Genomic DNA, 72,089 nt, shown 5'->3' on the forward strand with positions numbered 1-72,089 from the left:
ACCCAAGTAGGCTCCGACCCCCCGCTTGAAATGCATTGACGCCTCAGAACATAGACCTCTCAGAGTAATACTTATCTTCTTTCTCGCTGACTCGCAGGGTAACCATCTGTTGAAGTAAGCAATGCTCTGTAATATTCATCTATTATACGCTAGGCTCGAGAGATTCAATTCAAGGAAGAGGCAAGCGAACAATCAAAAGCAAGGCGATAAGGCTGTTTTTCGGGGTGCCTCAATTCAATGGTTAGTGAAAGCCATAAGTCTGTTTTGATTCAAAAGGGAAACCAAGCTAGTAAGATGAGAATAAAGAAAGGGACGCAGTTGGAGCGGAGCCTGTCGCAAGTGGGTCTTCTCCTTCTTCTGTTGATTCTACCCGACCTCTACATTCCTTCCCTTCCGCTAAGAGGAAACAAATACTTCTTGAAAGCGTTAATATAAGTGCAAGTCTCTTTCCCTAACAGTAAGTCAAGTCTTTTTCCCTACCTGAGTTACTGAGCAAGAGAATAAATATAAGGGAAGCCCGGGCATAAACGGGCATAAAAGAAAGGGGTGGTAATAGGCTTAGAATTCAGGTATAACAAATCAATTTAGCATGAAAAGAACAAAAGAGCAAAAAAGCGAAATCTTCCTCCTTTTCCCAAGCTTCGCGAATGCAGAACAGATGCTTTTTAGAGTCCAGTTCCATCAGGTTAGCTTTAACAGTACCCCCTGTTATTTGAAGAGTGACCTAACGCAATGATTCCAGTAAAGGAGGCGAGTTTAGATCTCGATCAGGCGGGGATACCTAGTCTTCGAGGGGAAAGTCTGCCTTATGCGTAAAAGTAACGGCGACAGCATTGGAAATGGAGAAACCTTTTATATAAGCTTGCAAAGAAAGGCCATGCTGCATAAGAAACAGACTCTTTAGCGGGGGAGGCCGTATCTAGAGTAATGTCCGAATCAAAGTCCTACTCACAGAAATATTGCCAGCTATAGCGTTGACCCAACTCAGTCTCACCGAGGGTACCCAACACAAAAGGGCTTAACTGCCTAGAGAAGCTATTAAACTGCGTCCATTTAATGAAAGACTCCTTACCCAGTTCGGCGATAAGCTCCAGCTGAGGCTTCAAAGGTACGAAAACCAATTCAATGAAAGAAAAAACCTCGTCCTTAAGGGGTAGACAATAAGAATTCAATCTTTTGGTGTGTCACTTACCCACGTGTATGTAATTTAGCATTGAAGTAGATATGCTCATGCGATCCTAATTTATGCCTCTAAACTTTGTTAGCAACAACCATTTGAAGCTTCAGGTCCTCGGATATTTGGATAAAACCACGATCACCCTGGACTAAAAGATTCTCTAATAGTTCACCAGCTCTAAGAGACATAGAGGGGGTCCTCATTGCTTGAAACTTCTTTCTAGAATTCTATAGTTCGGGCGTGAGTCGGGTAGGGAATAGACGTATATGACCCTTTTCTTCATTATATTTTATATTCATGAGTTTAGCATTATTCCAGAGCACATTCTTCTGTCCATCCCTTACCTCTGTAAACAGCCAAGCCGACCTCTTTTCCTTGGTTAAAGATTAGACCTTGCCCACCTCTTTTCCTGGGTGAAAGATTCTACCTTGCCTCTATCAACTATGGCTCTCATCTAATCTAACTCAGGCTCCTCTCATCAACAATGGCTCTCATCTAATCGCTCCTCTCTTGCTCATCTCAACAAGCTGCTGGCAACTATTAAAAGAAATGAGGCTCAGTTGCTTGGCCCTTATTCTTCTTACTTCTCAGCCTTATTCTTCTTACTTCTCAGGTAACTTATTCTTATTAAATTCATGCTAGATGCACCGGATCATACCATACCCTAGAGGCTATTAACTCGAACTTTCCATACCTATTATACTGACTCTCACTTTCACATCAGAATTCAAGCAAGAGGTTTAAGAGTGAGAGAAGGTAGTGGCGGGACAGTAACTAAGCCCTTAAGGCAGCAGCGGGGGGGTTTCTGTCAGTATATCCAGTGTTTTTCTTCTTTTCCCTAGTTCTCTTCTTACTTATTAGTTATCCGATTGTTAGCACTAGTTTTTTTAGTTGATTACAAATTTCTATCATAACTAGAGCGCTGGGGCGAGTAACAAGAATTCCTTAGTTGGTCCTGGTCGGGGAGCACCCCTATAGATCAGAGGTTTGAAATAACAAATACGAATTCCAAGTATAGGGTTAAGGGACGAAATACCTATTAGTATGTCAGGGTTTCGGAATTAGAGAAAGTCATGGCTGGCGACGAGGCAGGAGAGGAAGTTTCAAACAAAGCATAAGAGTTGCGGGCAGGAGAGGAAGTTTCAAACAAAGCATAAGAGTTGTGGGCAGGTAGGGCAAGTTTGATAAGCACTGTTTAGAGCCTGTTTGCCTGTATCACAAGTCTTGTTATCGCCAATCACACTCTTTATTGCATAAGTTAAGGTATTCGCCTTAGTTGCTCTAGTCTTTTTTTGACCCTTTCAATTCTTCCCATTATTGGGTTCAGTCTTTCACTTTTGAGTTTCTTTCCTTTTATTAGTAGCTCATTTCTTTATTTGAATATGGATTATTATAGTGTTCTTATTTACATTCTATAATAGTCTTGGGTGTGGGGTCGTTGGGGATCGTACCCATGAGTGGAAGGATGAGAGACAGAAGTGACAGGCTCGCTCTCTCACTATAGAAAATAAGTCCGTAAAGGCAGGCTGATAGGCGGCCAGGAAAAGCTGACTGAAAGCAAGGCGCGTCGGAGTAAATTACTATGCTAACAAACAAACACTGGTCGGAGTGAATTACTATGCTAACAAACAAACACTGGTCGGAGTGAATTACTATGCTAACAAACTAACACTGAACACATAGGCATGGAGGGAGCTAGTATAGGTTGGTGCCCAGCAAAGTAAGGCTTGGAGCCAGTAAGACAAGGTTCGATGGCAGTAATAGAATACTTCACTACGGGAACGGGAATGCCAGGTGCCACTACCAGAGTTCGAGCACAAGGGGTGATTCAATAAATCTTTTTAGTTGTTGCTGAGAGGGATGAGGCTTCGTTTTTGGGTTCAGTGCTTTCCTTTGGTCTTAACGGTCTTATAGCCAGCCGGTCTTACTGGTCTTGTAGCGTAGTGGACCTATCCATTATTCTTTCTTATGTATTTCAGTCTACGAAGGCAGCGCAGTAGTTACAACTAATACAAAGCTAACTATGTGTTTTTTCTTCTTCAAGGTGGCCTTTTAGTAGTGGGCTCCCTGGGTATGATATAAAGTATGAGAAGCGCTAGTTCCCGAACACAGGACTCGGTATATTAATTAGTAGCGGTAACTATACTATATCAATTCGATTACTATTCTTAAATGCGCTTATTGCTGTAAGAATACCTACTTTGCCTAAGAATACCTACTTTGCCTTTGTCTTCTATTACAAATACTTGTTTTTCCAGTGTTCAGTCACTCACTACAACCTTCAATTCTGTGTCATCTTACACTGATTATGTTTATTCTAGCTTAGAGTTGAATTCTTTATTCGTAGCAAGAGGGCTAAATTAGGACTCTGGCCAAGCAACGACTAGTGGCACCCTCAACTTCCCTTTAGGACCCAACAAAGCAAGACTCAAGTCAGTATAGTGAGACACATAAGAAGTCAAGAAAGGATCTGGATCGTAGGTTCTAGAATGTAGCTAGGGAGCTTAGGTCTTGTCTGGAAATACAATTTCGGCATGAACCTCTTCTACTCCGGTCTGGTCTCTCACAGGCTTATTTTCTCCTTATTTGACATTCTCTCCTTTCTCTATGAAATTAAGTAGTTTGCATTGAACGTCACGTCAGTAGTAAGGTAGATCAACAGAATGAAAAGCTAGAAAAGAAGGCTAATAAGTGGTGGAGCAAACCTTATTTCGTAGTTCGGAGCATTACCAGCATTACCAGGCGTAGTTGGATTCTATTAGTCGGTACACTATATTGGTAACCCATATTAGTATTTGCATTATTATACGTGAACAGAATAATCAATTTCAGAATGGAAGGGGAGAGTCGGAGCCTGGATCTGTTCCTAAAGAATGAGAGGTAGTTCGGTAGTTGTCAGTATAAGACTCATCTAGTTGGAACATAGGGATTAGTGTCAAAAGGAGAAGGCTACTACTGGGTACATAGGGATCTGGATGTTTAGTTCAATTCCTTACCTTCTAGTTTTCTTCTTATCAGTTAATGGCTCAATTCTTAATGGCGGCTTCGGGTCTGGGAAACAGTAAAGCAAGTCTCCGTTTTAGTAATGGCAGGCTCTTAGTTTCAATCAAGAATTCTAGGCTAAGGTAGTTTACTTACTTGTACTAGGCTGTTTTGTCTATTAGCTACGTTGCTTTGTCCTTCCCGCAACCTCATTACCTAGCTCTATGATTTTGCTTGGTGGGTGTAGTGTAATAGACATCTAAGTTACCGCAACACAGGGTGTGTTGGTTATTGGTTTTCCCGAGTATACGAGTTTTGGGCAAGCCTCATTATAGGGTGATTCTGGATTTCTGTCTGTCTTTCTTTACGTATTGCTCCATTAACTGTTCCCCGAAACTCACTCCTGACTGAATACTAAGTTCTGACTCCTTACTTGACTCACCCCTTGAAACAGGACTCTTCTCTTGCACTATCAGCTCCCTAATGAATAAGTGGGAACGAGCGTAATATCAGTTGTGAGGAGGTTTGAGAGGAAGGCGTCGCGTAAGAACTCGTTGAGGGGCTAAAGAATCCATTCCTTCCTTCTTATGCCTGGGGGCAAGCTACGTATACAAAGGCAAGAACTTGAACAGGGGATAAAACTTGCACTTGACCCTTCAACTAGTAGTTTCGTAGTCCGACCCTTTCACTAGTAGTAGAGTAGTTTCATCTGTCCCTCGCTTGCAGCAGACTACTGTAACTGCGGATTCTTTTCTGTAACTGCTGACGACAATAAGGCAACCTTTATGTTAAGTTGCCAATAAGGAATTTCATAATTTGACTATTAGAAGAATTGGACTATTAAGTATAAGAGAGTAGGAAAAAGAAGAACAGGATAGTAGGAAAAAGCAGAAAAGGAGTATACATGGGTCAGGGTATCTATATCAAATAGTCATCAATAAGAGAGGTGGGTTAGTAATCAATAAGATAGGTAGGTAGGAAAGGGCTACAATTCAATAAACAATGAAATACCTTAGGTGTGTTATCGACCCGAACTCTATTGCTATTGGAAGTGAATCATTGCCAGCTACATGTGAGAGGTTAAGGCTAATTCCCACAGCTCCTTCATTTGATCCAAAAGGAGTAGCTTGTCCGTTTATAACTAGGTGGAATATCTCTTTATGCCTCGAAGTAAAGTATTCAGTTTCAAGTCTGTTAGCTGCCCTAGGAAAGTGAAGTTAAGGGAAAGAATCAGTAGATAACTCCCCCAGTATGAGAGCTATTCTTTGATTCAAGAAAACAGGACTTGCGCTGACTGCTGGCTCTGCTCTCGCTCTAGGTATGATAGAAGGAAGTCCCTAACTGCTCTCGCAAGGGTAGCTAGATTCAATGATGAAAACACTAAGGTCCCGTGAACCGATTTGGAATCAAATCACCAAAGCAAGAAAAAGTCCAATGAGCCAAGCCGACAAGCTAAGGGAATACCCTTATGGAATTGTTTGATTAATATATCCTTTATCTTACTAGATCTTATATATGTACCTAAACCTATAAACTCCCTTAGCGCAGAAGCGGGAATCTACATCTATTGAATCTTTGTATCCGGGTGGTGAAGGAGTGCCCTTCATGTATAGGTCGGGTCGCGTTGACAGCTAGGAAAGTGTACTTTAGAATAATAGGATGGAGCTAAGCATTATGGATCTACCAGGGGACAGCTGACAATTGACATTAACCTCATTGCTTAACACAAGAACTCTAACCTCCCTAAAGTCTCTTGTTGTTGGCGAGGAGATTTGCAGAAGCTAGATCTGGATCCGGCTTTTAAGACCTAAGTGTACGAGTGGAATCAGTGTTTGGTGTTTGCTACTCAAGAATCCGCAGTGCCAGTTCATTCTTTTACTTCAGCATAAGGGAAGGGAGTTTCAAGACCTAGAGGGGAAATCTGATAGTCTCCTATAATACAATCTGATAGTCTCCTATAATATAATATATAATATAATAATGAATTTCGATTGGTTTCTTATACTGTGTAAGTATAGCATCATATACAGTGTAAGTATAGCATCAAGGGCACCCGTTAAGCTCGTTTTTTCATCTTTTCATTTTGACTTGTTGTTGCGCGTCAGTCACTTTTGCCACCCGAAACAAACCTTTAAACAGCTAATTCTCTTTCTTCCCTTGGTTGTTGACTTTCGTCTAGGAGCGTGGTCTTATGGAAGCTGCCCCCATAGCCTTTTTCTCTTGTGCCTCTTTCTCTTGCGCCTCTTTCTCTTGTGCCTCTTTCTCTCAAGTCATAATCTTAGAATGCAGTTTCTGAGTTGAAGTTAGTTTGAACCTCTAGCTAGGCCAAGCGTATACCCTGTCCTTTTGAGTCTGCCCTGAACTACCCTACTTATTATAGGAATCAATTAACTATTTCATAACTTATTGAGTTTGTTGTGCAATTGCAATGAAAGCAAAGCTGTCAGCGAGGGATTAGATGCAGGAGCTGCTAGCAAGGAAGATTACATAGGTTTCGAAAGTGCCCTGACGGGTTTCATCCCGAGTTTAATTGACAAGAGAAGAGAAGCAAGCTAGATCAGGTACAGGAACAGGCAATTCTATACTCTACGGAGCTGTGACTGCTTATTACATATTTCCAGAATTCTTACTGAAACACTGCTTCCCTTCCCCGAGTTGAATCCGTTCTCCAAACTTAATGCTCGAAACGGGACCGCTCCACTACACCTCTGATGAAACTGGGCTACTGCAGAACCACTTGTAGCTGACACTCGCACTGCGTCTATTCCCGCTGCATCTCCTGTGTGTGAAGAATAGCTTCCCGCTTAAGATCTTTATTCCATATAGTCTGACCCGCCCTATACTGGAAGGGAAGAATGGAATTGAAACTGATGAAACTTTACCACTCTACTACTTGTTGGAAAAGGATCTGAACCAGTACTTTATTCTGTCTAGATGCAGAAGATTGGTAATACTTGCCTAGTGGCTAAGGCTTATACTTTGTAGTGGAATTCTTACCCTCGCAAAGAACCTAGACTTAAGCAGCCTTCTAAATAAGTAAGGGTTGAACTAGTTGACTTATCGCACCTGGGTTTAGTGATAGCAAAGTGAGTGGTTGCTTGCTTGCAGTTTACTTACTAACTCAACTCTTAACTGTAAGGGCTATAACTTACTATAGAGGCCTCTGATCGAGTAGACTAGGATGAAACTCTGGATTTGTAATAACACAGGACTCTGCAACTTACTATAAGGGCCTCTAGGATTACACCCGACCTCTTCTACAGGCCTTGATGCCCTAAGTGATTCACTTGGCTACTCGGAACCCTCTGAATTCAATAAGAAATAAAGAATACCTGCTGGCAAATTCCCCAGCCTACCCTAGGTATGATAGAAGTAGAAGAAGGTTAACCAACACAAGTATACCTTTCCTAGACTTAAGTAAGAGAGTCCGTTTCACAGTGAAAAAAGACGCAATGAGCGGGAACTCTGTTAATATGTTATAACCTGTTGTTACCAAGTCAAGTTTGAGTCCCATCTGCCTGGTTGTGGAATTATTCCCTCTGCTATAACTGAATGAGGCTCTTTGCACTCTGGCTTGGCTCCGATACCTATGTCAACAATTCCGCCCTATTCTTCTCTGGCAACTACTTCTTCCACACTCACAACCGGATCCTTCTATTGCTCCGATACCGTAGTAAACAAATTCCATTCAATTAAACAAAGCTCTTTCTTCCTCACCTATTATGTATTATGGTCCGCTAGATCCATCCCTATAACTACCCAAATCAAGGAGAGGTGGGCAAGTTGAAGAGTCAAACAGTTATTCTTTCTCACCCGCCTATATCGTTGCAAAGGAATGTAATCAAGCAGCTCGTTACTTCCTTCAAAAAAGAATATCTCTCTTATCTTGCCTCCCCAGTGAAGTGGGTGCTCTTATTTGACGTGTCTGCTAACTTCTATTCTAAAGTCAGCTGCAGTGAGAGTAGAATCTGTCTTCTTCTCTGCAAGTGGGAAGTAGACCAGATCAGATGTTGTGCTAACGGTTTCAGGACTGACTCAACACTCTAAAACAGCACGTACCGGGTTGATGGTAGTTGTTTCCTTTGCTTTGCATTGGATTTCATAATTTCAGTAAGTGGGGAGCACTGGGAGGTTGGTTCAGAGCACAGGGACAGGCACCACTTACTATGACCCGCCAAGGAACTACTAAAAACACATGACTCGTAATAAACATGTTCTAATTCAGTTATGCGCGAGTCCGCCAAACAACTACTCAACAAGCCGACAAACCACTACTAGATTCGACCATAAATAAGTAGCTTGTCCCTATCTCTATCCTTGAAGTTAAGATGCGCTTGAGTTTGATGGTTCCTAAGCTTGTTCCCTTGCGCGATACTACTTTGAAGCGCTAAGTAAGGAATACGAGTTTTCCAGTTCGCTCGGTTGCGTATATAGAATCAGACTCAAGTAAGCGGGAAAGAAGATCAGACGGAATGCTCCACTGCGTAAGTCAAGTCAGAAAGGTGTTGTCCCCTTCTAGCAAGTAGGAATTCAATCAGTGTCTCGTGCTTGTGCATGAGGTTCGATAAACAGGTAAGATTCAAAAGATGGATTGAAGCGGTAAGCGGGTCGGTAATACGAGATGAGAACTGGAGAGTATTGTTCGGCAAAAGAACTTTAGTATCGAGAAGCCCTAATAACGCTATACATTAGACTAAGCTTGTTGGATCATCAGCAGCAGAATGGACTGAATGGGAGGGTGAGCTAGGTATTAAATGACAGTTTTCCTTGGTTTCCCGACCCTACTTATTTAGTTTGAGCACCCGACCCGCCATTGAATTATGACTTTCCTACTTGTGAGTTGAAGTATCAAGAGAGGCCAGGCCAGGTAGTGAAGCTCCTGTTCGAGTGTGAGTTGACAGTTACATTTCCCTTCCAGTGGAGGTCGGGTCCTGTTGCATCTGTATTAGTAGTCCAGGTAGTAGCAGCCCAGTAGTTAATGGTTTGAGTTTAAGACCGGTAGTAGAGTGGTCGTGATACAGTTTCATCAGTAGGAGCCTTAGTTCAAAGAGACGAGATGAGCCTGAGTTAGCTGAGTGCAATTCTGAGTCCCCCAACACTGGACTTGAAGTTAATGGTGTCCGCAGCTGTGATAGTTTCGGTTTGAAATTAATCAAGTAAAGGCTTTGAGGCGAGGCGATATAGGTCTAATTCTTATCTTCTGTTTTCTACCTTCCTACATAGCTTGTCTCTGTGACTACTGAGTTAATAGAATACCTAGGAATAAGGAAAACCATCATTCTGGAATACCTAGGAAGGAGTGAAATAAAATACCAGAGTGAAAAGAGCCAGAGTCGAGATCGGCAGACAATAAGAAGAATGGACTGGACTTACCGGTCCTATACATATCGCTATCCAAAATACAGGGAATTGGTGAACTGCACTGATCTGGTTGACTTACTTCAATGGACTAGCTAACCTGCCACCCTTTCTCTTGGATTGGATACTTTCCTTTAACTTAACCTTTCCACTGTGGAGCTTCTGTTGGGACTGGACTCCTAGGTATAGGATAAGAGGTCTAGTAGCAAGAGGCTATGGTAGTATAGTCTCCTTTTGAGCTCACTCCTACTGTCAACCTTAGCTGTGCCTCATTTATGTGACTAATTTCAAGATCCAACTCCTTTATCGTCGACTGCACTATCCCCGCTCCGTAACTTCAATTCCCATCTTGATGCTATGTGGACATATCACTTCAATTCCCATCTTGATGCTATGTGGACATATCAACTAGCGAACAAGAAATAAAGGCCAGGGCTGAAGGGCTTACAGTAGCAGAGTTCCAGAAGCTGTTGCGGAAACCCTTCTTTGTTAGTTTTCTTAAGGATCGAGGTGCTAACGCTTTCGGGTTCTTTCTTAGCGAGTGTGAAGCATCTATTGACTCTGTGTTGCGCTTGGACTTAAAAGAAATAATCTCTTTTCTACTGTCCACTACACTATCCAATTCAGTCTCAAGGAACAGTAGGTCAGGGGTCATCTGCAATTCTTAACTTCAAGGTCGAGGTCGAGTTTGGGTCATAATCTAGTACAGGATCAGAAGCCGTTCAAAAGTCTGCATAAGAAGATGCTGGATCAGATGACGCATAATTGCCTGTTCGAGTTTCATCGTCAAACGGGTCTCTTCAAGGAAAGTTCAAGTTGTTGACGACGAGCGGTGCGGTTCTTTCACTGAAAGGAAAGTTCGGGCGCTAACCAAGACAAGAAAGATGAAAGTTTTCGAGATGAGCTGCTCAATTACATTCCTATCTTATAGAGCTGTGCAGGAAAGATTACAGAAATGATTCTTTGCCTTTTACACTTAAGGAGGTCAGTTCATTCTTTTACTTGTGCTTACGGAAAGGGAGTAGTTGCCGGGGAGCAAGTAGTAGAATAGTTGGCTCTTTGAACTCCACTTAGTTAGTTAGAGGCTTTGAAGCTGGGTTTCTTCTTTAGTTAGTTCGGGTGAGTTGAATTCTGAGTTTCATCTCTTGAGTACAGCTCCTGGTGGTACTGCCCCCGTTCTGGAGTATATAATCCCGGAGTGGAAATAGAAATAGATGCATTCTTAGTTGACTCGGTGTAAGTTATTGGCTTTTCTATAAGAGAGGTTATTGATTGGCTTGTAGGTCCGCTTGTTGGTTGTCAACGAACACTAGTTGTTGCTTGGCCGGGATGGCATCTAGACCGGCATGACACCTAGACTATATAGAAGCTGTGCTGTCCGAGCTAGGGATAAAGAAAGTCAAGGCGAAATAAGGGAAAAGTCGTCGACGAGATATCGATAGGTCTTCGCTTCGGACCAAGTGGAAGAGGAAGCTTCATGCATGCGTATCGACTGACGCGCAACAAAGAACATTACTTCACAGGCAAGCCCCGCTCCTGCCGCATCACAAGTTATTTGCCTACTTCACACCCATAGGAATATCGATTGAACACACAGAAAAAGCTTTGGAAGATAAAGGTAGACTTCACACCCATAGGAACATCGATTGAACACACAGAAAACACGAACCACCTCTATTCCTTACTTGTTCACCTATATGATACGAAAACTAACTTATAAGTAATCCAATTTGATTTAATTAGATATTTTGACAAAAGAAAGTGTGTGCGAAGTTGACGTCACAGCTCTGGTACCATGAAAGACCTGAGAAAGAAAAGAAAAAGAAAGAAAGGGTGGCTTATCACGAAGAAGAAAGTACTTACTTGGAAGCGGGGAGTGGATAATTACCTGGCATTCTGACTACCTTATCCATTAGCAAGTAAGGTAGTTGGGTGCACCAATTCAGAGTCAAAAGCATGGATCGGTTTCACTCGCTACCGCCAAGCAACTGACCTGACACTGTAAACAAATCATGAAACTAGTGTAACTCACTGACGCGGCTGCCAGCCAAAGAAAGGACCGGAGCTGGTGGCAATGATAAGACAGTATAAATGGAATGAAACTCATAAGCAATGAAAACTAGACTTGGCGGGTAGGCTTGTGTTTCACTTACTTCAATTGACTGGCTCTATTCTCTAACTCCATAGCTGCAGTCCCATACAGCAGTGGGCCACATCAGTCTTAGCAGACACCGCATCAGTCTGCTAGTTGCTAGGTTGATTCTTTATTTAGTAGCTCATTGGACTAGCTCAATTCTGTGATTGGTCAGCTCTATTCTGTGACTCGGGTCGGGTAGGCTGTAACTCCCTCGGTGCAGTCTGATGCCTACTAGTTTGATTCTTGTTGTTGCCCGGCGAACACAGGACTTGGGCAAGAACCAGAGACCACTACCCTGACTTTAGCCAACTCCTTCCATTGCTTCCCTAGCCGCGAACAAAGGACTTGGTCAAGAACCAGAACAGGACGACTACGCCCACTTCTTTCAAGAGTGGAGACTCAACTCTTACAGCAGCTGCCTCTAGTGTTAACGCCTAACTCTCCTATGTAAACTAACCACTCCAGAAATGAAGTATGTAGGGTTCAACCTGAATTCTTCTCCTAGTGAAGTCAACTCTATTCTCTACCTTTCTTACCTTGAGCAAGTCTATAAGTAACAAGTACTATCGGTATTCAACTCAAACTAACTAACTTATAATACTCATCTAACTCAGGCAATAGGGTGCTTAATACTAAGATAGTAAATGAAGAGGGGCACTGGTATCAGGCTTAGATGCCCTGGGGTTAAGGCTGTTACTGACCGGTTTCAGGCTTAGCCCCTACCTTACACAACTCTAAACTCCCCTTGATTGACTTCCCCATAAGACTTCTGGCTACCCTTGATTGACTTCCCACAACAAGCTGAGGGGCTGGCTCTTAACTAGCGGATTCCCTTACTTACTTGTTTCATTCAACAAGATATTATCTGAATGATATTATCAGAATATGGAATGCTATTGACTTCACACAACTCCGATAACTGGTATGAATTCTTTCCTCTTTCTTAACTCTTTTTCTCCCTCCGATACCTCTGTCTCATCTCCCTCCCCGGGTAATGATTCTGTTTCTTCCGTTCACGGGTCCATTCCATTCTGACTTTCCGACTTGAGAGAAAGAGAGCACCTGGCCTCGCTTTAAGGCTTATACGGACTAGTTGACTTCTGACTTTGGTACACCTACTTCTATCTGCCCCCTCGCTTTAAGGCTTCTACTTACTTGTTTGATTCTTTGACTAGCTTCTTCAATTCTGATTTCCAGAGCTATACCTCTGTCGATGATCGGTGCATTTTCTTAGCTCTCTCAGCTCTCTCAAAACTAAACAAAACTTCCTTTCTTCCCTTTCTTCTTCAATAGGATAAGGAACAGGGCGAACGGAAGGATACTCCAGCAGAACAGGAACTGCCCCTTCTGCTACAACATCTTCTGCCCCGCCCAATCCTTGAAACTTGACTCTTGTGCTTTTCTATTTGGGACAGTAAACATAGGCTCTTTCATACCTGCCCTCTATTGCTCCTATAGTAGTCTAAGTTGTTATTCTAATACGAAGACGGGTTAACTAGTGACCAATTCCAATCTAAGTCAAAAGTGTAGTAAAACTATGATCCAACTGGGGGAGCTTCTTGCTTCGGTTCGGCATCTATCTTCTCTTTTCACTCAAATGTTACTTCCTTACTCTCAACTTGAAGTTAATCAATGGAATCCCTTGTTGGTGTGGGTAAGATAGGTAGGTAGGCTGGCGAGGGATGTTCTGAGTTTAGTTCGTATAGCCCAGATTCATTCTGTTACTACTGAGTTGCATTCTCACTTTGGAGTTTAGAGCGCAGTTACCCTCTGTTACTAGGCTCGGGTAGTTTACTTACTTGTGGAATTCTTTCATTCAGTAAGGAGATACTAAGCGGTCTTCTTCAACAAAACTTTCTTCTCGAGCTAAGGGAGAGTCAAGTAAGTACTACCTATTTGCAATTGCCCTCTGATAGGAGAGGTCGGGACTGGTCTTCAAGGGCAGTTTCGTCTTCAAGTCTTGTTTCGGGTGTTGGTGCTGCCACTGTTACAGTGAAGAAAGTCTGGTTATGAGAGATCGGGTTGAATCCCCAACTAGTATACGAGTACCAGTACAGAGAGGTGGGTTGGTGCTCTACCAATATAGTAGTAGTTTCTTGTAGAATCAGTTGGTTGGTGTTGGCACAAGTACTGTGTTCGAGCGTTAGTATTAGGGGCTAAAGGAAAGGGGGTAGCCTTACTTATATTACGTCTATTTCCATTCAATAAGTTGGATCCGCAGTATAAGATGGATCAAGATAGAAAAAGGAATAGTTCCGGGCGCCAGTACTGTTCTTGTAAGTAGTGAGGCCAAGCAGATCGGATTGGCTAGAGGGAGGATAGAGATTAGCTGTTTCATCCGTTCTCCAACAAGTAAGGAGGATGGGTAGCTGAGAAAAGAGACTTAACCTGATCTAGCTGTTGATGCAGACTGTATTTGTTTACTACTACCCACCTACCCGGGTTACTATAATCTTATATAGAAGCCGAAGCCTCATCTGCTCTTGCAACAACAAAATCATTGAATGCGCTAGCTGAACCACTATTGCTCCTGCCGCTCACCTATACAGACACAGTACACACACAGTAGAAGAACATTCCAACTAGAATTCCCACTTATCTTCTATCTTATATAAGAGAACTGATAAAACTCTTCATTCCAATACGCCGGGCAGGGTTGTGTTTCACTTACTTGGTGGGGTGGTTCCAGAGAGTTCTGTTACTCGGATAGTGTAGTTAAGTAGAGTAACGGTGCCTATGTCCTGTGCCCTTAAGTCATTGGCGTCAGTCTCACGGCTTACGGGTTTCCTTGCCTAGCCGGAGGGAGGGAGAGTTCACAGAGCCAGAGTTAGATGCTAGATGAGCCTCATTCAGTTATTAAAGTCAAGATGAAATAGTATCCACCCGTTCTGTAGTAGTTGCCGCTACGTTGCTTGGCTTCTTTATTACTTTCGCAGCTCCTACCGCGACACAATAGTAGTGGTTGTTCGGGAGCAAGAGCTGGATTAGGTGGAGCAGTTATTGACTTTCTTTCCCGAGAAGGATCTGGATCCGAGGCTGGGCAAAGAGGGAGGTCAACTCTGAGTCCTGTGATGAAAGACTATGGGCTTATTGACTTTTGTTCTGGTGTTGGGCAAGAAAGAGAACTAGATGGTTATTGATGCAATCTCTATATAAATATACACTCGGGAGGGTAGGGCTTGATTACGGATATTATCTATAAGTGAGGGGTTCCGGTCAAGAATCCGGGGCGTTATCCGATGAAGGTATAAAACAACTGATCTCAAGTCTGGTGTTGGGTGGTAAGAGGGAGAAGACTGACGCGTAACCAGAGAATGCCCACGTAACGGAGCGGTGCAAGGGTGCTTGCTATAGAGGTAGGCCAAGTAGTGCTGTTAAGGAGGGGCGGCGTATTGTAGAGAATTGCCAGTGACTCTGGGGTAGGCAGGTTGACTTCTTTAAACATAGATTCCACTTATTATATTATAAAGAAGAAAGTTAGCTTAGATAAAGAAGAAAGTAAGCTTAGAAGCGGGAAGGGCAAAGCAACTGAGCCTCATTCTTTGAATAGTGGACAGAGGTAAGAGGTATCGGATAGGTCAGAGGTAGAGGTGCAGCGGGAAAGAAAGAAAGTAGTGACTCGGAGGAGCAGCCCTACCGCTCTTTTAACTCGCTGACGCCGAAGGCATATATTGTAATAGAAAGAGTGGAGCTAAACGGTAGCGAGCTAAACTCACTGACTTGATCCAATAAGAGTAAGAACAAACAATAGATCCGGATTCCACACGTTGCTGTGGACTGGGGAGAGAGCTGCTCTGGGCGTTCAGTGTTCTTATGGCTTTGTTGTACTCGCCAAAGAATGCAAGCCACTTAATGAAAAAGGGAGCGGTAGGCCTTCAAAAAGGAGCGAGGGAGTGATGGGCAACCTCTAGATGTTGCTCGGTGAGCCGCCAAGTACCAGTCTTACAAGAGTACAGGCGTTAAAGGACTCTAATTCATTGCCTTCACTTGCGACGAGTAGAACTCACTCTCTTGCCACGCCTTTCACTCACTCACTTCAGTCTCCCTCAATCACTGCTGACTTTTGGGCGTTCTTTAACTCTCTTGCTATTACCCGCAGAGAGGTTCATATTCTCATATATCATATATAAAGAAGCGTAGCTCTATGTTTTACAGGCTACCCGCAGAGAGCGTCGACGGTGCATATTATCATATATAAAGAAGCGTAGCTCTATGTTTTACAGGCTACCATCAAAGTTTCGCTAACCGACAGGCAATGGAGTCAGCTTACGGGGTGGGGCGCAAGCAAGCGTAGCGAATCACATATAGTTGCGCAGATATCAAAAGGGCGGCTAGAAGGGATGGATGTCTGAGCGGTTTAAAGAGTCGGTCTTGAAAACCGAAGTATTGATAGGAATACCGGGGGTTCGAATCCCTCTCCATCCGCGAACAAATAAGTTCTCTCTTGCATTATCCATAGATAAGAACGAATCGACTGATATGATAGATGCAATGGCTAGGCTATACTTCTCCGGTTTTTTTGTGTTGATTTAGTTAGGACACCTTGTATCCCTAGAGTTTTCTTCCGCCCCGGGTAGATCATCTGTGGGAGCGTCGATATTGAGATAGATAAGCGTCGATATTGAGATAGAGAATATATAAGGAAGGAAAGAGGGGAGTTGGCTGATAAAGAAGGACAGTATAGATTGCGTAATAACCATTTTCGCTCTTCAATTCTCAGCTATATAGGGGACTTGGATGGTGAGCAAAAACAATTGATCAATAAATTGGTCAACTTTCGCATGATCGATGGTAAAAGAACGAGAGTTCGTGCTATTGTGTATCAAACTTTTCATCGCCCAGCAACTAGTATTTCTGAACGCGATGTCATCAAACTTATGGTTGACGCCGTAGATAATATAAAGCCTATATGCGAAGTGGTAAAAGTAGGAGTAGCTGGTACAACTTATGATGTACCTGGGATTGTAGCCAGGGATCGTCAACAAACCTTAGCTATTCGTTGGATCCTTGGAGCAGCTTTCAAACGACGTATAAGCTACAGGATAAGCTTAGATAAATGTTCATTTGCGGAGATACTGGATGCTTACCGAAAGAGGGGAATTGCACGTAATAAAAAGGATCATCTTCATGGACTGGCTTCCTCCAATCGAAGTTTCGCGCATTTCAGATGGCGCTAAAGTTATACCACTTCAAGAAAGAGAGCTCTTCCTCATTCAGTCATATTCCTATTGTCAGTCAGATATGGTTTACCCTTCTCCTTTTCCATTGAATTTCACAAAGAAAGATAAGTAGGCGAACATCTTTTCATAAATCAATCTAGTAGGCGAAACACCCTTTTCATTGAATGATAGAATATAAGTCCGGTTTTCCTTTTTCCATTGAATTTCACAAAGATTGTAGGCCTTCCTCATACTCCCCCCTTCATTCATTGAGTTGGAGGAAAGGAATACACTGGAGGCCCGCCCGTCATGCATTGCATAAAATAACCTTTCTTTTCATCAAAGAACACTCTTGTGCCTCAGGTCAATGAATACGAAAGGGCAAATCAATAGGCCATGATAAGTAGTTGGCACCTTCCTTCTAGTGACTCGTGGAGCTGAGAAATCAATCAAAGATACTTCAAAGGGAGGGAATCAAAGATACTTCAAAGGGAGGGAAGCTAGGATAGGAGTGCTAGTCCGAAAGGTCTCCTTTCCTTTTTCAGTCAGTTCCGCCCTTTACCTTTTTTCTGATTATTCTTAAGCAAGGTATAGTGCTTGTCTTCAGGCTTACAGCTACAAAGTCTAAATTAGTGCTTGTCCTCAGGCTTACAGCTAAAGGTATGGGGTGCTTGTCTTCAGGCTTACAGCTAAAGGTATAGTGCTTGTCTTCAGGCTTACAGCTAAATATATAAACAGGATTTGGATCTTCTTTTATGGTCCTCAGTATGTAAGATCACAGAAATCAAGGTTTGTCATTTCTGGAATTTGGAAAGTTTGCTTTTACACACGGCCTTCGAGAACAAAGAAAGGAGAAAGGAAAGGAAAGTGGAAGTCCAGAGAAAAGCAGAGATAGAGAGAGGGCGGGTAATCAAGAGAAGAGATAGAGGTAGAAGAATAGAGCGAGTCAAAGAATAGATTGAGTCAGCTACCACAGAAAGTCAAGGAATTTCAGCTGTGCCAAGCCAGAAGGAGAGAGATAAGAAGTAGTTTCAACAGAAGCAAGATATGGAGTAGTAACAAGATCTGAAGCCGGGTAAGAACGAGTCCTGTGAAGTAGTTTTGAACTTCTTAATAGGCTAGGGCAAGCGAGTTTCATTCCTTAACCGATAACCCAGTATTTGCTCTGTACTGTACTCTAGAGAACTACTTGAAAGCTGGTATGATCTAGCGCATTACCCTATGGTTCTCTTGCCCATGTTTTCTACTTGCAAATGCATTCTTTCTAATCGCCAAGATGTTTTTCGAAGTATTTCCCATAAAACTCCATTAAGTTGTGATTTAGTGCATTTCTTCCTATCATCTTTACCCTCTGGCTCTGTCAACTAAAACAGTTAATTCGGCTCATCCAACGGGGAGTCAACTAATACTGATGAAACTGGACCAGACCACCAATAAGAAAGAATAAAACAAATGGAGAATTGTTTGGCTCACTAGCACAGCACTAAAAGACAGGACTTAGCGCATCAAAGGCATCTAGATAGCAGCCCTCTTCAACACCCTCACTCGACACTGATTTCATTGCCCATTGCCTGGGAAACTCATTAACTCCCCGCTTCATCTCCTGTGAAGAATAGCTTCCCGCTTCAAAGCATGGAAGAGTTTCATCTATGTTGGAAGCAGTTCAGTCAGCCGGTTTACTCTACAACAGAGGTAGGCCCGGGAAACAATTGATGCTTTAACTCGAAACTATGAATTCCACTGGCACCGAGTAAACTCATTCCATTCCATTCTTAAGCAAGTGAGATGGAGCCAAGAGAGGTGATTGATCGGCGCAAGAGATAGATTGAATTCAAAACATATACAGAAGGGATGTGTCGGGTAACGAAGTATAGTCCAGGCCCTTAAGAAGAAGTTATGCGAGAGGAAACAGCAGTGCGAGTGTTGTCTCGTAGGTAATTGCCAGTTACAGTGATAAAGTCAGCATCAAACAATTCTTCCGGTTACGTTAGGGCAATCAGCTTCAAGTGTAGTCTTTGAGAACTTCACTTTGCTTTGAGGGCGAGAGCATAGATTCTTTGAGTTCATAAGTCAACCCGCTACTACAGTTGCTACTATCTGAGTAGGAGTGAGTCAATTCGGCTCTCCTTTCTTCTGTCAACAAATCAATAAATTCACTCCAGTGAAACAAGGGATTCCACATTCCACCCTATGACTTGAAACACGCATTCCGTTAATTCCTTAGCAACTAGGCAAAAGTGTAGTATAGTTCTCTAGGAAAGGAGTACAGGGTTGGTTGGTTAATCTTCTATCTCTGGATGTGCCATTGGAGTATACCCACTTGCAGAATGGAATTGCAGAATTAAGAGCACTACTTTCAGAATTGATAAGTTGCAGGATCACTATGGAAGGTGCTGAAAGCCTCCTTATACTAGGTGTGGTCAGTTAAAGAAAGCACTAACAGAGTTCAAAGAGCATAAGTGGAAGTCTCGGTTCAGTAATGACTTCTTTCTATATGAGATTCAACTCATAGGGCAGCAAAGCCAGATCTTGCTTATTCATCAATTCCTTCTGATGCTTTGGATCCTGATCCAGCTTTTTCTGTTAGGCCTGGACAGTATTACTTTCGAATTGAATCCTTTACTTGCGCATTAGGAGTTCACCCCTTAGAGCGTAAACGGCACAATGACTTTTGACTACGGCAGCAAGCGGGGCGGGTATCTCGGGCTAAAGTCAGCAACACTCGGGTCTTAAAGCTTAGGCACAAATAGCATTTTGTAAGAAACTGGGCCTGGTCTCCATCTTTTTGCTTTGGGAGCTAGTTTTGTATGGGCTAGGTTCCTTGCGAGTGAGTGTTATCCTATATCCTTGCGAGTTAGTGTTCTCCGTCCAGTGTACGGGCTCTTTCTTGAAAGTCGTAATTGCAGAATGGAATTTCATAAAATAGATGATTCTCTTATTACAAACACTTCTATACTAGGGCAACCACCTCTTTTCTTCTTAAAACGAGAAAAGTCAAACACTTAAGAGTAAAGAGATGCTTCCTGAACCCTTATACCGTACTAGCACTCTCACTCTATTACTCTTTAAGCAAAGGGAAAGCGAATAACTGAACTGTTTCTTCTCCTTACTCCGCTTCCTTTCCTTCCTAACCTTGTAGTGGTGCATTCGGCTTCGACTTCTGTATAAGATGAAATTCGGGATGAAACTCATTGACTTAGCGCTCCATAAGTACTTTCTTCGTTGTCAACAAGAACTCGACTTTCTACTGGACCTCATGAAAGAGATGATCTTATAGATGAAACTGTAACAGGCAATGAATAAGCGGAAGATCTTGATTATGGTCCTAATTCCTCACCTGCTCCACTCAAGCAACTATACCGCAAAGCTACTACTACTAAAGCAAATAAAGATACAAGTCAAATAAGTACAAGTATAGAAAGAAATCAAGATGCAAATGAACACGCAGTTTCAAGACTCAAGACCAGGGGATCGGTGCTAGAATCAGATTCCCAATATAGGTAAGCAGCAGTGTATTTTCACAAATCTATACGTGCTCCATAATCAATTAATGTTTAAGTAGGCGCTAACATAGTTTTACAGAAGGGATGCCAGCCTGTACCAGTAATATTAATAATAGAAGGGTATGGTGTGTGTGTCTTTACTCAAATTCTATGCCAGGTGCTCGTGCTTGAAAGTAAGATCAGAATGGAATGTTGAGAGCTTAGGGTCAACTAGGAAAAGATCTAAGCACTGAAGAAACACCTCTAGAGTCGACAACACCAACAGATGATGGATGAACACTAGCTAAAGAAAAGAGTATTTAGTAGGCAAAAGGGAGACAATGTCCTGAGAGTTATTAACAAGTCCTAATTTCGCCTCCCCTACCACCCTATTGTTTGCAAACTGACATTGCTTTATCTAATTCCGAAACACAGGATCTAGCTGCTGCTGATAAAACAGCCCTGCCTGTCTGTCTCTAATGCCTTTGAAACTGATGTTGCTTGATATGATTCTGCCTATCTTCTGTTTCAACCTTGCTCTCGGAGAAGCTAGTTCAAACTTTAACCCCTAACTCCTATTCTTACGAACATGTCTACCGGTCCTGTCTTGCTTGCTTAAAGTCTCTCGCTACTAAAACTTGGAAACTTACACTGCTTCACCTCATTCTGCATTTAGGGCTTCTCATACTTTGTCTCACAAAATAAAGAATAGATCGATCCCACTGACAACAAGAACGGAGCTGCTGGCAACTAGGCTAACTACTTAATTCCTAAACCGGTGCTACTCAGACCGAAACCATAAAGTCAAGATACCGACCGAGCTAAGTTGCTACATAACAATATGGAATCAACCCTAAAAATAGGAAAAAGAATACAGAATTCCACTAGTGCTGACAGGACTACTACTTAAAGAAACAGGACTACCAAAGGGATGAAACTAACTACTACTTATGAAACAGGACCACTACTAATAGTTCTTGAAACAAGCTGCTGGCTCTGCTCTGGTCGATGAAACTGCAGTGATAGTTTCGTCTACAGGTTAAGAAGAAAGAGATGTTACCAGTTGACAATGCCTATCATGCCCCGCTCATTCAGATGTTTCTTACCCTGGATCACAAACTGCTTCAACAGCTTCGGTAACTCTTTAACTCCTTCCGCTGGCATACTACACTTGTTCAGATCCTTTGCCAACTACTATAACTGTACTGTCTTCAGGAGTCCTGTACTGTATTAGGGTGACTTCTGTCTATGATACCTATAGCTAAATCCTCTTGTCCGCTTGTTGGGATTAAAGATATTCTACTTCTTATCCATATACCTCGGGCAACGATACCTTAATCCGGCTCATCGACCTATCCTCGAAAGTAACTTAGATATCCCTCCATGGCTCTGTAAACTAACCTCACTCTGGTAGGCTCCTATAATACAATCATCTAGTCTCCTATAATATAATATAATATAGAAGAGCATCCGAGCATACAAGAAACTACAGTTGGTTATCCATCTCATCATACTCTGTAAGTAAACAAATACTTCTTGAAACAATAAATACGGAATACAGCTGGCAAGGAAGGGTTGCGCTAAGCATATTCCTCAACTGGATCATAATTAGGGGGTTAATAAGAGAGATAGATGGCCGGGGGTGAAGAATCGAGTGAAATCAGTTCTATCACATATATTCTATTTTTTGAGAATTATATTATCTCATCTCACCTCTTGCGCAACAAACACAGATGCAACTAGGGGCCAAGTAGAAAGCCAGACAAGCAACTAGACAAGTTACTACCTCAGGCGCATCTCATCTCTTGGATCTCTTCCTAGGTCATTTGCCAGAAGGGTCTACTGGAGAAAAGTCACTAACCTGGTGCTGTATCGCACCTGGAGTTCAATTACTTAATAATAGGCTAAAGCATTAAAGCAGTAGTTGGGTAGCCGGGGCGCTAGTTCAATTCTGACTTTCTGAAAGGATACTCATGTCCTCTAGGCTAATGCATTCACTTAGCTTTGTAGCCTAGCTCTTTCAAGGGAAGGTTCACAAGGTGAAATCAAGAAAGAGATCGAACAGAACGGAAGGAAGGAAGGAATGTGCCCTTGCTACAGGGAAAAAGCAGGGGGCTAGGCATACTACGAAGACAGCCTTACCTTTGCAATGCTAAATAAACACACAGGGGGAGAGAAACGATTGAACAGATAAGTGCTAACCAAAAGTGTATATTGAAATAGAACTCAACAAGCAACAGAACAAACAAACTAGTAAACGAGCTAGGGAACAAACGGATCTTAAGCCGCCCTTACTAATAGTGCCTCAGATGGAGCTGGTAAGGAAATCCCTGTGTGTTCAGTGTCTTTACTGAGTTCTATACCAAGTGTCAAATCTTCTCCTCCAATAAAATAAGAAAATCAAGTCTTAAAGGGGAAGTCCAGACTCATTTATAGCATTTGATTGCCAGCACCACTTATAGATAGAATTCTGTAAACTACCTCTCCACACATTGGCTGCCGCGACACCAATTACTTAAGGGCAGTACTACCGAAGTCAAACAAGTACCCGGCAACCCGAAACAATACTTGAAACTATACTTTCTACTGCGGAATATCCCCTTTACCTATCCAAGACTCCACTTTTACTTCTTATCCAGTATCTTCTCTTACTGCAACACCGAGATACCACACCGCTTCTGATCGAGTATACTTTCTTGGTACTGAGAACTCATTAGTTATGCTCTCAGAAGTTATTACAAATAAATCCTGCTGAGTTCATCTTATTTCTCCCGTTACGCGGAGGAGTTGTTTCCCATAGCTCCAAAACTGTAATGACTTATGGGAAAACTTCCCCTGTGGACAACCCAATCTTGCTTTGCTAGTTACGGAATCCAATCTAGAACTCAATTCCTGACTATAAGAATCAAATCCAATACTAGAAGAATGAGACCGGTGTCTATAAGGGCTCGAGCCCATACCAACAAGAAGCAAACTTATACCCATAATACTTGAAACAGTAACTCATTCTTTTATATAAGTGATTCCACTCGGGATGAAACAGATTCCACACTTGATGAAACAGATTCCACTCGGGGTTAAGACCTCTTTGGGGCATGAAGCACCACTGGGCCTCTCTCTCCTATGGCAACTCGGGAATCAAATGCAGGACTTGGTCTAGCAGCTTACTATGCAACTGCTTATTATCGAACAGCAACACTAGCACCTACCCGAACTTGACTTTCAAGCTCTCATCTCGTATTACCGACCCGCTGAAATCTCTCTTTTTCATCTGACTTACTTTACTGTCTGGGCTTCTCTCCTTATATACAACAAATAGGGAGTTCTAACTTCTGCTCGAACTAAACTTAGCCTGCTTTGCTTCTTTATAAGATGAAACTGGGGATATTCCACAAGGGGTAAAACTATCACTCGAACTATAAGACCTAGGCTCAGAATTATACAAGTCAGTAGGATGGATCTAGCGCATATAGTAATGGAAAGCGAGTTGACAGTTACATTTACCTTAAACTTCAAGTGCGGGCCCTTATTGTAAGTTGCAATCAATCCAGTGCGGGGCAATCCATCTGGCATTCTTTTCGTTTCCTATGTTTATGGCGGTAGGGCTTCTCTTCTCCTCTTATGTGGAATCTACTATTTCCGCTGGGAAACTGTCCTTCTGGTCCAAGTAAGGGAGGAATCCCCTCAGTAGCAGAAAGAGATATTATTGTTTTGAAAGAAAGTCGGAGGTGCACCAAAAAGGAAGAAAATCAAATAAACTAGATAAACCGAATGTAATTGTTCCTGGGTTTCCCATACCATTTCTATACTCAATTCTGTATTGATCCTTATATATACGAGAACGGATGAAACAAGAACTTGAACTGGCAATTCTCCACTAAGTAACTGAATGAAACTAGAAACACCTGATCCACATCTTCTCTGTCAACAATACCTATGTTCGTCAACTCTCGCAATCACAGGGGCGGGACATTCAAGTGAACGAGTAAGTCTTATCTGACCCTACTAACGCTTGGCTTGATCAACTGTAAATTCCGTAGAATTCCCCATATTGTCCTGTACCGGAGTCAACAAATACAGAATTCAATCCGAGAAATAAAGACAAAGAGAGGAGACAAGAGCTTCAGCAGGACAGGAGAGGAGAGGAGCCGAGTTAAAGCAAAGAATACTTAGGCGACAGATAGAGCAGGTGAGGAAGTAGGTAAGAATACAGAGTTGTTAAAAACAGGCAGGACTTGCTTTGGACCTGTATTGATGCATAAAGGAGCTCCCGAAAACAGGTTTCATCCTAGTTTCATTGCCCTAGTTTCATTGCCAGGAATGCAGGGGTATAAGAATCAATTCTGCCAAGCTTAGTAGCCAAGTCGACTTCCCTGACCTCTCCTTTCACTTGAAGACGAAAACAACACTTGTTTCGAGCCACGAGTCCAACACCAAGATGTCTCTCCTCTGTATAATGACTTTTTCTATATGAGACTTCCCTTATTTATTATTATTCTACTGGACCTTTAACAGCTTCTTTACTTGTCACTGAAGATTAACAAATAATTCCACAACTTTTCCTGATGAGGAAGTACTTTATTCTTTCTCTTCACTTTACTTACCCGAACTCTACAACTTTGAACTACAGGAATTCCACGACAAGGGAGCTACAGCCTACTTCACTTCGGCTTCATATCCTTCTGCTGCTGACTTTGTAACTAATCCAGCTCCATCCTCGGCTTGATACTTTTATTAATATCCAAATCAAGCATCTGATCTTGTAACTGCGGATTGTTCATTGCTTTTCTGAATTGAATCAAAGAAATATGTACCTTATTCGTATGATAGAAAGAAGTAAACAAACAGCATCCTATATTATGCCTACGAAGGCTAAGGCCGAGCAGATGATATTTGACTCCTAACACCAATAACTGAAGGAAGCAGAATCCACTGATGCAACTGAAAGAATTCTTGTTCCCCGCTGCTCTGTTCTGTAGAATAGATTCCATTCAGGTAACCAACCACCCTATAGTCTAGTGCTCTGAACCAACCTAAGTGCTATTAAAACGAAGAATTAGACTCTCAACAGAATAAACAGAATGAGGATCGAGGTATGGTATGATAGAAGCAAAAGCAGTAGTAGGTGAAAACAGAACTCCCTCTGAACTTCTTATAATGCATATTGTCCTTATCTTAGTTGCTTGTTGAAGAGAGGATCGGCACCCAAGGCACCTTAATAACTATAGAGTGAAAAAGTTACCTTATTCTAGTCACTCACTTAATTCACTAACTAGCTAACACACTTACTTGTTCCGTCGCTAGTGGATTCTGTCGATATAATTGGAGTAAAAACACTCTATTCCGGACTGCCAAACTGTAGTAAGCTATAGTATTTTGCTTGTGTTGCTTCTTCACAGCATTGCTTCTTCACAGCTTACTCTAACCTTGAATCTATCATCAGCCCAGACTCTAACCTTGAATCTATCATCAGCTAGGCCACCGCTATCGCTAGACCATAGTACTTTTGTTCTTGCCCGGCGCCCCAAAAGAGAAGAGTGACCTAACATTCCACTCCGAAACTCACTTGCTAACACACTAAGGCACAAGTAAGTAAGCTAACGAGGCGAACTCAAAACAAAGCTTAACGCGTAATGGCAAATAGAAAACTCTAGCGTTCATCATCTAATATAGACAAAAGTCAACAAGAAGCATAAAAAGGTAAACAATCAGCATCGCTTGTTTTGAGAACTCATTGAGTCGCAGGTTTAGTCTAAAGTCAGTAGCACAAGTCAGGGGTCAGCGAAGAAACAGTGCAATTCCATTCCAGTCTTAGAGATCATATGAGTCTCCTTCTTTCTGTTCTTAGAGTCTCTTTGGGTGCTTTAGAAGGCAAGGCAAAGGTTCAGAGGGGTTTAGCCTATAAAGATGATTTGATTAAAGGCTTACCGTTAGCGAGCCCAACGTATATTAAGCTAAGCGCTTACGGAGAGGAGTGTAGTGTAGTGGGCATGAGATTCGAGATGAGTTGTTGATTTCCTTGGTGTGTTGTGAGTTGAGCCTTGTTTTGTTGTGAGTGGAGTCAGAAGAAATTCCAGGGGTCCCTACAGCTCTTTGTCAAGTGTTTTCAGGAGCTACGCCGACAGAGTTGAGATCCTCAGATATAGAAGCCTAAGCTGGATCAGGGTATTGTATCATAAAAGTCATTATTGGGGAAGAGGTTTTAGTTGCCGTTAAGTCAAAAGCCGAAGATAGAGAAAGATCAGTTGCTGGATAAGGGTATTTCTCGGCGTCAGGGAAAGTGGTTGATTGTTGACAGTCCTGTTTCTTTGGGTGCATCTTCATAGCTTAAGTAAGCAGCAAGTGGTTCATAGAGTGGAGTTGCCAGATAGTAGGGGTATTGTATAGACCCACGGAGCGGTAATTCCAGATCTATTCAGAAATTCCATGCCCATTCCTGGAGTGAGAGTTTCAAGAGAAAGATCTATGATGCAACTTAATAAGCAGTCAATTTGCTATATATGATATATATTGGTCAAAAAGGATAGGCGCATAGGTAGCTTTAAGTCAGAGTTGCCGCTTTATCAGTGAGGGTTCGGTTCATCACCTCAAGGAGAGCTCGGGTCAGAATCACATCATGGAACTTACATTCTTAAAGCAACACAATATGCTGCTGGAAGGGAATGAGTTGGCGCAGGAGCTGGAAATGATGTTTCAGAAATACAGTATTGAGTTCAGGGAAAGAAGAAAGTACTGGTGATTGTGCCGCTGGAGCTCAAAGTAGTGTAGTTCTTTTGCGAGTGTAAGTCTACGAGTCTAAGATAAGGGAAAGTCAGAATGAGATCGCTGCAGCATTTTGAAAGTCAGCTTTGAGGTCGGTAATATCAATCTGTTTTAGAGCTAGTAGTGGCAGGCCGATAGAAGGTATAAGTCAGAGTTTAGTGAAAGCCCCGCTCCGAGCAAGTAAGGTGTTGAGTAGTAATAAAGGTCAGGTTTTGTACTACTGGGTTTAGACTGAGTTCTTTGCCATTTGTTACTGGTTGAGAGCGCTGGACTGCGGATCGTCCATAGTCGTTGCTTGGCACTTATTATTCTATTTTGATGATATATTAATTCATTATGCTATTACTGAGCTTTGGAAACAAAAAGAGTAAAGGCGGGCTCCATATCACTAGATAAAGAACGAGAAGCGCCAGCTCCACTATGGTAGTGATTAGTTGGATTACAGAGAACCGCCAAAAGATATAGTCTGTCTGTTAAGGCACTGCTCGATTCTCTCTTTTGAGTTTAGGTAGCGGGCAGCTTACTTTGTACAATGCCAATTCCATTACGGAGCTTTAGAACCAAGTAAAAGTGTTCTATTAATTACAACTCCGCTGTTACTTATGCAACCAATGACTTACTATGTTACTACAGACATCCACGTAGCGGTAACACTACATCGACCATTAGGCACATATGAAACAAAACCAACAAACCCGAGACACAAACACACCATACACATAACCAAGGGAGACACAAACACACCTAACCTAGAGCGGACACGCACTCAGGCTTATAGCTACCATGAACTAAGGTGGAAGCCAATACAATACTACTATATAAGGAATCACTACTAGGCAGATTAACTCTAGGCGCCCCGGAGAACAAGAAAAGAAGAAAGCTATCCACTATCAGAATTCCAAAAGGTCCAGTGTAAAAGGAATTCCATACAGAATACTGGATACCAAGCATAGCTCCAAGCCACCGAGCAGTAGATATAAGAAAGAACTACTGTTGACAAGAATCAACCCAATGCCTAACAGGCTTAACTATACTGTTTGGGAACTCAGTGAACTCAACTCGAAACACAAGCTTTCACTATACTACCTCTCTCCTGGCTCCCAAACTACCTCCCCTTGCCTTCGTTCTGAAACTATATACTTGCTTTCTTGCTACCTAAGCTGCCTTGCCTTCGTTCTGAAACTATATACTTGCTTTCTTGCTACCTAAGCTGCCTTGCCTATCTCTTATTCTTAATATAACCATCCCGGGTTCCTAGGTGAAGGTCAAGGTCTTGTTAACATCGGTTTCAACCTACGACTTACTTATTTGATTCTGATTGCTCGACATTAATTAGAATATATTCCACCATATTTGAAGACTTTTGGCTACTAACACTCCTTGGATTCCATGCTATACTACTTTTGATTAATCTGTGTGTGCTGGACCATACCTATGAGTGCAATACCTTAATCACTAGATCGTACCTCTACTACTTAGTTTGGTTCTATTTACTTTATTGGTCACTTTAGTCTGCCCTTCCCTTTATATCATTCTTCACTACTGTACGATAAGACCGAAACCTTGAACTGGAAACTAGGGCTTTTCACTGGTACCTCATAGACTGAAGCCGGTGCTTCTGACTACTTTCACTGCTAATAGGGAGAATAGGCAACTTACTCTACATAGCTGGGGTATGGTTTCTCATCTCTGGTAAGATGGAATCCAATCCGGGAGTTTGAGAATTAAGCTACTTGTTACTGAGTGGAAGTTTCACTCACACCCGACCCCTAATCCACTTTCCGTAGTCCAGGTATTATATAAGAATGAAGGTATAAAATCAATTTAGTTAGATTAGCCTGAGGAGAGAGAGGCTTCAGAGGCGGAGGAGAGGTATGCCTCACGTCAGAGACAAAAAGCACATTCCTTCCCGCGCGTACTTTACTATTAGATAGGGGCATCTCATTCTTTTCTCTTGGTCCGGTCCGGTCCCTATACACCCCTTTCGCCAACACTGTAAACAACACTAGCTCGCCCTCTTGTTGATGATACAGAGTCTGATACTGAGTTTGCTTATTCAGTTTATTCACTTGGAGCTGATGATCTTAGTTCCAGAAGAAGCTTTTAACTGATCTTACTTAATAACTGAATATGATATTCTTTCTGGTATGCCTGCTTGGACCCTTGTTGAAAATGAACTATGTGTTCGGGAGCTAGCAAGGACAAGAATCAAACTCACAAGTGGGAAAGTCACTCTGGTCCTATATTCTCTATTGACTACTTGCTTCACACAAGCAAGCACTTAATCCTCTCCTCTGGCCCATAAGTGAAGTTCAGAAGTGACCTCAGTAGTATCTGTACTAACAGGACTTGAAACTCAACTTGATACTGGACCTGGCCCTGGACTTATAGTGCTTGTTTGCCCTTCTGACTTGCTGAATGAGGCTCATCTGTAGTAGCTCTTGGCCCTGCTCCTGTTCCTGTACTTGTCTAGTCGTTGCTTGGCCTATGTTTTTGTAGCAGTGTCTTGGCTCTTTCGATACAAATCTCTTTGGAAAGGGAGTTCTTTGATTTCGGAATTCGAAAGGCTTTTTCTCCAGCTGACTCCGCGGATGGAATAATTAAGGTAAAGGGGTGCGAAGGACGCTAGCGTGCAACCATCTCCCATTGTTGTCGGGGCTGTATGGTGTTTTTAGTGTATGTGGCCATCGGAACCCCCTTATCTATCTCAGAAGCATATAGTTCTTCCTAGTTTACCCGAAGTGCATGGGCAGCCGGATGTCTTAAGTCCTTAGCTGTCTTTAAATTCCATTCCAGTGCTAAATCCTTTTGTTCAGGCATTAGTTCATACTTTCGAAAAGAAAGGCTCTATCCCTTCCACTCGAAGACGAAAGTAAGCTATACCTACCTATAAACCTTTTTGTTTAGCTGTACAAATTTAGCTGTGCTAAGTGACCATGACCACCACCTTTATCAAAACCATTGAGTTTGATCCCGTTCTGGAATCCCTTTCCAAAAGCAGGTAAGGAATCTGCTCGTACCGAACCACAAGATCCCCATTATTGTATTTCCTAACCCGAGGATTTCATGTCTATCGCTTTTGTGCCAACCTTTGTTTTGAGCCTAAATCTTCTCCTGGCGGCTTTGCCTTACCCCCGACTTCTCTCAGCCAGTTTACATCATTTTTGTCTCAGATCTCGAGGTGTACTTTATTTAGGGGACTTCTCTCTTTGTAGTTTGACATATGAAACTGAATTACGTCTATCTTATCCTGTTTCCGAACTGTGGGTATGTTTTGACCATGTGACTTTGACTATCCTTATATAGTAGTAGAAGTCTGTCTCACTTTTCTCACTTATTCGGTCAGTTGCTGTCTTACCTCCTCCATGCTCCTTGCTATCTTTAGCCTTGAGAGCAACCAAAGCATTGCATAGAATAACTAATGAGATGACAGGTGTTAGCATTGTTGTTGATAGCCCTACCACAGCTACTGGAGCGAATAAACTCTACTTACGATGGAACATGGACATTGTTAATAGGGGCTTGGCGTATAGGGGAAGGAGACTACCAAAGACGCTTTGTCTCGTCCTAACAACTATCTATTGCAATAACCGAAGAAATGGCTAACAGTGGAGACTCGTCTTGGCTAGCAAACCCTGTGACTTTACCCAGACAGTCCTGTACCTTCGTGAATTGTTAGCCTTTTCACCAGCGCTTAAGACAGGCAGAAGTTTAGGATTCTAGACAAGATAGAATGTTGTAGCATACGTTCAGGTTCAGGTCCTCTCCCTGTATTAGGGAATCGCCCAGACAGTGAGAATATGCCCGTCAATAGATCATTTTAGAGATCCGAGAGTTGGTACTTTCATGAATTAGAACCTTTAGCTGGTAGCTAGCAAAGAAGTTCTCCCTATTATAGTGTTGCCTTGCGAGTAAGCTATTCATATAGTGTTTTGATTCTCATTTCTATTGTAAGTGAGGCCCTGGATCTGGATGAGGCGGGTTAGGAGTAAGTGCTAATTCTGCTCCGCCTTGTAGCTGCTTTTATTTGAAAAAGGATCCGGATAGTCCCTTCGAAAGTATAAATAACTCGTTCCGCATAAGTGTCTATCCATATACTGAAAGACGTAGTTATCCTTGCTGCGGCCATCCGAAAGCGCCTATGTTATGTAGTGGAAGGTGTTTTTCTTTTTTGGTCAGTCTATGCGAAGATACCTTTAAGCTAGTCTAAGTGCGTGCTTCTTATACATAGACGTTTTCAGATAGAACTTTACCATGAGAGAGACTCCTTCGAAACCAATCCAGAGTCCGTATCCCTAAACACAACCCTTATAGGGATGCAGTGCGCGTAACGTGGTGGATTATGGGGCCCGTTCCTATAAGCCGAGTACAAAGTTATTACATAATGATTCAGAATATAAATAATGAAATGAATAGCAATTGGAATACCATAATGTTTATGGACCCTTCCTTAGTGAGCTCTTCTGTCTTTTGAACCGGATGATGTCGGTAACGGCTGTATATTCGACCATTGCTCGGAGGGAACAGTAAGATCTTTCCTCTCACTGGCGTGCCTACGCTGGGATAAAGATATATCGAAAACGTGCAGTGATAAGGTATACTTCACTTAGTTTACAAAAACCCCTGTTCGGATGCCTGAACAGCTTTTAACTAGAAAGAGAATGACCTCTCGAGCGGAGCATTTCGTTGACCGATCAAAGCCTATTTTCGAATGGAAAGTTCTCAAATCTCAATTATGGAAAAAAGCCCAATTGGAAGAGTCTTAATTCGCATTTCTTATTATATATGGAAGGACCCGATTTCGAAAATTCCCTTTTTGACCGTATAATAGAAATAGGCGGCCTATAGGCTTTCAGCACCTTGCTTGCCATTCCGTTCTAAACCTCTATCTCGTCTCTCTTTCACCTCCAATTGAGAATAGGAAAGAAGCAAACAAGCAAACAAAGGAACTGGGTAACGATGGGAACGGTCAATAAACCTTTGGAGCTTAGAATAACTCTAAGTCTTTCCAACTGCAGGTGCCTGTACTTACCCATCTTTTGGCACCGGGCAATAAGGCAAAGAACTCATGTTAGCGAGCCAAAGAGTGTCGGTGCTTCGCGAACAAAGAAAGAGAAATAGGAATTGTCCCGAGTCCACGATAGAATAACGAATGCTTAGCCCACTACACTGTTAAGGCTTACGGAACGGTCGGTCAATCAATAAGAAATGTAAAACTGTGCCTTCCTTCTTCTCAATCAATAAGAAATGTCAAACTGTGCCTTCTCTTCTTACTGCTGCTAAAGCCGTTGATTTGAAAGATGGAGTCTATGTACAATGCTTTCGAATCAGATAAAAGGAAGAGTCAGAAGCAATATGTTTCATTAATGGAATTAGTGTGATCTAACTCTCGTGCCCAGCTAGATCGGGTTGCTCTTCATTACTGCTTTGCTTTTGTTTGTTTGCCATTACTGCTTTGCTTTTGTTTGTTTGCTGGGAAGGGGTTTTATGGATAACAAAGAAGACCTCATGCCGCCCGGTCCTGTTTCTGTTTCTGGTTGGGATCGGAGGAAAGAGAAACTCAAGATGAACCCGCTCAAATGTGCGTTGGGGGCCCCGGGACTGAAGGAAGTAGGTTTTCATGGAATAACCAAACTCGTAAAAGAAAGAGTGAGGCGCGAATGTGAATAGCTCTTTTGGATTCCCCCACTACACGGTTAGGAGGCGGTGATTCCTTTCAGAGTAAAGAAGACATCTTCATATAACGTCTGAAACAAAGGATTCTCAAACCAATCCATCCCGAACTGATCCAAAAGTTATTGCTATTCGGCTCCAGCAGGTTCAAAAGAGAATTACGGAGATTGAAGAGATCGAATTCCTACCGGGACCCCTTGACTCATAGCAAGAAAAAAGTAAGGTGCTGAAAGCCAGTGATACACTGATGGTTCTTTTTGTGCACAGGGACTCTGCCTTTTCCCTCGCCATAATAGTCGCTGCTCTTTGAGAATTCTCATAGCTTTTACAAGAGCCAAACTCCACTTATTAGCTTTGACGGCTCCATGCTGTTTGCGTCGTAAAAAACGGATATCTCCTTTTTCCCAGACAGGAAAGCATAATGAAGTTAAGTAAAGTAAACACACTTATTCAAATAGAAGTTCATTAATCCAGAATATTAGTGTAACATCCTTAGCTTATTTATCGGGGGTATGATCGACACCAGTACAAACTCATAAAGGACCTTCAGCCAGCGCTAAGACCATCACAGGCAAAAACTCACCCTCTATCTTATGTTTTGCTTTGTCTTTATCTCCCAAGATTAGAGGATTCTCCTTCTTTGTACATTAGTGAGGGGATAGATCCGGACAAGCACTGCCACAGGAACAGTGCCAATATGCTATAGGTGTCGGCGATAGAAGAAAGAGGAGTTTATTAGAAGAAGCCGCTCGACAAGAGGGTTCGATAATAGGGTACTGTCGATGAAGATCCAAAAAGCCTTTATGCATGCATCTCCGTACAAGTGGAGGCCATGGTTTATGATTGAATCTCAAAGTCGAGCACATGTGATAAGAAAGTGCCTCTTTCAAAGGAACGAACAGCTTTCTCATCTAAAACACTTTTCTTCAATGAGCTTCTATCTTATGGGGTTGCATGCCCTCGGCAATGCTTTTTGACTTGACTTTCCCCCGCTTGACTCTTGAGAAAAAGGAGACTGCTATATCACCAACGCAGAAACTGACAAAAGCTAGGGGATTGGCTCCGGGTGTTCCATGCTTCAATTACTAGCTCTGATTCTGGATTTCCTTCCCGGTAGTCTGCATTCTTTCTCCGTCTATTGGCATTGAGTGAAGAGATTCATTCTCAGAGGTTTGTTAGTTCTAGTGATTTGACCCTTCCTGGGCTGCCTATGGAATGTGGATCAATAATCTCCTAATGAACTAAACCCTTCAGGAATACTATTACTAGCGGGAATAGGAAGAGGACAGGTATTGACTCCAGAGATGCTTCTGATTCAACAATTCCAGCTCTGACTCTAAAAAACACTTGATTATTTGACTTTAATGACTCTCTTCTGGGGCAGGCTCCTCCAATAAGCAGGACTGGTACAAAAAGGACGTATTTCCATTCTTTAGGGAAAAGAAAAAGAAGGTGCGTTGCCGGGCCGAGTACGAAGTGGCCAACTAACAGAAGAGAAACGAGACGACAGACCGGCTCAAAGATGCTTACTATTGAATCTTCTAATGAACTTATTCCCTCCATGAAGACTGATTCGCCCGAAGCTATCCCTAGACTTAAAAGTGTTCGAGTGCCCGCAGAGAACAGCTTCAAATCAAAGCTATGATTATCATTGATTCTTAGGCTTTATGATTGGATATCTCTTCCATTAATAATCTCCACTTCCACTGGATATCTCTTCCATTAATAATCTCCACTTCCACTTCATAAGATAGGGAAAGAGCTATGAGATAGGGAAAGAAAGAGCTATGAAATAGGGAAAGAAAGAGCTATGAGATAGGGAAAGAGCTATGCATGGGAAATACAGTGTTCAATTCGAAAAGAAGTGCCTATTTCAAAAAGAGGACGGACTTCTTTCGTAGAAGTTATGCTGAACAGGCAAGGGGGCAGGAGACATATCTCTTTAAGAAGGAAGGAAGAACTGAACAGTCTACTAATTCAATATCATAATGGATTCTCTGGATTTCTCTAGAAAATCATAAGTGTTAGGGAAGAGTGGAATTCGATTTCTGGCTTCTGTGCTCTGAACAAGCAAGGATAGCTCGCCCTGTATTGCAGTCTTTCTCTTAAATGGAACCGAAACACTCCGGTAAGAAGATAGAATGAGAGCTTGAAGGAAAGTAAGGTAAGAAGATAGAATGAGAGCTTGAAGGAAAGAAAGTAGGTAGCGTAGGTTCTATCCAAACTACTGCCCTGTCATAGCCGAAACTGCGGCTTTCGAACTTGATTATAAATGTGGGATTCCTCTTTTCCCGGCCTTATTAGGCCACTGATTCTAGTTACGCCAATCTAATCACCTGAACGATGGGGAGAGTTTCTTCACAAACGGATTTCCGCCTTGACCTCGACTGAGGATTCCTTCCAATATCTATCTTTCTTCACTGGCCAAACTCACCCTCTTTCTTGCTTTTGACTGTTTTCCAAAATGAAAGAAATATAGGCAGTGAAAAGTTGGATTGGATTCTCTTAGGTCGATGTTACATGCGGGAAAACTAGGGGTTGTGCCTATGAACTCTTCCTAAGGCTCTGGGTGTTGTGCCTATGAACTCTTCCTAAGGCTATCGATAAGGGATTGATTCTATTCAAAGACTGCTTTCCTTCTTGTCCACGCTTTCTGTTACTTGCCTTAATGAGAGGGCCTTAAGAACTTTTAGCTGACCCATCAAACTGGAATACTGATCTATTCGAATAGCTGGTTTTCCACCCCGTGCAGGCGTCCTAAAACTCTCGGATTATGCCAATCTTAAGTATTTTGATGCCGGAAAGTAGGGAAAAGAAGCATTTGACCACCCGAGCATAAGTTCTCCATCCAAGTAAGGAGTGAGTCATTATAGTTACCATTCTAAGTATTCTAAATACCCGGAACAGGAAAGATGCCCCGAAGATCCACCCGCACACCAGCAGATTGAAAAGTGGCACGCCTTTGAGATATAAGTTGAGAAAATGCCAAACCAAAGAAAGATGATTGAAAAGGTACTGAAAGAGCATCGGTAAGCCTATCAATTAGAAGTAAAGCCGGGCAGGCATAACGCAAGGTAATACTTGGAAAGTCAAATAGAAATAGAAGAGGAATAGAGTCGTTTAAAGTATCATAGAGGAATAGAGCAGTGGAAAGTCTCATAGAGGAATAGAGCAGTGGAAAGTATCTAGAGCAGTGGAAAGTCTCATAGAGGAATAGACCGAGTAGTTGAGCAGGCGTGCAAGATGCCTTTGCAGTGTAGCCTAGGTAGAAGCTAAACATAATGGACGGTTTAGCAAGGTCAAGGACATAGGATGGCAAGCTAGCTTTTGATTCCACTATACATCTGATTTCTTCTTTCAGAATTATCTCGTTGCGAAACACTCATTATTCTTTTGGATTCATTTGGGCTTTTGCTCCTATGGTATGAGTCTAAAGTATAAGTCAGTCTTGTTAATGAAAAATAGTATCAATGTGGGGCCCATTCCATTTTGTCGAAAATATGGAACTCACACTAAACGATCCGTGGTACAATGACAGCTGATTAGACTCGTAGGGTAGTTTTCCTAGTTTCAAGAGAAAAGTTGAGTTAGAACATAAGAATAGAACCTAGTTTCAAGAGAAAAGTAGAGTTAGAACATAAGAATCGAAATATGATTGAAATCAGCGTCCGACAACACGATTATACGCATTTCTCCAAAGAGGCTATCGTCCCGCCACCTTTCACTGTCCTGTCGTTTTCCCCATTTTGATAACCAGCATTCTCATTTGTCCTCTTTTTCCAACTAAGAGAGGAGCGCTGGGCTCTGTAAGCGAGCCATTCTTTAGTACATAGTCGCTTGAATGGAAATGCACTACAAAATATAGAAGTAAGTAACTTAACTGCCTATCATCTTTTCGCCTTTCTTGTTGAGCTAGCGTAGCGAGTTCTTTAGCGCTGTAGTATGAGTGGTAAACCCATTTATTGCGTTAGCGAGCTATGCCTTATTACGCTTCTAAAGCGGAGCTCGTTCTCTTGCTTTTGGCCTGAGCCAGATAGTTTCTGGATTTGATGTTTTTGACCTGTAGCAATCAGCTACCTCTATCCAGCGGATCTATGGCTAGGGCAAGCAAAGGAAAGAGACTTCAGCAAAGAAGAAGGAAAGGCTCCAACCGGTAAATAATAAGCGGAAGTAAGCCAGCTCTAAAAAAGCCCTTGTGCGCCATCTTTTTGTTAAGCCAGCCAGCAGGAGCTTCCAAAAGTCTCATAAACCACTGGAGAGTCCGCCGAACCTGTGACAATTGGAGTCAAAGGGTAATCCCTCCCTACTTGATTGGGGTAAGCCTCGCCTGTTGCTGTAAGCTTTTACAGAATTCAACCCATAGAAGAGAAGTCTCAATATATAAGTCAATTCAATTCATAGAATCTAATTTCTAATATAAGTCAATTCCATTCATAGAATCTAATCTATAATATAAGTAAATGAAATGAAGATAAGTAAATGAAATGAAGATAAGTTCATATATAAGGTCCAATTCTATTAGGAGTTTCTAGTAGCAAGCAATAGGATTGTTAGCAAGTTCATTTGAAAGATTTGATGTTCATCTCTTAGCAGTTCTCTTGGGAGGAAAATAACATCTCGTTCTCTTACATCTCTGTAAAGCCTTCGATCGGTTTTGTCTCTCTCTTGGAAAATGAATCCTTTTCTGGGCTTCGCACAACGGCTAACTCTCTGTATGGAGTGTACCACGCCTTCTTTTATATTGAACTTCTAGCATCTTTGAATATCATAGTTCTTTTTCTCCAGCAGGAATCTATCTCTCTCAGCAATAAAAAACGTAGCTATTAGGAATAGCTTAAGCCTATAATAGAATATAGCCCTAAAAAGCAGAGAACGGAGGAAGTTTCCTTCATCGCTCGGTGAGCTATTAATTGCCTAGCGCTTCGATTGCATGCAAGGTGGCCAGCGCGGGCGAAGGAGATGCTTCTGGTAGTACTGGATAAGCTCTAGGGGAATAATATCTTTCTTCCGTTTTTCTTCCTTTCTTTCCCATGACGACTAGGAACGGGCAAATCAAGAATTTCACTTCGAATTCCGGACCTCAACATCCTGCTGCTCATGGTGTTTCACGATCAGTATTGGAAATGAACGGAGAAGTAGTGGAACGTGCGGAACCACATATTGGATCACTCCAGTGCGGCACGAAGCCGCTGACGCTGAGTAGGCTCCTATGCCGCTAGCTATGCCAAGCAAGGTCCCCAGGCACAGTAAGGGTTTGTTTCGTAGCGCGTCATGAGCACCGGTCAAAGGGGAAGTTCAGCAACTCAACCTAACCTTAATACCTTACTTTGGATAGGGATAGAAGGGATAAGGTTTTGAAGGTGGCCTCGTTATCCACACATATGTCGGATGAATAGAGAACCGACCTGGGTTTGAACCATAGCGGGTCCTGGAGTGCCCGCCCTATTTGAATTCGCTAACGAACCCCGGGGTGATCATCACTACCTGCACCTAACATCTCGGCACAGTGGAACGTGTAACCTGCCAGCTGTCCAAGTCAACTACTCAATATCTGTTAAGTCAATATCCGTTAAGCGCCTAACAGAACGTAGCAGCCACCTATACAGACAGCAAGCGGGGAGGATGGCACTACTGGCAAAGACCGTCTGGCGAAAACGCAACAGGCGCGAAGCGTGGTAGGCAAGCGCCAGGGGAGCAACGGGAGGAAAGGGAGCCCGGACGGTGTAAGAGCCAGGGGAGGCCGGGTCATTTAACGGAAATCAAAGGGGTCAAGTAACTACAAACGACCGCAAAGTAACTACAAACAGGCAAGCAACTACTATACAAGTAACTCCAAATGGGCAAGCAGACAATAAACAACTACAAAGACAGAGAGCCAAGCAGACAAGACACTGCTAATTAGCTTCCTAGGAACGTTGGGATTTTCGAATTCATGCAGCTCGAATGGCGTGAGCCGCATGCGGAGAGACCCGCACGTACGGTTTTCAGGGGGAAGAGGCCGAAAGACCGCGCCCACCCGACTAGAGGGACTGAGAAATTAATTGAGTACAAAACTTATCTTCAAGCTTTACCTTATTTTGATCGTTTAGAGGGCGATCGCGGAGTCACTGAATGGAAGTCCTCTCTTTCTTTCACCAGCAGCGAGGCATATATGACTAAGTAACATATTGAATATGTCGACGACAACAGCATGTCGTATAAGGAGATAACAGGTGGTAGAGCCCTAAGACAAACGTATCCTAAACTACATCCCCGAGCGGCAGTCAAACTTAGGCGTGAATGCAAGATGCCAGCGGAATGATCGGCCGGACAGAGGCTAGGGCAGCTTCCTTCCTTGTGTGTCGGAGATATAAAGCGAGTGCACCGGAAAACAATTGGGAACGGAGTCGATCTATTCCATGGCGAAGCATCCGAAGCATAACTGCACACTCTTACTATCTTTGCCGAGAGATAGGAGCATTCGGTGGAACCGGTGAACTACACTTGCTTCTTTATAGATGTGTGGGACAGAGGGCTCGTGGTACCAGCTGCCCACCCTTCCTCCGCTTTGATAACCGTGTGAACGGAAAGTGGGCAGAGCAAAAGGGAAGGAGGTCCTCATACAGAGTCTATCACTTTCGCTTTTCCGTGCGGGAGACTAGAGAATGGGTCGAGTAAACTCCCTTGGGGTCATTACTTACTAAGTGTTTTTTCACTTAACAATAAAGTCGTCTAGTATGGATTTTCATTAGTGATTCGAAAGGTTGGTATCTTACTTCTATGATTCGAAAGGTTTGTATCTTACTTCTAAAGGAAGGCAGAGGTAATTCGAATGGCGAAGAGAGGCGGCTCGGCTCGGTAGGGAAGGAATGGTCAATCGTTCAATAATTAAGGAATTCTTTGTTGGCGAAACGATGAGGGGTAGAAAGCATGCCAGTGATTCTCTAAGCATTTCCAACGCTTCGGGAAACTTGCCGAGATAGATGAAAGCACCTTTTTCTCCTCTTCCTGACCTTTAAGGCTATCTTCTATTCTTCTTGCCTTCACTTCACCTCCTCGTAAATAGAACCCTTCTGATCCATTCATTTCTGCAAGCAGGCGGAATCTAGAGCTAAGCCCCACTCCTATGCAATCAAAAGTACTTAAATGAAAGCGCAAGTACCCAACTTTTTCACTCTAATCAAATCAGAAGCTTACTCAAGTACCAAAGGCAGGAACGTGGTTTCGTTGGGGATGGATTCAGTCAGCTAAAAACCCCATAATTGATTCATGCTAGTCCTACTTCTATTGATTTCTTTTTCTGATTAATGCTTAGTCCTACTAGATTTCTTTTTCTTATTGACTTTTAGTAGTCTGCTTTCAGTTTCTTACTTTTAGTAGTCTGCTTTCAGTTTCTCTTTGCAGCGATGCCCCTTTTATAAAAGCTTAGCATCTTAGCTTCCGAGGTTAGGGTCAATAGCCCTTTTTCTCAAGCTTCACTTTCTCTCCCTGCTTGAAACAACTTGAGCTTTAGCTTCCAAAGGCTACCACGTTTCTGTCATTGAAGTTGCCTTTCGTCGCCCGTACCCTAATAAATAAGTCACTATCCAACTAAACAGCTTGCTTGCCCCCTACTGAAGTAGCAAAGCTCTGCCCGGTGACTCTTAATGAGTTTTCAACTTCCAGAAGTCGGGCTCCCGAACTAAGGACTTGTTTATAACTTCCTATAACACGCCCAACGTCTTGCTTTTTCATTCGCAACTGTAGTTGCTCATCCCGTTGCTTGGTCGGCACATTAGCAGTGCCTTGGCGGTCGAACACAGGACTAGTAACAACTGCCGCACAACTACTTCCGTAGTTGCTTGGCGTCTAGTAGTTCCTTGGCCCGTGCCTTGGCGTCTAGTAGTTGTTTGTCCCGTTGCTTGGCCCCTCTGCGCCCAGCTCACAATACAATTCTAATAAGTCAAGTTCTAATAAGTCAAGTAGTGGACATTTTCTCCAATATGATTGAATAGCATTGCCGGAGGCTAAGGTCACTCTTGTGGGAGAGCCGTGTTATGGGTGACCTTATTGCACGGTTCAGAGAGCACTTGTGTATGTGATGCAAGTGAACGTGTACGAAAAAGCTGTCGTAAGGTTTCGTTGTTCGTTCCGTCGTCGACCCTATCTATGTTTCTATGATGGCCCAAGAACACGCTCATTCTTCAGCAGTTGAGAAACTCTTGAATTGCGAGGTACCATTACGAGCTCAATATATACGAGTGTTATTCCGTGAAATAACTCGAATTTCAAATCATTTACTAGCTTTAACTACTCATGCTATGGATGTGGGAGCATCAACTCCGTTCCTTTGGGCTTTTGAGGAGCGGGAGAAATTGTTGGAATTCTATGAAAGAGTCCCGGGAGCCAGGATGCATGCCAGTTTCATACGACCTGGTGGAGTTGCACAAGATCTTCCTCTTGGCTTATGTCGAGATATTGATTCCTCCACACAACAATTTGCTTCTCGTATCGATGAATTAGAAGAGATGTCAACCAGCAACCGTATCTGGAAACAACGATTAGTGGATATTGGTACTGTCACTGCACAGCAAGCAAAGGATTGGGGATTCAGTGGTGTAATGTTAAGAGGTCGTGCGACATGAAGACATTGATAGCAATATGGGGGAAGTTCCCATCAGGCTACAACGGTTCTGCCTGACCCGTAATAAGCATGCATATGTTGTCAGTCAAGATTTAGTGTGAAGCCTTGGATACGACAAGATTTAGTGTGAAGCCTTGGATACGACCTGGGCTAGGGTGAGCTGAGGGGGGACAGCGTAAGTAAGCGAATGTGTGTAAGCCCCAGTCCATTATTTCTATTAGAAGGCCTTACTGTTATTCTGTTTTGCCGTGAACTGATTCGCCTCTGGCCTCTAGGCACGTCGGAACCGCATGAGTTCACCGGGGTGGAGCACGGTCCGCCAAAATCGGCATAGGTTAGGTGCTATTGATGGAACATGGTAAGCCCATCTTTCTCCATATGGAAGTGAAGCTGGCACATAGAAAAGTGGGTATAGGATGTCTCAAAAAGCAAAGGCCGAGCAGTAGGTAACGTTACCTGCACCGAAAAGATAGCTGACTGGGCTTTCTCCTGGATCCAATTTGCCCAAGAACTACCTTGGTGGTAAGGAAGGCAATCTCCGCGAGCGTCCCGCACCCTCAGAGAAAGCCAAATCAACAAGTATGACGCTCGGTGTCTTACTCTATTGGTAATAGTTCCTTGCTGTTGGTTTCGGCCAGTGCTTGTTTGCGCGCTTAACACCAAACCCAATCCAAATACAGGAAAGATGCTCTTCTCCTCTCGTGGGGCATCTTAGAATGATTCGAGCCGTATGAAGGGAAACTCCCACGTACAGTTTGTTTTGGGGGGTTTGTTGCCCGACTGCCCACGGACTTGGCCCGGGCCTAAGTGAAAGTTCAGTAGTGGGCCTACCAATCCAAACCTGGGGTATGCTGGGATTCGAGAAAAGCAGCACCTTACGATGTTCATGACCAATCGGATCCTGACGTACCAGTAGGTACCAGAGGAGATCGCTATGATCGTTACTGTATCCGTATCGAAGAGATGCGACAAAGTGTTCGGATCATTGTTCAATGTCCTAATCAAATGCCTAGTGGCATGATCAAAGCCGATGATTATAAGCTATGTCCTCCGGCACGATTAAGAATGAAACTATCCATGGAATCGTGCGCCGTGTGAAACATAGATCATCGCCCGTTCTTAACTTAGACTCAGGTTAAGCTCCATCTCGGAACCTTAGTAGGGTTAGGAGTAAAGCATCCCGAGGTTGACGCATCTAATTTGGCGTAGAGAAGCATTGGGAACCAAAATGTCCTTATTAAGAGCAGTTTCCCGGCCCTCGCCCCGACATAGCGCTTCTGGTTCGTTCTTCGGAAGAAGCTTATTATCCCTTATTCATTGATCTGGGGGAAAGGGAACTATATACGAGTTGGGAAGCTAGATATTAAGTAAGTGGCTTGATGAGGAGAACTAAGCTGACACTGAGGAGTTGGCTGCTGGCACAACAGGGTGGTGCCTTACCTTACCGCACCGCAGGCGCACGCAAGGTAGTGTTCGTGGTGGTGCTTCAGGATTCCAATGTACTGCGTCCAAGATCAGAACAAGCTTGCCGGCGGACCACTGCCGTCCCATTCTTTAGTGAGCTATAGCGCAGCCATCTTATCCACTGAACTAGCGTCAAGCTATCGCTTCGGGTCGAAGCACTAAAAGAAAAGGACCGGGAAACGCGGCGGCATAGGAACCACGGGAATCCCAGGAGATATAAAGACTAAGTCAGGGAATCGGGATCCTCGTAGTAGGCGGAACCATAATCTCGCCGAGAGAGGGCAGTCTTTAGAAGCACAGAGGTTTGGAAACCAAGAGAACGCTTCGCTCTTTGCTTCTTCCCGGTATAGGAGTAGCACCAAAATAGGGATTAGCTTAATTTACCCGAAAGCACTAACACCTTCCTCTCAGTCAAGTAGGCCACTTTTGATGCAGTCCGAAATAACCGTTACCATATATTAATCTCTTCAATGCTGTCATTTCGCTTCAACCAATGTTTCACCTCCCAAAAAGCGTGTCGTTGGCTTGACGAGCGCAGATTAGGAAGCGGGAGCAAGAATCCAAGAATCTATATCTCTTGTGCTTATACTTGAAGTTAAGGGGAAAAGAGAAGCGCTTTCGCTACTGAGAAAGCGAACGGTCGGACTTCAGCTAACTTATAGAGCTGCCGAAGCCTATGTGCTATAATGCTGAACCAAGGACGCTCTGCCTTATCCATAGAAGCAGTTCTTAACAAAAGGGATCCTTTCCAGGCAATGACTAAATCTATAGATAGAAAGCCCCATGATGGGAAACTATCACGTTAGGTTTGGAGAGAGATGGGACCTGTGTGAGTTTAGGGTTTAGTGGGCAAGCAAGCTTTTTCGATTCTTTCTATAGCCTGCTAAATAACTACAGGATCATCGGTCTACTCTACCTCAATTCACCATTTCGAACCTTATACTGAAGGGTTTTCCGTACCAGCTCCTTCTACCTATACAGCAGTTGAAGCACCTAAAGGAGAATTTGGTGTCTATCTTGTTAGTAATGGAAGCAATCGTCCCTACCGTTGTAAAATAAGAGCACCTGGTTCTGCCCATTCACAAGGACTCGATTCTATGTCCAAACATCACATGCCAGCAGATGTAGTCACCATCATAGGTACTCAAGATATTGTGTCTGGAGAGGTAGATAGATAGGACTAGGTCTTGCTCGATCAGGACCCTAGCTTGATTGCGAGCCAAAATACCCTTTCAAGAATAACTAAGTTGAACATCTATAGGCTCCTTATTTCGGACGTTGCGTTCGGCGATCCCAATTAATAAGTAAGTCAAGCTCCTTTGTGAACTCATCCAATCTTTCTCAAATGCAAATGTATAATAACCCAATATTCTATCTATTTTCCGCTTTCATAGCTACTCTTATCTTATTTAGTAAGGCTTTCATAGCGACTCTTATCTTATTAAGTAAGTAGGATTCTTGTAAGTAGGATTCTTTCTCTGGGTAGAATAGTATTCCCCCGATGAACCCTCTTTCCCCCGTCCCTCACCACGAAGTGATTCAGCCTCTAGTGAATGACGTTCTGGTGGCGGTGATTCATAATAATTGGAAGGGTCTTTCTTTCTTTAGGTTCTTAGTAAGGGCTCCTCGCCTGACCAAATTCTTGCTGTTACCAATCGGGGAGTGGGATTCCAATTACCCCGGAGTAAAGACTCCCAGATGCCTTGAGTTCTTGGACTCAGTTGATCAGGAAGGAAGAAGGAATTCCTTATACACTGAGTTCTAAGAAGGGAAAGGAAATAGCGTTGTTTGATAAGGGGAACAGCCTGACAAAGAATAATAATGAAAGTTCCCTGGACTCAATGACTCTAAGCCTTAACTCATTTGAATTTCTCTGACATTCCACGTTTCCGAAACGGATCTTTTTCAATATTTCACATTTTCCATGATTATCTCTATTTTAGGTATTTGGGGAATCCTCCTTAATAGACGAAATATTCCTATTATGTCAATGCCAATTGAATCAATGTTATTAGCTGTAAATTCGAACTTCTTGGTATTTTCTGTTTCTTTGGATGATATGATGGGTCAATCATTTGCTTCATTAGTTCCAACAGTGGCTGCTGCGGAATCCGCTATTGGATCAGCCATTTTCGTTATGACTTTTCGAGTCCGAGGTACTATTGCTGTCGAATCTATAAATTGCATGCAAGGTTAAACATTACTACATCTAAGTGATCCAAATACTCTACTTTCGTTCTCTTCTTTCTTTTGATTATTGGACTTGGCCGCCGGGTGTCTTACACTACTTCCCGTTCCATTGCAGAAAGATGGATACATATAACCCCTGTGCCCAATGAGATTTAGTTCAAAGGATATGCAGGATATCAATATGCTATTTGCTGCTATTCCATCTATTTATGCATCAAGTTCGAAGAATATCTCAATAAATAATGAAGAAATAATAGTCGCTTTATGTTTTATAGGCTTTCTCATATTCAGTCGGAATAGTTTAGGTGATACTTTCAAAGACACTCTCGACGGGAGAATGGAGTCTATTCAGGAAGAATTGCAGCAATTCTACAATCATAACGAAGTCATTCCGGGGGAATCCAATGCACTACAACGATTACTTAGGATCAGCTTGTACATTTGCGGCACCGTAGTAGAATCATTACCAACGTTACGCTGTGCGCCTAAGTGCGAAAAAACAGTGAAAGCCTTGTTATGCCGAAACCTAAATGTTAAGTCAGCTACACTTCTAAATGCCACCTCCTCACGTCGCATCCGTCTTCAGGATGATATAGTAACAGGTTTGAATTTCTCAGTAAGTGAAAGATTTGTCCCCGCTTCCACCGCTTCCATCATAGAACTTATTCGAGAGGGCTTGCTAGTCTTAAGAAAGATCAAGGTTGGGTAGGGTCTTCTATTCCTTAAGCATAAGGAAGAGGATCAAAACATAATTCATATCTGTTCATGCTAACAGAAGAGCGGATCCAATACACATCGAGGAAAATCTTCTTATTCATGTGCTCATGCTAACAGAAGAGCAGATCATATACACACATCAGACTTATTCTAAGGAAATGGTAGCAAGTGTACTTGATTCATTTTGAGCCCCACGAGTGAGTTGCCGCTCCCTAGGAGGCTTAATCATATGCTACCACAAGATCTCGTTTTAGCCTGAAGCCTAAAGTCCGGAATCTTGCTTTGGAGCGGTCAGTCAAGATGTAGTTTCAAGGATCATAAGAATAATAAGGATCAGCATAACGATCCAATGGCAGTGGTTAAAGAATGAGTTCCGAGGTGATTATTTGGATTCCCGCTTTCTGGATGAAGTCTTGGAAACATTAGTTACAGCCTGATAGTAGCAGGTTGCTTCCCAGTTTCGAGTTAAGGTATTGTTAGCGGTGGGTTCAATCCCGAGTTAGTAGTTGGGGAGTTACAGACAGGAAAGGCTGCCTTGGTGCTAAAGTAAGTAAGCCTGAGATGTAGTAAAGTAAGCCCGAGAGCCAGTAGAGCAGGGTTTGGTTAAACTCATATTGCATTAAGCCTTATAGTAATGAGTTGCAAGCCTATTTCGAGTATAAAGGTGCTAATTGCTTAGTTTGATTCCGTCTGGTATTGTTTTGATTCTTGTAGTTAACAGTGGTAGACTCAAAGCAAAGAAAGTCAGGCCGGTAGCCAAGTAAGTAAAAGACTATGGAGGGGCCCCCGAGGCGGGGGTTTTCAAACAAGTAAAGTCAGCCTAAAAGCAAGGTAGGACAGGCTTTTTCTCAGTATAAGAATCAAGGAAAGGGGAGCCATACTCTCCAAACAAGTGGATAAAGGCAGCTCTTGGGCATAGCCATTTTCTAGTTAGACAATTCCGACTGCTCTACAGGGGCGTCAGAGTCAATACGAGAATGCTAGCTGGGAAAGCGATACTAAAAAGGCAAGGCAATAAGGCAAGGACATTGGACACAACTGCAGCATAATAAGGCTTGGAATACCAGATTGAGTTCTGTGACTTATGAGTAAGACTTGGCCCTGTATGCAAGTAGTTCGTTTACATTGGAAGTATTGCCAGACTCACGGCTTAACATACATAATGGAATAAGTAAGTCAAAGAATGGAGGTAAAGAGCGCGGGAATGCAAGGAACGATGCAAAGAATCAGGATACTGTAATGTAAGCCTAATAGCCGGGAAAGGAATACCTATACCTAAAAAAGAGATATAAAATACAGGTAAGCAATGCGAGGTTTAGAGCTAGGGGAGTCAGAGTTAGAGCAGCGGCTTGGTGGCTGATAGGCATTAGTACAAGAATGAAGGACAGAGAAGTCAGTTCGGGAATGACAGTTTTCAGAGTCAAAGAAAGGAGAGTAAGGCTTTACTAAAGGATCGGATGACTTAAAGAAGGGAGAGTAAGGCTTTACTAAAGGATCGGATGACTTAAAGAAGGGAGTGGTCTAGTTCTTCGGGTGTTCAAGAAGGAGCTCGATTGGCGAAAGAAAGATATATAGTAGTTTCCTAGGCGCGTCGATAAGATCCCGCATCTGGTTGAACTCTAACTCCCAATACAGAGACCCTCGTATACCAATTAGTAAAGTACTCGAAAGAAGATTATTTCCATCTGATCTGGATCACATCACATAGTATGGAAGCACTAAGTAAATCAGTAGAGACTTTGACTTTAGCTATTAATAGGGTGAACTCAGGTAGGGTTAACTCAGGACTTGGGGAAGAAACTGAATCAGGGTTTACTGCCCCAACCAGCCTTAAACAAGTGCATCTCGAGCCTGATGCTAGTGGGTCTGTTCCTGTGTTCCTAACAGTAAGGGATAGAATAGAAGTAAGTAGTTCAAGTCTAAGCCTTCAAGTCAGTGTTTCAGAATGAAACTAAGAGGTGAGCTAGTGGGAAAGTCAGAATGAAGGTATCAAACGGAGGAGCAGAATGAAGGTATATGAGCCGAAGTAGAGGTGTAGTTGCCTTGCCAGCTGCTTGTTTAATCCCGAGTGGAATACCGAGTTGCATCCTTTGTTTAGTCTTCTCTGAAGTTGACAAGTAGTAGCTCCTTAATTCAGTATTTCTTGTTTCATCTGTATTAGTTGACAGAGAAGAATGAAGCGGGATAGATCTAATCTAGCGCATTATCCTATTGATTTCTCTTGCACCCTGCGCTTATCTTAGTTGGGCAGCATCGGCGGTATAGTTGACTTTCTTCTACACTCTGTCCATTCCTTAGTTCATCCTGTATTAAGGGCGGCAGCCCCTCGTATCTGTCTCATCTGTCCAAGCCGGTAGGTGCCAGGAAAGCAGTCCGAATACTTTCCACTCGAAGAATAATCCTTATAACAGGAAATTCTCCACTTCCCACTGCAGATCAAGAAAACTCCCCGTCAATTACTTCCCGCGCATACTATACTGAAACATAAGTCACTCACTACGTATATACTCCGTTAGCTAAACATAAGTCACTCACTACGTAGCAGAGCGGTTAGGGCTTTATACGCAGCACCCAACCCATATCTATTATATTATACTATAATGATACCCGATACCCACTCGGGCGACTATTTCACCCCACCTCAGGCAACAATACCTGTGGTCATCTATCAATTCCAATTCTTATCTTCTTATAGGATAGGACTTCACTACATCAGAGGTTAGATTAGATGCCCGGGGGCTTCCCTTATCTTGATTCTCTTGCTCCTGTACTGTTACTGATGTATCTGCTCTAACAGCTGACCCAACTAACTATAAGGGCCTAGACAATTGAACGTAACTTGAATAGCTTACCAAGCCTACCTCTCATAACCATACTTGAGAACTGGCACTGGACCTGGACTTATAGTCTAAGCTTGGCTCTTTGATTACTTAGTTTGATGCTCGGTCCTCGCGCTAGGGGCTGAACCACAATTCTGGTTGCCTCCTATCAGATAACATCCTTTTACTACTACTTATTTTCATTCCTATGTTCCAGCGTTAGTATGCCAATCCTTTCTTCTATCCCATCTATCTTATGATGATATCCATTACTTCAATGCCGAGTTTGTCTACTCAACTCCTGTCTTAGAGTCTTGCTTTCAACCCTAAGCTTCTGCCTTCAATGCCGGAGCTCCAGAACGAAACCACTAGATATTAGCCTGTCGTCTTTCCCTTATTTATCATTCTGACTATCCTGTCTCTCGGTCTTACTCCAAGATGCACCTAATCGGATTGTTTATTGACATAGTAAGTCTGGCACTCCCTTTAACTCTCTAACTGCTGGACATAAGCCTTCCTTTTCTGCTTTTCATTCTTATGCTTGAGTATAGTATTCTTTAACTGGGGCCTACTTGCTATCAAACTTGTCTTTCCTGCTCCACCTCACTTGCTTTCTTTAACTACTGCCTGGCATCCTTACTAGCCATACTTTTGACTCTTTAGCTGCCGCTTTGGAGCCTTACTTGCTTCTTTCATTCTTGGGATTAGTCCTTTGTATTCTGACTTGAGAGTTGTTGCCTTACTACTGATTTCCATTCTTCAATTAGCTATTCCTTAGCCGAGTTGGATTACTTGTCTCTGTTTTCAATCTTATAGGTAGTAGCCGCATTCTGATATTCCCAGTTCCATTACACTGGGGAGGCCAATAGCATCAGTCCAATTCTACGAAGACATAAGCAGTAACAACTAATACTAAACGGGAAGTAGCTAAAGTGTTTCCTTAATTTAATGTAAACCTCACTGACTTTATTTAACCCCCTGACTTAAGTCTGTATTTAAACCTGCTATTTCACCTACTTATATTAGAATTGACTAGTAGAGCGTGTGACTAGACACCGGTGTAAACAGCCCCAGTCGACTCCTTTAGCGTAACTCTTTTCCCTCCTTACTGAAATTATGTATCTCTGGGGTTAGCCCTCTACTGCTTAGTTGAGTTCTTTAGCTACTGCGCTTGGATCGGATCTTAGTTGAATTACTTTCCTTATATACTTATTTCTTTGTGTTACTTCTACTTTTGAGTTTCAATCCTCTACTCTACTACTATTTACTACTATTGAGTTCAATTCGATTCTCTACTCTGATCGACCAGGTAACAACCTTTATTGGCCTTGTACTACTGATGGACATTCTGGATTTGGATTCTTCTTTTTCTATGGGTACTTTTCTTTCCATTGGTTAATGGGGTGTTTCATTACTTATAGCGTAGCGATTAGTACTAATGCAATGCAATTCTGCTAGTTAGTGGTAAAAACCTTACTTCTTTGTTTCAGTTTCATACTGGGTGCTGGGCGCGCTACATCTCTCGTATCTATATCCTCACTTTTGCCCCCGGATCCGATACCCCTTCTTCGACTTACTCGTTTCATCCTTTGTGTTTTTTCCTACTTTGATTCTTCTCCCTGATGTAAACTACCTTACCTGTAAACGGTACTACTACTACAGGGATTATACTCTAACAAGAACAGGAAAAGAACCACTTTCATTCTATCTATCTTATATAAGAGAACTGATTGAACTCCGGCTCCTCTCTTACAACTATGAACTGCTTCCCTTGCCCACCTCTGCTCTTGCTCATCTCAACAAGCAAGCAGCTGGCTTCCATCCCTCTGGCTCTTTTCACTCTATGGCTCCTTAACCTCATTGGCTGCCTCAGCTACTGATTCCACTGGACCAGACACCTCTACTTGTAAACTGAAGTAAGTACTGGTCAACACAAAGATCTTAAAGCAGACTAGTAGTAAAGTAACTCCGGTCCTATACTATATACATTAGAAAGAGTTATTAACGAGTCCACCAAGCTACTACTAGACAAGTTGAACTCCTTACTCAGGTGCCAGTGTACAAATTTAGGTAAGTGTTACTGATTTCTTTTACTACTTAGTTTCATTCCTACTTTGAGTGAAACACTACAACTTACTATAAGGCCCTACTTCTTTTGTTTTAGCACCCGACCTCCACTCAAGCTTGCTTCCGCGACTACCTCTCCTCTTGCTACTAGCCAATCTCTCTCCGACTAAATATAAGGGCAACTACCATTGATGAAACAGCCGCACAACTACTACGCCTAAGCTCCCGCCGCTAGTGTTCGCTCTGTAAACTCATTCTGGAATTACCACTTATGAGCTTGCTGGCTCCTTATTAACTGAATTCTGATTTACTGAATGATTCCTTCTTACTTGCTTCATTAAGACCCTTACTTGCTTCATTAAGACCTCTGGGTACAAATATGACTTGGTTCCATTCTTACCTCGGATCTTCTCTGGATACAACTACTTATTAAACAGGACCAGAGCACTAGACTACTACTCCACTGGCAAAACAGGACCCGGAACCAGTGGATTGGATCTTAAGTAAACAAATCATTCCACTCTTTCTCGAACAGGACTACCAGTACTACTACGCCTACTTCTTTCAACTAGCCCTGGACTCTAATCTAACTCTGGCTACAAATCATTCTTCAACTTCTACTTTCCCTTTAGCTTCTCTGCTAACGGCATTAATATTAATAAAGGGCACAGGACTACTCGACTACAGACTTGAGAACTACTGTTCCACTCTAACTCGACTTCCACTTATATGCTCTTTTTAAACAGGACTACTACCCGGACTTGCACCAAAACCTTTTATTGCTTCCCTTGCAGACCGAAACTATAACAGCAGCTGACTTTAGAACTAGAGCTAGAACTGTCAACTTTTCACCCACTTAACTCCTTCTCTTACCCAGCCGTAGTTTCTTGTCCCTACTCTGAACTCTTATATCTCTCTACCGACCTTACCTCTACTTAAAGTGTTGAACCGACAACACCGAGTTCGACTGGGGATGAAACTAGTTAGTATAGGAATGCAACAAGTAAATAAACTACCGTACCCCTAGTAACTTAATTCCACAAGCCCAGCAGAGCCAGAGTCCTTACTTGATTCTTTCTTGCCCGGCGCCAACACAGTCAATAAGAACAGAGATTGATTACTTAGACACAAGAACGACACTTTAGCATTCTTTACTTCCCGCTTCAGATCAAAACTCGGAGACTGCTAATTCTTCTGATCTCTACTCCTCATCTAGAAAGTAAGAATTGATATAAGTCACACTTGGTATAGAAGCTCGTAACTCTCACATCAATTGTGGAACTGGATGGTAATATTGGTCATATAAAGTGGAGTAGTAGGAATTGTGAATCAAATAGCTCACGTTCATAGGCATCTTTCTTGCTTAGCGCCCGAACTACCGAAGACAGGAGCTTACCTTTGAAACTCCATTCTCACTTTATTGCACACATTCCCGATAAGGTAATATTCCACACAGCTATACAATGCTTGCTGCTTACTTGAGAACAGAAACTTGACTGGCACTGCTGATGATTCTGGAACAATACTGGAATTTCGAACACTGCTTCGCCAACTTCATCTTCATCCGAAGCAGAGTAGGTTGGGTCAGGACAACACTTGCACTTTCCCTCCCACTTGATGCCTCTGAGCCGGATCTTAAAACGGAGTCTGATCTCTAGCATTGAAACTCTGCCTCTTGACTTGAATAGTGCAACGTCTGTTTCTTGCAAGTGCTTAGTCTGCCTCCGCATCTCAATTCCTATCTTTTACGCCTCTGCATCTCAATTCTTATCTTTATGGGCGATGTGCATTAGATTCCGGAGTGCCCCGTCCTGTTACTTCCAAATAGATATACTCACCTATGAGCACTTAGTCCATTCTGAAATTCTCAAGGTTCACTCTCCTTTCTGTGCCTTTGCTAAAGAACTCCCTTAGCCATTAATACCAAAAACAGGAAAAGAACCTGGTACTATAGGAGTAGGCAAGGAATAAGGCTAAACCGAGTTGAATCAGTTCTATTATATAATAAAGATAGAATGAAAGTTAGCCAGAGTAGTTTGCCCGAGGATAGGTCAATACCAGAGTGGAGTGATAGTTTTACCCCTTGTGGAATATCCCCAGTTCCCGAGTTTTCTAGTTTATTTCATTTGAAGTTCTTTTCTTCCAATACAAGGTTTGGGTAGTTACCGGCTTCTCGAACGTATGTATTCAAGAGTTTCGGAGTTGCTTTCCTATTATACTAAGCTTGTTCGTTAGCTGATAGACTTGTGTGTTTCCATTATTGATAAGCTAGAGGCAGCCCCAAGTAACCTGTCTCTTCTGCGCTAAGATCTCTTGAAGACTTCCCACTTGCAGCACATAATCCTATAGAAAGTTCTAGTGATTTTATTCTACTTAACGTAGACTGACTCAGTATAGCTTAAATTCCAGTTGTTTTTCCGTTGTTTTTTGAATCTTTTGATTTTGACTTTCAGTTGCGTGGCAGGGCCGCTAGTCATTGAAGTCAACTATTTACATTAACCTCATAGCTTAACAAGAGAACCGAACCAGTATCTTTGGAACCAACCCAGGAGTCAGGTAACAGGCAACGCAGGAACTGGCCATTCTTATCTCTAAGACTAGGCTCACCCGCTCTTTGAACACGGAAACGGATTCTTCTATCTCTTGCTCCCTTCCGCTCATAACTCCGATGCATCTACTAATTAGTAGTTCTCCTATAATAAGATAATAATTCATTTGATAGGGAATGCTCTTTACTTTAGTTGGGTATAAAAAGAAGCAGGCACAGAAAGAGACTCTAAGCCAACTACAGGATTACCTCCAAAGAGACTCTAAGCCAACTACAGGATTACCTGGAACTTAACCTTACCCAGTATCAGTGAAATTCCAATAAATGAGTTAACTCGGGGCCAGGGAATAAGCTTGAGACGGAGCACTAACAACAATAACTGAAGCACAGGATCCGGATCTCCTAGACTTAGCAAGCACAGCTGATTATCGAGTTTTAGACAATTAGTACATTTTCTTTGGTAAGCCAGCTCAGTTGCCCAGGATTAAACTCACACCAATAAACTTAAGGGCACAGCACAGGACTAAGAGTTGACCTCACTCTCGCTAACCTTAGCAACTGGGGGAGAGTTGTAGTATTCTTCCTCGGCAGCTCTAGTACACAAGCACCTTATCTTTCTCTTATTTCTGAATTCTTTCTTATATTAACTCTAAGGAGCAGAATTGTTGGAAAGAGAAGTGGTTAAGAAAGGGGAGTGGAATAAGTTCTCCTCCGAGTTTCATCAGTGGGAAGGACAGAAAGGTTGATGGGCCTCTATTCTTAAAGGAAGGTGCTAAGAGCCGGTTGACTTACAAGAGGGAAGGTTAGCTAGTCAATAGGAATGAAACCAGTAAGTTGGAAACCCGGTCTCCAAGATCAGAAATCGAATTTCAGCCAGATGAAACAGGCAATTATAGTTAGGCAAAGGCAAAGAGAGGGCCAAGTTGATAAGCTATTACTTCAGAATGGAATTAACCTATTTTCTATCAGGCAAACCCTAAACGAATAATGGGCCTCACACCTCGCTCACTCACACCTCGCATCTTCGGCTTTCTCTGGTAAAGTAAGGAAGCCAACCACCCCACAAAGTAATGAAACCAGCCTGCCCGAGTCACTTCATTCAACCAGCCTACCCTAGTAACAGAGCAATTCCACCACCCCACAAAGTCGCAGCCAGCTAAAGCTGCCCTTGCTTCTTCTGTACTGGAGTTTGACTTTTCTCCTATAGAATATAAAGTAATGAAGAAAGTAGAATATAAAGTAATGAAGAAAGTTTTACTTGAAGTCGAAGCCTCGAAGCCCCATCTCCTCTTGTTGAATGCCCAAGTAAGCTGTTAATAAGTGAGTTTTTGAGTGTTGTGAGCCAGCAGCAAAGCAAGTTTCTTTATTGAATACCACCTCCGCTACTGATTCCACAGAGCCTGGCACTAGACCTGGACCTGCACCTGCGGATTATTCTTCTACTATTTTTCTACAATTATATATTATCTTATTATAGGAGAGCGAATGACCCACGAGACTAAACTATCACTGGCCAAGAAGCAACAGTCAGAATGAAACCACTATTTTATTGACTACTTGCTTAACACAAGCACAATCACCTCCCTAACTGAAAGAGACTCGTCTGAAGTAGACCTGGACCTAGCAATTGCGATATGGAAGTAGACCTGGACCCAGCAATTATACTGCTTGACCTGCCTTGCCCGTTCGCCCTATCCCCTACCCGGAGACTTATTTATCTCCCTCTCCTCTGGCGGATTATAATAAGGGTTCAATTCTGTAATTCTGTATCTTAGTAGTAGATGCACTAGATCGTACCTGACTTGCTTTCCCCTCGTGCTCCATAGGTTCAATTCTATACCTCGCCTCTGGCTCCACTTTATTGATTTGGAGATTTACTTCCCGCTTCGTTGCTTGGTCGTTAGCAGTAGCTTGGCCCCAGATCCACTCTCATTAGTAGTGATTTGTAGTAGTTACTTGTCCGGTAGCAGTGGTATCAAGCAAGAAAGTCAGGAGTGTTGAAGCCATTAGTACTGGTATGAAAGTAGTCAGTCCTATTTCTTTGGTGGATTCTTTCCATTGGTAGTGAAAGACCGTTTGCCAGTAGCTCCATTATGAGATTGCTAGTTGTGTTCTTACTAAATGGGATTGGATTCCTTAACTAACAAGCCATACTTTAAGGGAGAAGTAGCAGAATGGCATATCACCCCAAGCAGGAAGAATTCAAAGTCCGTAATTACAGAATAGAAGAAAGTAGGCTTTCAGCACCTTATTATAGTATAGGGTTAAAGTCAAGTATTCTCAGTAGTGATTCAATTATTTCTATTTAACAGCTCAATTCTTCTAATACTGAGTTTGTTGCTATTTCCAATGTAATCCACTTATTCGTGTTGCTAGTGCTCTTAGACCTATATATATATTAGTAGTAGATCGTACCTGGAGTAACAGAACGAGCGAGGCAGTAAGAGTCAGTAAGGCGCTTGAACATCGACATGCGCAATAAGGCTATACCGGATTGAGTTCCCTATTTCTAGATTGAGTTCCTTATTTCCACCCTTATTCTGGTTTGTACTACTGAGTTGAATGCCTCATTCTGTATTGAGAGTTAAGAGCGCCTATCGTGGACCTCGGAACAACCATTCTTATATTAATGAGTTGAATTCAGTTGAGTCAGAGGAAGAATAAGTCAACCACACCCTATTTGCTATAAGGCGAGTGACTACTCATGTGTAGCGGCAGTGTTGTTCTCGGTGGAGAGAATGCACCTAACCTGTATAGGAGTAAAGACGCAACAGTAAAGTAAGGCTCCCGGGTTCAGTTCAATTCTACGAAGACATAAGCATTAACTGCCAGCCAATACAAAAACTCACTGTGTGTTTTTATTCCTGCAGTTGTGTTTGTGTTACACGGCAGGAGTTTTACACCTATTATTAGTATTGTGTTGATGTCCAATCCATCCGCATTCTCAGTAAAGTTCGATACCCATGCTATTGATACTACCTATTTGCCTATTTATTGATAATATACATGTGCTACAGTGCCCAACGAGACTTACACTATGAGAAATCAGACCTTCACTAACGCTTCTAAGAACCAAACAAGTACTACCAATACTGAATCTTATAATAAGGTGCTGAAAGCCTACCAATAACAGGACTGAAGCCGCTAACTATCAGAAGAAAACCGTGCTAATAAGACTTACCTGCTGTGTTGGGGCTCAGTTAAACTCCCAGGGGACAAAACTGGGGATCCCACCACAGCTCTATCGGAACTAAACTGGAACTATTAGAATCGCTCTACTGCCTCCCAGGCCAACTACCTACTCTTTGACTTGGTCTTTTCATTTCATATCCCTTGTTTCAGCCTACCGCTCCTACTAAAAACTCTGATCCTTACTTGCCGGGTTCGCTCTTACTTGACTATCTATTAGGCTTACTTTACTACAGCCAAGGATGCCCTTACTTAAAGGTTTCTCCCCTGCTATCTCTCATGCTCCTTTCAAGTTCCACGCCTTTCCTTTCCCTAGTTGAATGGGGATGCGGGTTCGGGACTCCTTATTCGCAAAGGTTGCGGCTTCTGCAATTCCATTCTTCAAGCTGGATCAGTATCATTGAGGTTAGCTTTGGGCGAAAGGAAGGAATCCAATATGGAGTTTTCCATTCAAGTGTCTCCGTGCGCAGTATCATTCTCACCGGCCTAAAGCCCCAGGAATCATTCTATCTCTCTTGCTTGCCCCTGTGCATTAGCTCAACGAGCCTAGGTAGATCAATCATAGTAATAAGTTCAGTCCTTTTATTAGCAGAGCAGGCGCTTGACTCTCAGCTGTCAACAAATACCCTCATTCTTCTTATGGTTAGTGCGCAAAAGATCTGATTGCCTGAACTCGACTTGAAACAGCGGATTCTCTTACCGCAACACTAGGATTATACTGGGGATGAGAACAGAACACCTTGAACTTTATACCTAACCCGAACAGCTGATTCAGTTGGGCCTGGACCCGGACTAGACTTCTTTCCCACACCTCTCCCTTCAGTGGAAGTTTCGAATTCCATCTATCTATTGCGCCGATCAATCACCTCTCTGGGCTCCTTTCCTTCTCCTGCTAAGGATTCCACGCGGCACACAAGCACCTGATCCGACCTTAAGTGAAAGAATTCATTGAATCTCTATTCTGATAGAAACTCATCCATTTGAAAATGCCCACTACGAATCAGAGTCCAAAGCAGAAGAATTCTAGTAAACAAGATAATCAAGCTTTCGTTGCCAACGCAAGAACGGAGAAAACTTTAGCCCTACCCATAAGGAGTTATTTGTTGAAAGTTGAGTTCGAGCCTAAGCGAGTAGGAGAAGGAGTTGGCACTTGCTTTACTGTCTACGCTATGATATAATAAGCTTTATTATCCTTAAATCCGGGTGTTGGCGATACCAGAGAGAGAGGAAAAGCTGTTTCCGTTTCCGTAGGTTATTGGCAAAAGTCTATAAGGTTGTTTCTTGGCAGATAGGTTATTGTGTTAGAGTCTGTTTCTGTTCGCCCAGTTCTTCTTTCATCATATATAGAAGCCGAAGCCGACGAACAAATAAGGAACAGGAAAAGGATTTGCCCTCTTCTCTTGTTGAACTCCTCTTTAAGAATTAGTTTAAGCAGTGAAAAAGATCTGTTAAATCCATAGAGCACCTACACCTAGTATAGAAATCAAGATATACCCCCAAAACAGGACAGGAGGTGAAGCTGACCAACTTATCATATTTACTGCGCCAACTACTTATTCTTTATCTACTCTTCGCCCAATATCAATACTCTGGCTCCGAACTAAACTCAAAAGTACGAATGAAGAATGTTAGGGTATTATCAGTAAGAATTCAGAATGGAATGATCAACTAAAGGGATAGATCTAGTGCATTAAGTAATAGGTCACTTACCCACCCCCGCTCGCCGAAAACTAGTATACGCTTGCCCCGAGTCTCAATGAGTCTTTTCCCTATTAGCAACCTTTAATATAGCTTCAACTTAGAGAATAGCTTTAATATAGCTTCAACTTAGAGAATAGCCTATATTACTGCTTTCCTTTATGTGGTCTAGACTTATATACGCGCTTACAACTCAGGAACAAATTCTCACACTCCACTTCTTTTCCCGCTCCCGCTCGTAGAGTTCCGTAAGCCGAATCGACTCTCTTTTCAAATGCTAGAGTGAGAGTTTCATCTATAAGATCATCTCTTTCTGTTCGAGTTTCATCAACGAGAGAATCAGCCGTTTAAAAGAGGTAAGCGGACCAATAAACAAGCTTAAGCTGCTTAGGTAGGGACAAAAGAAAAGGGTGTAAGCTGGATAAAAAAGATCTAAATCAGCAGTAATCGTTTTGTCTATAAGAGTTGTCGGCTAACGGTGAGTTCCAGTTTTCACAAGCAAAGAATTATATCATAGGTCCAGCGCAAAGCAAACAAGATCCGTATAAGGAACAAACAAAGGGTAGGTAGCTGAACCAACAAGGGCGTAAAGGTCAAAAGCCAATGAGTCAGTGGGAGCTGGATATGAGGAAAGATCTGATGCTGGATCATAAGGATGAGCAAGATATTAAGCAGTTGTCAGTTCCATTGATATTCCAGTTTTCCTCGGAGCTAACGGAGCTATGCGCTCTAAAGATTCCGTGTTACTGAGTTTGGTTGGGTGGGGCAATCTTCTAGACTCACTTCTGCACTCGATAGATTCAATGCCATATTTGGGGCTTCTACGCTCGAAAGAAAGATTCCTTTTTCCAATAGAGGTTCAGGTTCAAGTGCTTGTGCATGATTAAGTTGGGCGAGGAAACTCCAACCGGGTAAGAAGTGAGGTTAACGAGGGAAAGTCTCAACGCAGCGCAAGTCAGCAATAAGGTATAGAATCGTTAAGATGAAAAACGATATTACTCCATTATATACTATGGCAAGAAAGAATCCACTCCTTCTGTAGCGCTAAGGTACGATTGATAATGTCCTGATTCTCTGTCCGTTCTTGTTAAGTATCCGAGATCATATGCTTGAGTAGAAGAAAGATTAGAAGCTTGAAAAGGATTAGGTAAGGAAGTAAGAGTAGATGAAAGAGCAGAGAACAGGGAATTACTAGTTAGGCAAATACTTGGCCGGGATTTTGGATAGCAAATAGTTACCGTCACTGGAAACTTCACCTCTATCCTATACCTAGGGCTCTTCTCCTTAAAGGCACTAGTGTGCATCTCCTCTGGCAACAAATACTGATCGGAGGAGTTAAAGAGGTGCTCTAAGATTAGGATGAAAGGCTTGAAGACCGGGCCAATCAACTACAAACACATAGCAGCGCCAAGCGTATACTAGCGTTAACTGGCTCATTCTTTTGTTTCTTACCTGGGATCAATAGTACTTCTAGCTTCCTCGCCCGAAGGTATCTAGTAAAGGCAAACAAAGGACTTGGTCAACTAAGACTTATGGAAAGAGCTATACCTCTTGCTACTAATAAAGAGTGAATCGCCTCTCTAAACTCATACTGTTGAAACTTTACCACTCCACAACTACTTAAAGGGGTAGTCAACAGCCAATTCTTCCCTGCCCTCTCTTGCTCGAGTTTTGTGTTCTACTAGATGCGCTAGCAAGCTATGTGTTTTCTGGCCAGCTTCATTCTTAAAACAGCTGATGATCTCTCGTCGCCAACAAACAGGACAGGGAACTTTCCCCAACAAACACCAAACCCACCTAGGCTTCCTCATAAGAGATAGACACCTAGGCTTCCTCATAAGAGAAAGAATTCCACTCATTGATCTTCCCGCTTGCTACTGAATTTGAATGAAAAGAAACTTCCCGCTTCTCTCTCTTAGCGCCTAACTACTCTTCTCTCTCTTAGCGCCTAACTAAGCTTGTTCATTGCCAACTTTCTCCGTTAGTGCTGCCAGTACCTTATCCTTATTCTAATCCGGATCTATCAGCTCTCAATTCCGCTTGAAATTCTCCACCAGTAAAAGAATTCAACCAGCTAATATAAGAAAGAAACCATGAAGAAGAGATATAGAATTGAGTGTAAGGGATGGATCTAGTGCATTAGTGAGTATAGAAGTAATTAAGAAACGTCATAGAAGAATAATAGGGTACTCTAGCGCCAGGTGCTATGTGCTCTTAAGTCATAATATCCGAATTGCTAAAACAGGACTTATCACTATTATAGTAGTAGCTTATTGGTTTGTGAAGTAACAGAACAGCTCGAAATCAAGGTTTACAACGTTACTGGAAAATAGCCTTATGAAGCCAACATCGACCCTTACTTCTTAAGCTGCCCGCCCGCTAACGCTCTTATAACTCCCGAAAACTGGATTTGCACCAACCGTCATATAAGTTTGCAAACAGAGCAGAACTACTTGCAGCTGATTCTCGAACCGCTTCTTCCCCGGATCCAACTCCCGATCTTGTTCTTGTTCCTTATGAAAGACAATTTGTTCGTCGTCGAGCGGCAGTGAGTTATCAAATGTTTCAATTTCCACTCTTTTCAAGACCCTATAAGTTAGCGCACTTAGTCTAGTTGGGACAGTTGAGTCTTCAGGAAAAGATTGAAGCTCTAAAAGTGTTACTATTCTTATCTAGTAGTGCTGGAAAGAGCAGATATAGTAGTGCTGGAAAGAGAATAAGTCTTAGTTGACTCGGAACAAGCTTAGTATAATGTTGCCCGTTAGTGTTAGGGAGCTCGATAGATTCCATTCATTCTTAAGACAGTTCCGTTGAGAAATTGACAGTGCCAGCAAAGTGTACGATAACCAGAAAGCTGTAGAATAATAAGTATAATAAGTATAAGAAAGCTTTAACTGAACTCTCTTATCTTAACCGCTTGCTTTGACTTCGGCTTAAGATCCTTACCCGCTTGGAGCTTACTTTTATACTGCGCGGATTATCTAGGCTTCTTCACTTGTAGATTCCATGGCTTCTGCTTTAGCCTCTGATTCTTAGTACGATCAAACTATCCTGGAAGAAGCACCAAAAGAGACAACACTCGCTCGCCCTAACGCTGATCCTCTTTATAATGCAGATCTTGTAGTTTAGGCTTGAACCCCTGTTGCAAATACCACTACGGAGCCTTATTTCTAGCTCACCAACACAGCTAGTGGGTAAAATAGCGATAGCGCACCACGTCTTGTTGGGCCTGGTCATACTTATTTGAGTCTTCAGTAATTGATTTTAGTGCTGAAGATCAGAGAACTCCGTTAGCAGAAGTCAAAGAATGCATTTCCTCTCTCGAAGACAACACTGGCATAGCTTCTAAGTAGGATGAAACTGTAACTGTCACTGGCAATTGTCATAATTGAAGGATGGAGTCCCCGGGGTGAAGTCAGAATTGGAGGATTGAGTTTCAGGTTTCAAGTAATCAAAAAACTCTCAAGTAGGAATTTATGAATTGAAGACAGGACAGATGGTGACTCTAGCATAAAAACCAGTAATATGACATATATTAATCAATATATTCGTTTAAGGCCTGTGAACCTCAATGAAACTATTTCTGATCGTATCAAGTGTAGTTTCTCCGTTTTAAGATCAGGTGAAGGATATGTTTGTTGCAGGACTAGGACCTGTGTTTGTTGGCGTAAGGAAAGGACTGGACTCTAAAGATGGTGTTCCTGCCTAAAACTAGAAATGGGTTTTGAATCTTATGATACTGGACCTGGACCTGGAACTTAACCTTGTAGATCTAGCATGCCTAGCTCCATCCTTGTATTATAAAGTACACTTTCCTGGCTGTCAACCCGACCCTCCACTGTGACTTCAATCCATAGTGAGAGTTTCATCCCGGTATTCAGGGCGGTAGGAGCTCAATTGCCTTATGCCTGTAATTGTTCTTCCCCAACTTAGAGGCCTCTCCTCTGGCTACTGGGTTCAATTAGAACTGATTCCACTCAAACGGAACGGCCAAGCTCCCACTTCAGAATGGAATTGGAAGGCCTCTCTCCTAGAATCAACATTTCAGGTCATATACAACATTTCTGGTCATATCCATACTATATTTCAGGTCATGCGATGGCAATGTAGTATTAGGCCCTTAGCTTATCTAATACCAGATGCACTACATCGTACCTGCTTACTTCATTCTTAGTGTTAGCTAACATCCACTCAGTAAGGGAAGGCACTAGCAATGTAGTATTAGGGCCCAACTCCCTTTCCGCCACTTGAGAACTGGAACTAGTGATTCAATTACTCATGAAGGGGATTCTAGCCGGTAAGTTGCTTGTCCCCGAGTGTCAATAGTCGATTGCCCCAACTCCTCGGTTAAAGCAGAATAGTCTCTATCCAGAGTAGTAGGAATCTCTGTCCTGTGTTCGCTGTTTAGCTCTGATCTATACTCAATTCAGTAGCTCTTCCATTTATATTATATTATCGGATAACCGATTCCATAAGTAGATCACTATCAGCAACAACAAGGGAAGCGGGAAGTTCATGAGTGGGGCATGATAGGCATTGATTTGCAAGGTTTACAATAAGGCAACACCGAAGAGGTATGCAAGGGAAGCTATGAAATTAGTAGCTAATACAGCTGACACAAAACCTTTCCTTTCTATTGGACCTCGACCAGCAACTTCAGAAGCGGTTGAAAGATCTGACTTAGTTGACAGAGCCAGAGCAGAAGTACAGGAGAGGAGCCGAATTCAGGTATAGTAGTCAAGAGCAATAACTGTATTAGTTGACAGCAGGGCTAAGTTAGGATTCTGGCTAAGCAACTAAGTAAAGAGATAGCACTGGGTAGGCGAGAGAGAGGTAAGAGTGCTTGTGTTAATCAATGAGGAAATAGAGAAAGAGAACGACGAGAACCAGTCCTGTCCTGTCCAAGGTAGGAAATAGAGAATATAGTAATAGTACAAGCAGCTTTAATAAGTTGAGTAGTTCCTTGGCTCTGGTATCGGTACGGTGCGAGGAAAGGATACAAAAGCAGATATACTAGAGAAGGTACTTGCTTTGATGCGAGGTATCTGATTGCTGGTAGGGTTCCAGTCCAATAGTAGGAGCTTTGTTGTTTGCTATGTGTTTGTAGTAGCTTGGTTGTTTGCCTACTGACTATGTGTTCGGGAGCTAGTAAGGGAAAGAGTGAAACCACTACTCGACAGAATCAAAACACTGTCGAGTAGTGGTTAGAGACCTTAGCCCCCTCGCTTACTCCTTAGTTCCATTCCGATACTGACTAGTTCCACTCTTAGTTCCAGTCTTTAACTACTGAGTTTGATTCTTTACTTCTTGACTTATAGCTTAGCTTCCCTTACCGACCCTAACTCTATTACAAGGGGAAAGCCCGGTTGATATAACACTAGCACCCGACCCTAACTCTATTACAAGGGAAAGCCCGACCCTACCTTAGTTATCGATTACTTGACTAGCTTCCTCTCCTCAGGCTACTACCTGGCTTCAACCAGAACAGTACAACCGGGATTAAGACTAGAACTTAACTCGGACAGACAGGACTACCAGGAACAGGAGCAAGATCTAAGCCCTCCGCCCCGCTTCAAAGCATGGAATTAGTTCTTCAAATGAATAGTCAAGGCTTTAACTTAATGCTGCCTCTTGCTCTTTTACTAGATTATTGCCCCAACTCGCTAAGAATTGTTGACTACGTTTACTGCCCCGTCAAAGTAGTTTAGTACAAGATAAGAGAGGTAGGCTAAGAGATAAGAGAGGTATGCCAGGGAACCCGCAATATATGACAAATGCACTAAAACAGCCAAGCCCAGATTCCGCAGAGAATCTTTGGTGGAAGAAAATCACAAACACTCAAATTACTAGAAACAAACTGCAATGGATCCTCTACCTACTAAGTATACAAACAGTAGAATCAAATCAATAGAAATTCATTCTATATAAATCTAGAAAAAGATAGAATTCTGGAACTGGTGATTCTCATTATTCCCTTGCATTCGATCTACCACTGGCGACCCTAGCCAATACTACTTCATTGAATTATAGTATCCGCTCCCTCGTATCTAATTCTAATCAAGATGAGAGGTCGACCATTACAAGAGTGGAAGACGAAGCCTGTTTTCCCTGCCCTGCCCTCATATTGGAACAAGCTGGAACAATACTCTCCTCTCGGAACCGAACCACTTCTTATAGGATCAAACATGGGAAACTCCCCTTGAAGAATCGATTGCAGCTGACTCGTCGCAAACACCTATCATTGCACCCGAAGGCATAGAGAATCAGTCACTAATGAATATATATTAATGAGCTATGAGCTAGTCCAGTATTCTAGAGTGTAGCCAACTAATATGTATTCTGATTTAAGGGTTCGATAACACCTCTGGTTGGTAATGTCACTTTTACCTTACTTGAGTTTCAGAAGCAGCTTTTTCAATAGAATGCCCAGCTCCTGTATAAGAGGCCTCTATTGTAAGTTTCTGCAAGGGAGAGAACAATTCTCAGTACTTCCAGCTTCTAAGCGTGCATCTGATCTGGTCGATTCCACTCGCAAAGTGAACCTTAGCTACTACGGATAAAATGTTTCTACTTAGCAACAGGGAAGGTATCAAACAAAAGAAGAGGATTGAGCTCATATGACCCAATTGAATAGAATTTCAGTAATACATATAAGAATGGAATTGAGGAGCACTGGGTGGGCTAGTGCCTTTGCATTCAACTACTCGGGGTGAGTTCGCCCTTGTGCTAATGCTTATGGGTGTTTCGGGGAACAAGCATATACTGTCGACTTATCTTCTACCGACTTACTATAAGGGCCTATACTTTTACTACCTGGTTTCATTCTCACTTGCCTTCTCGAGTGGCTTGGCTGATTTGATTGTTTTGGTGATTTTCTTCCTTTTATTCCACCCTAAAAGATGGATCGTAGTGATGCGGTAACTACCCAAACTAGTAAGTAAGTAATCCAATACCCGACCTAGTGTATAGGAATTCCTAAACTACCCACCAAGTCAGTCCACTACCCTAGCTTCCAAGTAAGTAAACCAGCCGACCCGAACAAACTCTCACTCTTGACACTTGATAACTGGAACAAGACCTCAATCAGGCACCCGACCCGACCTCTTCTCTTATAAGTGTTAACCCCGAGCTCAACTCAGGCTACAAATACAGTTAGGGCTCTGGACTACTATACAACACCTCCGGCTTACAAGCACATAACAAGTAATCAATTCATTGCACCCGACCCGACCTATCAGTATGACTTTATTGCCTACCTCGACTATCAGTGAAGAATGTCATTGCCTCTGATCTTACTCTTAACCAACCCGACACCTCTATTAAGTGTTAACCCCGAACCGAACTCTCTACCACCCCAACAAGCTAGATCTTAGTCTTATGTACTAGATGCGGGCCAAGTAACTTACCTACTGAAGAATGGAATTGACCACTCAAAAGGGGCAAGTAGAAAGAGTAAGGGTGAATACTGATACTGAGAATTACTATACCTCTGATCTGATCTTGCTCCAAAGAAGCTCTTAACTACGAAACTACTTGTTGGGGCTGGCAACCTGGACTGTCAACTCTATTCTCTATTCTTTAGAAAGAAACTAATAGCTTGCCCCCGAACCGACCTATAAGAAGTGCCCGACCTCTCATAACCATACTTTCTCACTGGCACTGGGGATGAAACTCGGGATGAAACAAGGGATTCCACAAGGGATTCAGGCTAGAACTTAACTCGAACAGGCTCTTTTCACTCTGTCTCCTTAACTCCCTAGTCATTCACTCCCAAAAGAAAGAAAGTAGAGATCAGAGGGCCAAGCAACGACAATACCTCTGACCTATGGCTCTGTGAACTCTGTTAGTTAGTGCTTCTGCCTCTCCTCTTACTCATCTCTGCTAACTGAACTAGATACTATTATAACTGAATGAGGCTTATCCAACTCGGGCAACTAATACTGATTTCAACAAGCAGCTGGCTCGGCTCCTATTAACTAACTTAATTCGGTTCGGCTCCTCTGCCTCTGGTTCCTGTTGATGATTAATATCTTTCTCTGGCCTGGCTCCGGTACCTATGGCTTCTTACGAGACCCCTAAGGCGACTAGACCTATAGCTACTAGCACTTCATTCTCACTTGACACTACTTGCATTCTGTAATTAAGCTCCCGAACACAGGACTTGTTTATAACTTGTAATATATCTTATTGTTGCTGCCGCTACACATTAGTAGTTACTTGGCGCCTTTCTGGTTCCCTTGCTGGTTGTAAATACACTGCCTCCCCAAGACTCTCAACTTGAAGAATGGAATTGAACCGCAACACTCACATCGCTAACAGGAGCCGAAGAAGCACACTCTCTCTACGCCAACACACACCTCCTATTCCTCTTATTCTATATCGTAGCCTGCTCCAGCTGATTCTCTTGAACGATAACGATAGGGCAGGTCTGGCAATACCCACTTCAGTAAAACATTCATTTCCACAACATCCTTCCCAATATCTTGCTTGCTTGCTCAATTGAATGAACTTCGAAGTGAAGTGTATTTACATCAATCTATTAACTCAGGCTACAATGCATTTAGGGCTGCTTCCGTACTTTATACTGCCTCCACTTTCTCTGATCCTGATACAGGCAATGATTCTGCTTAGCTTACTTTTCTACAACTTCAGGTCCTGCTTATGCTGACTTACTTTCTACTTATCCTCTCCCACAGACTTGACTCCCTCCTCTCCTTACTACGTGAACAAATAGGTGCATGCGCATCCCGAATAATACTTTCCATCAGGACCTCTCCTTTCATAACCGTTTGATGCTTACTTTCTTTATTTGTCATCTACTATACTTGTTCTAACAACTAACTTTCTCACAGCCTCAGAAAGCACTCGGCAATTGTCTAGGAACGAGTCTAGTGAACTTGTATATAAGGGGACGCTAAAGTGAGCTCTTAGTTGTCCTGATTTTCTTTCTAGCTATGACCGAGTGGTTTACAGGCATTAAACAACGAGAAATTCGCTTTCGTGCCCTTGCCCGTACTTAACCTTTAGAATGTCCTTCCTTAGCTCCCAGTGCTTTCCCTTGATGACTTGCTCCGGATGGGACGGTTTCGAGTGGTATTGTCGGTTATGGAAGTGAATCAGTGTCCAAATCCACAAGATAGGTTATTGGCTTAGAGTATCTTCTTTCCTCGCTGTACCCTTCTCTTTGCTTTAACCGAGTAATAGAGGAGACTTGACTTTTGGCATTAATTCAGGGCCAATAGAATTATCGTAGTACTGTTCGTCTAACTCGAAATTGAATAAGAGGTGAAGTCGAACCCTCAAGCCGAGACTGACGCTCTTAGAAAGCGGGACTTGTAATAACTTCTTGTCATGTAGTGTCTTGGTCACTTATGTAGTTTTATTACCAATCGGCTAGTTCCAAATCAGGCGTTCAAGCTAGGTTCATCACATCCGTTTCCGGTGTTGTCGATGAGTCTACTTCTGGTCCGCCCAGTGAGCGAGTAAGTCTTATCTTACCCTACTAACGCTCGAGAAACTGTCAATTACGTGGAATTCCCCATATTGTCCTGTACCGGAGTCAACAAATACAGAATTCAATCCGAGAAATAAAGACAAAGAGAGGAGACAAGTGCTGTAGTAAGGAAAGACAGACAATAAGTTGAACAAGGCGTCGCAGCAGGACACTAAGGCCATTCGCTCCTATACAGGATTTTCTTCCCACGCCAACTCATTCCCTTGGTCTTTTCACTCTTTTACTCCTAGACTACTCTACTAATACACAAACTCCTTTCTGAACTCTTACTAATACTAACTATACAACTATCAGAAGAATAAAAGCAGTGCCGAGATAAGAAGCCCCATCTGTATCTTTTCTTTATCTTTAGCATAAGCAAGAAAAAAGTAAGTATCAGCAGAAGCTACAGGTAGATCAGCAACTCCAAGTCCTGTGAAGAAAGTCCGGAGAATGTCTAGTTCCAGTTCTTGTTTCATCTATAAGAGCATCTCTTTCAGTTCGCCTAGTGCGAGGCAAGGAAGCAGATGCAGGAATTGATTTAAGCGCAGAAGATGGCTTTGCTTTAAGAGCATCGCATATAAGTTATTTGGATTCAAAACCTAAACTCTCAACTTGAAGAATTGCTTGCTTCTTACTATCTTTCTTGACAGCCGCAACACCCGTACTATCCCTACATTCCTGACACTGCTAAGGTATAGTTGACTTCCCTCGCACCTACCGAGTATAGTATAGCTTACTTTCCAAGCACAGCATCCTTTTCTTTTTCATCTGAACACTGAACTGTAAACATAAACTATCTTTCCTGTCCTTTTAGCGCCACTAAGTCTTGAAAACAGTTATTTATTATTCCCCGGATTCTCCACTTCATCAGTCCATTCTCATCGCCAACAAAGGGATATCACACAGCTTATTCTTATCTCAGACTCCGGCCGGGTACTGCTACAGGTAAAGCATCAATCAGATCGAGTATACTTTCTTGGCACTCAAAGATATAAGTAATGAGTAAACCTTGCTAGTAATGGAAATTGAACACCAAGGTAAGAAACATCATAATTCACCATCTTTTTGGCTGAGGATCCTGACTTTTCATCTCCTGCACTCGAAACAATAACTGCTGACTTCATTGCTTCAAAACCCTTAACTTCATAGAATAGATTTGATTCCATTTTCATAATTGAGTAAAGAAATCTTGAATAGCTATCCACATATAGGGATAGGGATAGGGTAAATGACTCTAAAGCTCCAGGACAACCAACCTCTATCGCGCTTGTATCAAATCAAACTCCTAACGTTAGCCAACGAATAAAGGAATTGGAATGAATTGGAATGACTGTTAACAACAGTTAAGAAAAGAATCTTACTTACAACTCATAGAACCAAGTCAACAAAGAATGATGAAACTAGACTTTCAGAAGCACCAAAAGCAACTATCCTTGGACCACTACTTTAAGGGGATTCCACAACTAATGAAGGAGATGAAACAACTAAAGTAAGCCTTGAACTCCTACTACTCGGGCTCAGTTAAGCCTTATTGTAAACCTTGCCAATGCCTATTTGAATGAAAACAGGTGGACTTCTCCTGCTTCTGGTTATCTATCACTTGCTTCTGATCTTGGCAACCAGGTTTAGGCTGAAATACCGCCAAGTCACTCTCAATACATAGCTCATGATTCTGTTTGTTCCCTCAGAGTGCAATTCCGACTTTCCGACTTTCCAAATCAACTTGAGAGTGGAGTTCAGAGCTTTATCTCTGTGTCCGTCATTTCATTAAATAATTCAATTTGAAGCAATCATTTGCTTGCCTACTCTCTTTTTCGGTTGTTTTGTTTTATGCACGGGTATCTCCATTCTCGCGCCGTAGCTTTTCAATCTATTCTTTGTCATTCCGTTGCAGAATCGGTAATCTTGCCTTGACCCCAGAAAGACCTGTAGAACATTCATTGAAGCCTAAACCTCAATCAGATGGTTTGCTCTCTTGCCGGGTGGATCCATAGAATATCCTCGCGTAGTGGGTCTATACTCAACGATATCCACTTCTCTTTCTTTTGCATCTTATATTGTTTATGATCCTGCAGACGATCCAGCTTTTGGAATGGTTCTGAAGCTCCTGCCTAGCAACTAACTATGTTGATTGGCCCCGCAACACCCAATTGATAGTTTGATTATCTTGCTTCGGCTTCCAATCCCTAGACTTTGGATTCTTTCTCGTCAACAACACTCGCTCGCACTGGTTCTTCTCGAACAGCCGAATATCCTATCTTTTTCATATAAACGAGGAGAGGAGGAGCTCACTTTAGCTACTGACGCCTTTGCACTTGTTTCATTTGAATGGAATCTATCCCTTGTGCATATAAGATTGGAATTGAACTCTCTTCGCATCGCCGCCCTAGCCTAGACTAAGAAGGCACCGAAATAGTCAGAATGAAACTGCTAAAGAAGCAACTGACATCCATCGGTCGGTAGTGAAGAATGCACCGGCAGGGTTAGTTCTAGGCTTTTTCTCTGTCTACTGATATGCCCTTCCTGCCTTTTGCTCTTACTTGACTGTATTATAGTAAGCCTTTCCTAGCCTTAAGTCTTTATTGCACCTCCGACTCTGCCTAACATCCCTATGGCTGGATTCCAATCTGACTTTTCTCTCTTTTTGTATCAAAAAACAACTACTATTTTGCTCTTTTCTCTATGAATTACCGAGGGACTCCCGAAGACTTAGCGACCCGACTTACTGAATGAGCCAGCTGCCAGCAGCTGACGCTGACCTTGCTTTATTGTTGCCCGGCCCCTAAATGAATGAGAGCGATGACAATCGAACCACACCGGCGAAAGACTTTTGTGTGTCACTTTAAGACTTGGTGGTGCTTCTTAAAGAATGAGTCCATGGTCGATGGGGTACTTGATATGCTCGTTGACGTTGGCGTCGACCAAACCAACCCCTAATGAAACATCACCCGGTCCCGGTCCGCTCACAGAATGAGTTATATTATGGAAAGAGTTAGTTAACCTACTTTAAGAGTTAGTCCATTATATATCATATGAAAACAATAAAACACTATTATATATCATATGAAAACAATAAAACACATGCTACTATTATATATCATATGAAAGAAAGAAAACACACGCTACTATTACGATTATTATAAGAGAATAGAATAAGGTATTTCAGAAAGAGCAAAGCAACTAAGTAAGATGAATTGAGCTCGGAAGGCATACTAAGTAAGATGAATTGAGCTCGGAAGGCATACTCCAACCAAACCAAACAAGTAAGGATCTAAATCAGTAGACAAAGAGTTGAAGCTACGTAAAGGCAGGCTTATAGGCAGTAAGTCGTATTCTTATCAGCAGTTGTTGGATTCTTGACTATAATAAGAGGGATCGGAAGCGCTTGTTCGATTCTATAATAAATAAATAGGAAAGTCAGCCTGGTAGGCAGTAAAGTAATATCAATAGGGGCAAATCAGAACCACAGAAAGGAGGGTTGGGCTTGGACTTACTATTACCAGGTTCATTATGAGAAGTAGTATTCATATTAATCAGAATAGAGCTTAGTATACTAAAAGCCAGTAAGAGAACGAAACACTGTTGTCAAAGCCTTATAAAGAGCCCTCCGTGCCAAGCCTTGCTCGCTAGCTTCACACTGCCACTCCAAAACTCAATGCATACGCTCTTGGGTTAGTATTCCCTTACTCTTGCTTTCAAACGATATCTGGTGCTTCTAAGCCTACTACCTTATTAACCAGAATTCTGATGTTCCTATTTGACTATAACTGTCCTGGCTATAGGGCTAATTCTCTGTATTTGAAGTCTGTCTCTCATTAGCTTCAACCTCGGGAACTCCCTTCTCTCATTCTCTAACTACTTTGGTTGATCTTTACTTTCTCGCCTATGAGCCCATATCTCCTCTATATCCATATCTCCTCCATATCTAGATAAGTATGCCGCTACGGACATGAAGTATTATTTTACTTGATCTTGTTCTCCAACTACTTATAGAAAGAGTGGAACTAGCAATACAGGATATGGGTATACCGCTTCTTAGGCTGGAAACCGCAACTAGAAGATTGGAACTAATGTCGACAATGCCTAGTTTGTCTATAACACCCCTTTCTCAAAGCCTGTCTCTCTGTCTTTTCGTTCTAATACTTGTTCCTGACATCCTTTTATGGGTTAGAGTATTCTACTGCTTTGCTTAATCGCATCCCGCGCTTAGGCTCATTGCTCTCATTCTTTAGTTAAGGCTAGGGTCCTGTACTGCTTAGCTTCGTTCCGAAACTCCTGACTCGCGTTCTTACTATCAGATTAGCGACCTGCCTAACAAGGCTTTCACTGCAACAAGCAAGACAGCACTAGCGCCTACCAATACAGTCTATAATCCAAAATGGAACTAGTAAGTAGCGGACCTACACAAAGAAGTTAGCCTACCTTTCCCGATCTCGTATCTGGTTACCTTGACTCAAAGAATACCCTACCATACTTTCATTCTCTAGCTGCTGATATAGAAACCTTGCTTTCCAACTGACACTACTTAACTAAAGTATTCCTTTACAGCTTCTCATGGCGCTCCCTATA

At 42.5% G+C, this 72,089-nt stretch overlaps 2 protein-coding genes, 1 non-coding gene and 1 pseudogene across 3 annotated transcripts; all 4 read left to right on the plus strand.

The window, feature by feature from the left end:
- Positions 1–15,992: 15,992 nt before the first annotated feature.
- TRNAS-UGA (transfer RNA serine (anticodon UGA)) lies at positions 15,993–16,079 on the plus strand. Its single transcript has one exon. It is a non-coding gene; the product is annotated as a tRNA-Ser (tRNA).
- A 66-nt stretch (positions 16,080–16,145) lies between these two features.
- LOC135666403 (small ribosomal subunit protein uS7m) lies at positions 16,146–17,644 on the plus strand. The gene is made up of 2 exons (XM_065177963.1): positions 16,146–16,167; positions 16,281–17,644. Exons 1-2 carry the CDS (start codon positions 16,146–16,148, stop codon positions 16,829–16,831), a joined length of 573 nt encoding a protein of 190 aa, XP_065034035.1. The 3' UTR covers positions 16,832–17,644.
- A 13,345-nt stretch (positions 17,645–30,989) lies between these two features.
- Positions 30,990–44,529, plus strand: LOC135666402 (NADH dehydrogenase [ubiquinone] iron-sulfur protein 2-like; annotated as a pseudogene).
- Positions 44,530–44,987: 458 nt separating this feature from the next.
- LOC135666400 (ATP synthase protein MI25-like) lies at positions 44,988–45,793 on the plus strand. Its single transcript, XM_065177962.1, has one exon. It carries the CDS (start codon positions 45,132–45,134, stop codon positions 45,693–45,695), a length of 564 nt encoding a protein of 187 aa, XP_065034034.1. The 5' UTR covers positions 44,988–45,131; the 3' UTR covers positions 45,696–45,793.
- The last annotated feature ends 26,296 nt before the right edge of the window (positions 45,794–72,089 follow it).

Source organism: Musa acuminata, unplaced genomic scaffold (genome assembly GCF_036884655.1).
Source record: "Musa acuminata AAA Group cultivar baxijiao unplaced genomic scaffold, Cavendish_Baxijiao_AAA HiC_scaffold_1091, whole genome shotgun sequence".
In the NCBI taxonomy this organism is placed as follows: domain Eukaryota; kingdom Viridiplantae; phylum Streptophyta; class Magnoliopsida; order Zingiberales; family Musaceae; genus Musa; species Musa acuminata.

What these genes read in the sequence shown, in the direction of transcription:
- LOC135666403 (XM_065177963.1), top strand. Translation starts at nt 16,146, where the DNA reads ATGGCTAGGCTATACTTCTCCG. An exon ending in GGCTAGGCTATACTTCTCCG is followed by an intron (nt 16,168 to 16,280) that starts GTTTTTTTGTGT and finishes GTCGATATTGAG; the next exon opens with ATAGAGAATATATAAGGAAG.
- LOC135666400 (XM_065177962.1), top strand. Translation starts at nt 45,132, where the DNA reads ATGAGATTTAGTTCAAAGGATATGCAGGATATCAATATGCTATTTGCT.